A 71,917-nucleotide genomic window follows, 5' to 3' on the forward strand; every position below is an offset into this window, starting at 1 on the left:
CGCTGGGACTGGGCACCTCCCTGTGGGACAGCGCCATCTCCCTCAGGGACAGGGCAACATCCCTCTGGGACTGGGTACCTCCCTCTGGGACGGGCACCTCCCTGTGGGACAGGGCACCTCCCGCTGAGACTTGGCACCTCCCTCTGGAACTGCGCCATCTCCCTCTGGGACAGGGTCACCTCCCTCTAGAACTGCGCACCTCCCTCTGGGACTGGGCAACTCTCTCTGGGAATGGGCACCTCCCTCTGGGGCTTGGCACCTCCCTCTGGGACTGGGCATCTCCCTCTGGGACTGGGCACCTCCCGCTGCGACTGGGCAGCTCCCGCTGGGACTGCGCCATCTCCCTCTGGGACAGGGCCACCTCACTCTGGGACTGGGTGCCTCCCTCTGGGACTGGGCACCTCCCTCTAGGACTGGGTACCTCCCTCTGGGACAGGGCACCTCCCGCTGGGACTGGGCACCTCCATCTGGGACTGCGCTATCTCCCTCTGGGACTGGGCATCTCCCTCTGGAACTGCGCCATCTCCCTCTGGGACTGCGCACCACCATCTGGTACTGCGCCATCTCCCTCTGTGACTGGCCATCTCCCTCTCGGACTGGGCATCTCCCTCTAGGACTGCGCCATCTCCCTCTGCGATGGCGCCACCTCCCTCTGGGACTGTGCCATCTCCCTCTGGGAACGGGGCACCTCCCTCTGGGACTGGGCACCTCCCTCTGGGACAGGTGCATCTCCCAATGGGACTGGGCAACTCCATCTGGAACAGGGCACCTCCCGCTGGGACTGGGCACCTCCCTCAGGGACTGCGCCATCTCCCTCTGGGACAGGTCCACCTCCCTCTGGGACTGGGCACCTCCCTCTGGGACTGGGTACCTCCTTCTGGGACTGGGCACATCCCTCTGGGACTGGGGCATCTCCCTCTTGAACTGCGCACCTCCCTCTGGGACTGGGCAACTCCCTCTGGGAATGGGCACCTCCCTCTGGGGCTGGGCACCTCCCTCTGGGACTGGGCATCTCCCTCTGGGACTGGGGAACTCCCGCTGGGACTGGGCAGCTCCCGCTGGGACTGCGCCATCTCCCTTTGGGACAGGGCCACCTCACTCTGGGACTCGGTACCTCCCTCTGGGACTGGGCACCTCCCTCTAGGACTGGGTACCTCCCTCTGGGACAGGGCACCTCCAGCTGGGACTTGGCACCTCCATCTGGGATTGCGCCATCTCCGTCTGTGACTGGGCATCTCCCTCTGGGACTGGGCATCTCCCTCTCGGACTGGGCATCTCTCTCTAGGACTGCGCCATCTCCATCTGCGATGGCGCCACCTCCCTCTGGGACTGCGCCATATCCCTCTGGGAACGGGGCAGCTCCCCTTGGGACTGGGCATCTCCCTCTGGGACAGGAGCATCTCCCTCTGGGAACATGGCAGCTCCCTCTGACACTGGGCAGCTCCCTCTGCGACGGGGACTGGGCACCTCCATCTGGGACTGCGCCATCTCCCTCTGCGATGGCACCACCTCCCTCTGGGACGGCGCCGTCTCCCTCTGGGAACGGGGCAGCTCCTTCTGGGAACAGAGCAGCTCCCTCTGCGATTTGGCACCTCCTTCTGGGACTGGGCCCCTCCCTCTGGGACTGGGCAACCACTGGGAATGGGACCTTCCTCTGGGACTGGGCACCTCCCTCTCGGACTGGGGCTTCTCCCTCTGGCACTAGGCACCTCCTTCTGGGACTGGGCACCTCCTCTGGGATTGGGCCCATCCCTCTGGGACTGCGCCATCTCCCTCTGGGACTGGCCATCTCCATCTGGGACTAGTCATCTCACTCTGGGACTGGGCATCTCCCTCTGGAACTGGGCACATCCGTCTGGGACTGGGCATCTCCCTCTGGGACTGGGCATCTCCCTCTGGGACTGCGCCATCTCGCTCTGGGACTGTGCATATCCCTCTGGGATTGGGTCATCTCCCTCTGGGACTGGGCATCTCCCTCTGGGACTGGGCATCTCCCTCTGGGACTGGGCACCTCCGTCTATGCCTGGGCATCTCCCTCTGGGACAGGGCCATCTCGCTCTGGGACTGGGTACCTCCCTCTGGGACTGGGCACCTACCTCTAGGACTGGGCGCCTCCCTCTGGGACAGGGCACCTCCCGCTGGGACTGGGCACCTCCCTCTGCAACGGTGCCATCTCACTATGGGACTGCGCCATCTCCCTCTGGGACTGTGCACCTCCCTCTGGGACTGGGCACCTCCCTGTGGGACTGGGCACCTCCTTCTGGGACTGGGCACATCCATCTGGGACTGGGCACATCCCTCTCTGGGTGCGCCATCTCCCTCTGGGACTGCGCCATCTCCCTCTGGGACTGGGCATCTCCCTCTGGGACTGCGCCATCTCCCTCTGTGACTGGGCACCTCCCTCTGGGGCTGGGCACCTCCCTCTGGGACTGGGCATCTCCCTCTCGGACTGGGGAACTCCCGCTCTGACTGGGCAGCTCCCGCTGGGACTGCGCCATCTCCCTCTGGGACAGGGCCACCTCACTCTGGGACTGGGTACCTCCCTCTGGGACTGGGCACCTCCCTCGAGGACTGGGTACCTCCCTCTGGGACAGGGCACCTCCAGCTGGGACTTGGCACCTCCATCTGGGACTGCGCCATCTCCCTCTGTGACTGGGCATCTCCATCTGGGACTGGGCATCTCACTCTCGGACTGGGCATCTCTCTCTAGGACTGCGCCATCTCCCTCTGCGATGGCGCCACCTCCCTCTGGGACTGCGCCATCTCCCTCTGGGAACATGGCAGCTCCCCCTGAGACTGGGCAGCTCCCGCTGGGACTGCGCCATCTCCCTCTGAGACAGGGCCACCTCACTCTGGGACTGGGCACCTCCCTCTGGGACTGGGCACCTCCCTCTAGGACTGGGTACCTCACTCTGGGACAGGGCACATCCCGCTGGGACTGGGCACATCCCGCTGGGCCTGCGCCATCTCCCTGTGGGACTGGGCATCTCCCTCTGGGACTGCGCCATCTCCCTCTGGGACTGGGCACCTCCATCTGGGACTGCGCCATCTCCCTCTGCGATGGCACCACCTCCCTCTGGCACTGCGCCGTCTCCCTCTGGGAACGGGGCAGCTCCTTCTGGGACTGGGTTTCTCCCACTGGGTCAGGGGCATCTCCCTCTGGGAACAGGGCAGCTCCCTCTGCGACTTGGCACCTCCTTCTGGGACTGGGCCCCTCCCTCTGGGACTGGGCAACTCCCACTGGGAATGGGACCTTCCTCTGGGACTGGGCACCTCCCTCTCAGACTGGGGCTTCTCCCTCTGGCACTAGGCACCTCCTTCTGGGACTGGGCACCTCCTCTGGGGTTGGGCACATCCCTCTGGGACTGCGCCATCTCCCTCTGGGACTGGCCATCTCCATCTGGGACTAGTCATCTCACTCTGGGACATGGCATCTCCCTCTGGAACTGGGCACATCAGTCTGGGATTGGGCATCTCCCTCTGGGACTGGGCATCTCCCTCTGGGACTGCGCCATCTCCCTCTGGGACTGAGCATATCCCTCTGGGATTGGGTCATCTCCCTCTGGGACTGGGCATCTCCCTCTGGGACTGGGCATCTCCCTCTGGGACAGGGCACCTCCGTCTATGCCAGGGCATCTCCCTCTGGGACAGGGCCATCTCACTCTGGGACTGGGTACCTCCCTCTGGGACTGGGCACCTCCCTCTAGGACAGGGCGCCTCCCTCTGGGACAGGGCACCTCCCGCTGGGACTGGGCACCTCCCTCTGCGACGGCGCCATCTCACTATGGGACTGCGCCATCTCCCTCTGGGACTGTGCACCTCCCTCTGGGACTGGGCACCTCCCTATGGGACTGGGCACCTCCTTCTGGGACTGGGCACATCCCTCTGGGACTGGGCACATCCCTCTGGGACTGCGCCATCTCCCTCTGGGACTGGGAACCTCCCTCTGGGACTGGGCATCTCCCTCTGCGACGGCGCCATTTCCCTCTGGGATGGGGCACCTCCCTCTGGGACTGGGCACCTCCCGCTGTGACTGGGGCTTCTCCCTCTGGAACTGGGCAACCTCCCTCTGGGACTGGGCACCTCCGTCTGGGACTGGGCACTCCATCTGGGACTGGGCATCTCCCTCTGGGACTGGGCACCTCCGTCTGGGACTGGGCATTTTCCTCTGGGACTGGACATCTCCCTCTGGGACTGGGCATCTCCCTCTGGGACTGCGCCATCTCCCTCTGTGACAGGGCATCTCCCTCTGGGACTGGGCATCTCCCTCTAGGACTGCGCGATCTCCCTCTGCGATGGCGCCAACTCCCTCTGGGACTGGGTATCTCCCTCTGGGACTGGGCACCTCCCGCTGAGTCTGGGCACATCCCTCTGGGACTGCACCATTTCCCTCTGTGACAGGGCCACCTCACTCTGGGACTGGGTACCTCCCTCTGGGACTGGGCACCTCCCTCTAGTACTGGGGCATCTCCCTCTGGAACTGCGCACCTCCCTCTGTGACTAGGCACCTCCCTCTGGGAATGGGAACCTCCCTCTGGGGCTGGGCACTTCCCTCTGGGACTGGGCACCCCCCTATGGGACTGGGCAACTCCATTTGGGACAGGGCACGTCCCGCTGGGACTGGGCACCTCCCTGTGGGACAGCGCCATCTCCCTCAGGGACAGGGCAAAATCCCTCTGGGACTGGGCACCTCCCTCTGGGCCGGGCACCTCCCTGTGGGACAGGGCACCTCCCGCTGAGACTTGGCACCTCCCTCTGGAACTGCGCCATCTCCCTCTGGGACAGGGTCACCTCCCTCTAGAACTGCGCACCTCCCTCTGGGACTGGGCAACTCCCTCTGGGAATGGGCACCTCCCTCTGGGGCTGGGCACCTCCCTCTGGGACTGGGCATCTCCCTCTGGGACTGGGCACCTCCCGCTGGGACAGGGCAGCTCCCGCTGGGACTGCGCCATCTCCCTCTGGGACAGGGCCACCTCACTCTGGGACTGGGTACCTCCCTCTGGGACTGGGCACCTCCCTCTAGGACTGGGTACCTCCCGCTGGGACAGGGCAACTCCCGCCTGGACTGGGCACCTCCATCTGGGACTGCGCTATCTCCCTCTGGGACTGGGCATCTCCCTCTGGGACTGCGCCATCTCCCTCTGGGACTGCGCACCACCATCTGGTACTGCGCCATCTCCCTCTGTGACTGGGCATCTCCCTCTCGGACTGGGCATCTCACACTAGGACTGCGCCATCTCCCTCTGCGATGGCGCCACCTCCCTCTGGGACTGCGCCATCTCCCTCTGGGACAGGGGCATCTCCCTATGGGACTGGGCAACTCCATCTGGGACAGGGCACCTCCCGCTGGGACTGGGCACCTCCCTCTGGGACTGCGCCATCTCCCTCTGGGACAGGGCAAAATCCCTCTGGGACTGGGTACCTCCCTCTGGGACGGGCACCTCCCTGTGGGACAGGGCACCTCCCGCTGAGACTTGGCACCTCCCTCTGGAACTGCGCCATCTCCTTCTGGGACAGGTCCACCTCCCTCTGGGACTGGGTACCTCCCTCTGGGACTGGGTACCTCCTTCTGGGACTGGGCACATCCCTCTGGGACTGGGGCATCTCCCTCTTGAACTGCGCACCTCCCTCTGGGACTGGGCAACTCCCTCTGGGAATGGGCACTTCCCTGTGGGGCTGAGGCACCTCCCTCTGGGACTGGGCATCTCCCTCTGGGACTGGGGAACTCCCGCTGGGACTGGGCAGCTCCCGCTGGGACTGCGCCATCTCCCTCTGGGACAGGGCCACCTCTCTCTGGGACTGGGTACCTCCCTCTGGGACTGGGCACCTCCCTCCAGGACTGGGTACCTCCCTCTGGGACAGGGCACCTCCAGCTGGGACTGCGCCATCTACCTCCGGGACTGGGCATCTCCCACTGGGACTGCGCCACCTCCCTCTGGGACTGTGCACCCCCATCTGGGACTGCGCCATCTCCCTCTGTGACTGGGCATCTCCCTCTGGGACTGGGCATCTCCCTCTCGGACTGGGCATCTCTCTCTAGGACTGCGCCATCTCCCTCTGCGATGGCGCCACCTCCCTCTGGGACTGCGCCATCTCCCTCTGGGAACGGGGCAGCTCCCTCTGACACTGGGCAGCTCCCGCTGGGACTGCGCCATCTCCCTCTGGGACAGGGCCACCTCACTCTGGGACTGGGTACCTTCCTCTGGGACTGGGCACATCCCGCTGGGACTGGGCACCTCCATCTGGGACTGCGCCATCTCCCTGTGGGACTGGGCATCTCCCTCTGGGACTGCGCCATCTCCCTCTAGGACTGGGCACCTCCATCTGGGACTGCGCCATCTCCCTCTGCGATTGCACCACCTCCCTCTGGGACTGCGCCGTCTCCCTCTGGGAACGGGGCAGCTCCTTCAGGGACTGGGTATCTCCCACTGAGACAGGGGCATCTCCCTCTGGGAACAGGGCAGCTCCCTCTGCGACTTGGCACCTCCTTCTGGGACTGGGCCCCTCCCTCTGGGACGGGGCAACTCCCACTGGGAATGGGACCTTCCTCTGGGAGTGGGCACCTCCCTCTCGGACTGGGGCTTCTCCCTCTGGCACTAGGCACCTCCTTCTGGGACTGGGCACCTCCTCTGAGGTTGGGCACATCCCTCTGGGACTGCGCCATCTCACTCTGGGACTGGCCATCTCCATCTGGGACTAGTCATCTCCCTCTGGGACTGGGCATCTCCCTCTGGAACTGGGCACATCCGTCTGGGACTGGGCATCTCCCTCTCGGACTGGGCATCTCCCTCTAGGACTGCGCCTTCTCCCTCTGCGATGGCGCCACCTCCCTCTGGGACTGCGCCATCTCCCTCTGGGAACGGGGCAGCTCACTCTGGGACTGGGGCATCTCCCACTGGGACAGGGGCATCTACCTCTAGGACTGGGCACCTCCCGCTGGGACTGCGCCATCTCCCTCAGGGACTGGGCACCTCCCTCGGGGACTGAGCATTTCCCTCAAGGACTGGGTCATCTCCCTCTGGGACTGGGCATCTCCCTCTGAGACTGGGCATCTCCCTCTGGGACTGGGTCACCTCCCTCTGGGACTGGGAATCTCCCTCTGGGATTGGGCAACTCCCTCTGGGACTGGGGCTTTTCCCTCTGGGACTGGGCACCTCCCTCTGGGACTGGGGCTTCTCATTCTGGCACTAGGCACCTCCCATTGGGACTGCGCCATCTCCCTCTGGGACTGCACACCTCCCTTTGGGACTGGGCACCTCCCTCTGGGACTACGGCAGCTCCCTCACGGACTGGGCATCTCACTCTAGGACTGCGCCATCTCCCTCTGCGTTGGCGCCACCTCCCTCTGGGACTGTGGCACCTCCCTCTGGGAACAGGGCAGCTCCCTCTGGGACTGGGCATCTCCCTGTGGGACTGGGCATCTCCCTCTCGGACTGGGCATCTCCCTCTAGGACTGCGCCATCTCCCTCTGCGATGGCACCACCTCCCTCTGGGTCTGCGCCATCTCCCTCTGGGAACGGGGCACCTCCCTCTGGGACTGGGCACATCCGTCTGGGACTGGGCATATCCCTCTGGGACTGGGCATCTCACTCTGGGACTGGGAATCTCCCTCTGGGTCTGGGCACATCCGTCTGGGACTGGGCATCTCCCTCTGGGACTGCGCCATCACCCTCTGGGACTGAGCATATCCCTCTGGGATTGGGTCATCTCCCTCTGGGACTGGGCATCTCCCTCTGGGACTGGGCACCTCCGTCTATGCCTGGGCATCTCCCTCTGGGACTGGGCATCTCCCTCTGGGGCTGGGCACCTCGCTCTGGGACTGCGCCATCTCCCTCTGTGAGTGGGCACCTCGCTCTGGGACTGCGCCATCTCCCTCTGTGAGTGGGCACCTCCCTCTAGGACGGCGCCATCTCCCTCTGCGATGGCGCCACCTCCCTCTGGGACTGCGCCATTTTCCTTTGGGACTGGGCATCTCCCTCTGGGAACAGGGCAGCTCCCTCTGGGACTGGGCATCTCCCTCTGGGACTGAGCATCTCCCTCTGGGACTGGGCAGCTCCCTCTGGGACTGCGCCATCTCCCTCTGGGACTGGGCATCTCCCTCTCGGGCTAGGCTCTCTCTGTAGGACTGCGCCATCTCCCTCTGGGACTGGGCACCTCCCTCGGGGACTGGGGCATCTACCTCTGGGACTGGGGCATCCACATCTGGACTGGACACCTCCAGCTGGGACTGGGCATCTCTTACTGGGACTGGGCACCTCCGTCTGTGACTGGGCATCTCCCTCTGAGACTGGGCATCTCCCTATGGGACTGGGTCACCTCCCTCTGGCACTGGGCATCTCCCTCTGGGACTGGGCATCTCCCTCTGGGACTGGGCACCTCCCTCTGGGACTGCGCCATCTCCCTCTGTGACTGGGCACATCCGTCTGGGACTGTGGCATCTCCCTCTCGGACAGGGCATCTCCCTCTAGGACGGCACCACCTCCCTCTGCGATGGCGGCACCTCCCTCTGGGACTGCGCCATCTCCCTCTGGGACTGGGCATCTCCATCTGGGACTGTGGCATCTCCCTCTGGGAACATGGCAGCTCCCTCTGGGACTGGGCATCTCCCACTGGGACTGAGCATCTCCCTCTGGGATTGGGCAGCTCCCTCTGTGACTGCGCCATCTCCCTCTGGTACTGGGCATCTCCCTCTCGGGCTGGGCATCTCCCTCTAGGACTGCGCCATCTCCCGCTGGGACTGGGCAACTCCCTCTGGGACTGGGGCATCTACCTCTGGGACTTGGACATCCACCTCTGGGACTGGGCACCTCCATTTGGGACTGGGCATCTCTTACTGGGACTGTGCACCTCCCTCTGGGAGTGGGGCTTCTCCCTCTTGGACTGGGCACCTCCATCTGGGACTGGGCACCTCTCTCTGGGACTGGGGCATCTCCCTCTGGGACTGGATATCTCCCTCTGGGACTGGGCATCACCCTCTGAGACTGGGCATCTCCCTCTGTGACTGGGCATCTCCCTCTGGGACTGGGTCACCTCCCTCTGGGACTGGGCAGCACCCTCTGGATCTGGGCACATCCCTCTGGGTCTGCGCCATCTCCCTCTGGGATTGGGCAACTCCCTCTGGGACTGGGCACCTCCCTCTGGGACTGGACACGTCCGTCTGGCACTGGGCATCTCCCTCTGGGACTGGGCATCTCCCTCTGGGGCTGGGCACCTCGCTCTGGGACTGCGCCATCTCCCTCTGTGAGTGGGCACCTCGCTCTGGGACTGCGCCATCTCCCTCTGTGAGTGGGCACCTCCCTCTAGGACGGCGCCATCTCCCTCTGCGATGGCGCCACCTCCCTCTGGGACTGCGCCATTTTCCTTTGGGACTGGGCATCTCCCTCTGGGAACAGGGCAGCTCCCTCTGGGACTGGGCATCTCCCTCTGGGACTGAGCATCTCCCTCTGGGACTGGGCAGCTCCCTCTGGGACTGCGCCATCTCCCTCTGGGACTGGGCATCTCCCTCTCGGGCTGGGCTCTCTCTGTAGGACTGCGCCATCTCCCTCTGGGACTGGGCACCTCCCTCGGGGACTGGGGCATCTACCTCTGGGACTGGGGCATCCACATCTGGACTGGACACCTCCAGCTGGGACTGGGCATCTCTTACTGGGACTGGGCACCTCCGTCTGTGACTGGGCATCTCCCTCTGAGACTGGGCATCTCCCTATGGGACTGGGTCACCTCCCTCTGGCACTGGGCATCTCCCTCTGGGACTGGGCATCTCCCTCTGGGACTGGGCACCTCCCTCTGGGACTGCGCCATCTCCCTCTGTGACTGGGCACATCCGTCTGGGACTGTGGCATCTCCCTCTCGGACAGGGCATCTCCCTCTAGGACGGCACCACCTCCCTCTGCGATGGCGGCACCTCCCTCTGGGACTGCGCCATCTCCCTCTGGGACTGGGCATCTCCATCTGGGACTGTGGCATCTCCCTCTGGGAACATGGCAGCTCCCTCTGGGACTGGGCATCTCCCACTGGGACTGAGCATCTCCCTCTGGGATTGGGCAGCTCCCTCTGTGACTGCGCCATCTCCCTCTGGTACTGGGCATCTCCCTCTCGGGCTGGGCATCTCCCTCTAGGACTGCGCCATCTCCCGCTGGGACTGGGCAACTCCCTCTGGGACTGGGGCATCTACCTCTGGGACTTGGACATCCACCTCTGGGACTGGGCACCTCCATTTGGGACTGGGCATCTCTTACTGGGACTGGGCACCTCCCTCTGGGAGTGGGGCTTCTCCCTCTTGGACTGGGCACCTCCATCTGGGACTGGGCACCTCTCTCTGGGACTGGGGCATCTCTCTCTGGGACTGGGCACCTCCCTCTGGGACTGCGCCACCTCCCTCTGGGACTGGGCACCTCCCTCTGCGACGGCGCCATCTCCCTCTGGGACTGCGCCATCTCCCTCTGGGACTGGGCACCTCCCTCTGGGACTGGGCACCTAACTCTGGGACTGGGCAATTCCCTCTGGGACTGGGCACCTCCGGCTGGGACTGAGCAATTCCCTCTGGGACTGGGCACCTCCGGCTGGGACTGGGCAGCGCCCGCTGGGACTGCGCCATCTCCCTCTGGGACAGGGCCACCTCACTCTGGGACTGGGTACCTCCCTCTGGGACTGGGCACCTCCCTCTAGGACTGGGTACCTCCCTCTGGGACAGGGCACCTCCGGCTGGGACTGGGCACCTCCATCTGGGACTGCGCGATCTCCCTCTGGGACTGGGCATCTCCCTCTGGGACTGCGCCATCTCCCTCTGGGACGGGGCACCTCCATCTGGGACTGCTCCATCTCCCTCTGTGACGGGGCATCTCCCTCTGGGACTGGGCATCTCCCTCTGGGACAGGGGCTCCTCCCTTTGGGACTGGGCAACTCCATCTGGGACAGGGCACCTGCCGATGGGACTGGGCACCTCCCTCTGGGACTGCGCCATCTCCCTCTGGGACAGGGCAACATCCCTCTGGGACTGGGTACCTAACTCTGGCACTGGGCACCTCCCTCTAGGACTGGGTACCTCCCTCTGGGACAGGACACCCCCCGCTGAGACTTGGCACCTCCCTCTGGAACAGCGCCATCTCCCTCTGGGACAGGACCACCTCCCTCTGGGACTGGGCACCTCCCTCTGGGACTGGATACCTGCTTCTGGGACTGGGCACATCCCTCTGGGACTGGGGCATCTCCCTCTTGAACTGCGCACCTCCCTCTGGGACTGGGCAACTCCCTCTGGGAATGGGAACCTCCCTCTGGGGCTGGGCACCTCCCTCTGGGACAGGGCATCTCCCTCTGGGACTGGGGAACTCATGCTGGGACTGGGCAGCTCCCGCTGGGACCTCGCCATCTCCCTCTGGGACAGGGCCACCTCGCTCTGGGACTGGGTACCTCCCTCTGGGACTGGGCACCTCCCTCTAGGACTGGGTACCTCCCTCTGGGACAGGGCACCTCCCGCTGGGACTTGGCACCTCCATCTGGGACTGCGCCATCTCCTTCTGGGACTGGGCATCTCCCTCTGGGACTGCGAAACCTCCCTCTGGGACTGGGCACCTCCATCTGGGACTGCGCCATCTCCCTCTGTGACTGGGCATCTCCCTCTGGGACTGGGCATCTCCCTCTTGGACTGGGCATCTCTCTCTAGGACAGCGCCATCTCCCTCTGCGATGGCGCCACCTCCCTCTGGGACTGCGCCATCTCCCTCTGGGAACGGGGCAGCTCCCCCTGGTACAGGGCATCTCCCTCTGGGGCAGGGGCATCTCCCTCTGGGAACATGGCAGCTCCCTCTGGGACTGGGCAGCTCCCGCGGGGACTGCGCCATCTCCCTCTGGGACAGGGCCACCTCACTCTGCGACTGGGTACATCCCTCTGGGACTGGGCACCTCCCTCTAGGACTGGGTACCTCCCTCTGGGACAGGGCATCTCCCGCTGGGACTGGGCCCCTCCATCTGGGACTGCGCCATCTCCCTCTGGGACTGGGCATCTCCCTCTGGGACTGCGCCATCTCCCTCTGGGACTCGGCACCTCCATCTGTGACTGCGCAATCTCCCTCTGTGACTGGGCATCTCCCTCTGGGACTGGGCATCTCCCTCGCGGACTGGGCATCTCCCTCTAGGACTGCGCCATCTCCCTCTGCGATGGCGCCACCTCCCTCTGGGACTGCGTCGTCTCCCTCTGGGAACGGGGCAGCTCCCTTTGGGACTGGGTATCTCCCACTGGGACAGGGGCATCTCTATCTGGGAACAGGGCAGCTCCCTCTGGGACTTGGCACCTCCTTCTGGGACTGGGCACCTCCCACTGGGAATGGGACCTTCCTCTGGGACCGGGCACCTCCCTCTCGGACTGGGGCTTCTCCCTCTGGGACTAGTCATCTCCCTCTGGGACTGGGCATCTCCCTATGGGACTGGGCACATCCGTCTGGGACTGGTCATCTCCGTCTGGGACTGGGCATCTCCCTCTGGGACTGCGCCATCTCCCTCTGGGACTGAGCATATCCCTCTGGGATTGGGTCATCTCCCTCTGGGACTGGGCATCTCCCGCTGGAACTGGGCATCTCCCTCTGGGACTGGGCAAGTCCGTCTATGCCTGGGCATTTCCCTCTGGGACTGGGCACCTGCTTCTGGGACCGGGCCCCTCCCTCTGGGACTGGGGCATCTCCCTCTGGGACTGAGCAATTCCCTCTGGGACTGGGCACCTCCCTCTGGGACTGTGCATCTCCCTCTCGGACTGGGCATCTCCCACTGGGACTGCGCTATCTTCCTCTGGGACTGGGCACCTCTCTCTGGGACTGCGCCATCTCCCTCTGTGACTGGGCATCTCCCTCTGGGACTGGGCATCTCCCTCTCGGACTGGGCAGCTCCCTCAAGTACTGGGAATCACCCTCTGCGACTGTGGCATTTCACTCTGGAACAGGGCAGCTCCCTCTGGGACTGGGCATCTCCATCTGGGACTGAGCATCTCAATCTGGGACTGGGCAGCTCTCGCTGGGACTGCACCATCTCCCTCTGGGATTGGGCATCTCCCTCTCGGACTGGGCGTCTCCCTCTAGGACTGCGCCATCTCCCTCTGCGATGGCAACACCTCCCTCTGGGTCTGCGCCATCTCCCTCTGGGAACGGGGCACCTCCCTCTGGGACTGGGCACATCCGTCTGGGACTGGGCATATCCCTCTGGGACTGGGCATCTCACTCTGGGACTGGGAATCTCCCTCTGGGTCTGGGCACATCCGTCTGGGACTGGGCATCTCCCTCTGGGACTGCGCCATCACCCTCTGGGACTGAGCATATCCCTCTGGGATTGGGTCATCTCCCTCTGGGACTGGGCATCTCCCTCTGGGACTGGGCACCTCCGTCTATGCCTGGGCATCTCCCTCTGGGACTGGGCACCTCCTTCTGGGACCGGGCGCCTCCCTCTGGGACTGGGGCATCTCCCTCTGGGACTGGGTAATTCTCTCTGGGACTGCGCCATCTCCCTCTGGGACTGGGCACCTCCCTCTGGGACTGGGCATCTCCCTCTCGGACTGGGCAGCTCACTCAAGGACTGGGCATCACCCTCTGCGACTGTGGCATCTCCCTCTGGAACAGGGCAGCTCCCTCTGGGACTGGGCATCTCCATCTGGGACTGAGCATCTCCCTCTGGGACTGGGCAGCTCTCTCTGGGACTGCGCCATCTCCCTCTGGGACTGGGCATCTCCCTCTCGGACTGGGCGTCACCCTCTAGGACTGCGCCTTCTCCCTCTGCGATGGCGCCACCTCCCTCTGGGACTGCGCCATCTCCCTCTGAGACTTGGCATCTGCCTCTGGGACTGGGCACCTCCCTCTAGGACTGCATACCTCCCTCTGGGACTGGGGCTTCTCATTCTGGCACTAGGCACCTCCCATTGGGACGGCGCCATCTCCCTCTGGGACTGCACACCTCATTTTTGGGACTGGGCACCTCCCTCTGGGACTTCGGCAGCCCCCTCACGGACTGGGCATCTCACACTAGGACTGCGCTATCTCCCTCTGCGATGGCGCCACCTCCCACTAGGAGTGCGCCATCTCCCTCTGGTACTGCGTCATCTCCCTCTGTGACTGGGCATCTCCCTCTGAGACTGGGCATCTCCCTCTCGGACTGGGCATCTCCCTCTACGACTGCGCTATCTCCCTCTGCGATGGCACCACCTCCCTCTGGGACTGCGCCACCTCCCTCTGGGACTGGGAACATCCGTCTGGGACTGGGCATCTCCCTCTGGGACTGGGCATCTCCCTCTGGGACTGCGCCATCTCCCTCTGGGACTGTGCATTTCTCTCAAGGACTGGGTCATCTCCCTCTGGGACTGGGCATCTCCCTCTGGGACTGGACATCTCCCTCTGGGACTGGATATCTCCCTCTGGGACTGGGCATCACCCTCTGAGACTGGGCATCTCCCTCTGTGACTGGGCATCTCCCTCTGGGACTGGGTCACCTCCCTCTGGGACTGGGCAGCACCCTCTGGATCTGGGCACATCCCTCTGGGTCTGCGCCATCTCCCTCTGGGATTGGGCAACTCCCTCTGGGACTGGGCACCTCCCTCTGGGACTGGGCACGTCCGTCTGGCACTGGGCATCTCCCTCTGGGACTGGGCATCTCCCTCTGGGGCTGGGCACCTCGCACTGGGACTGCGCCATCTCCCTCTGTGAGTGGGCACCTCGCTCTGGGACTGCGCCATCTCCCTCTGTGAGTGGGCACCTCCCTCTAGGACGGCGCCATCTCCCTCTGCGATGGCGCCACCTCCCTCTGGGACTGCGCCATTTTCCTTTGGGACTGGGCATCTCCCTCTGGGAACAGGGCAGCTCCCTCTGGGACTGGGCATCTCCCTCTGGGACTGAGCATCTCCCTCTGGGACTGGGCAGCTCCCTCTGGGACTGCGCCATCTCCCTCTGGGACTGGGCATCTCCCTCTCGGGCTGGGCTCTCTCTGTAGGACTGCGCCATCTCCCTCTGGGACTGGGCACCTCCCTCGGGGACTGGGGCATCTACCTCTGGGACTGGGGCATCCACATCTGGACTGGACACCTCCATCTGGGACTGGGCATCTCGTACTGGGACTGGGCACCTCCGTCTGTGACTGGGCATCTCCCTCTGAGACTGGGCATCTCCCTATGGGACTGGGTCACCTCCCTCTGGCACTGGGCATCTCCCTCTGGGACTGGGCATCTCCCTCTGGGACTGGGCACCTCCCTCTGGGACTGCGCCATCTCCCTCTGTGACTGGGCACATCCGTCTGGGACTGTGACATCTCCCTCTCGGACAGGGCATCTCCCTCTAGGACGGCACCACCTCCCTCTGCGATGGCGGCACCTCCCTCTGGGACTGCGCCATCTCCCTCTGGGACTGGGCATCTCCATCTGGGACTGTGGCATCTCCCTCTGGGAACAGGGCAGCTCCCTCTGGGACTGGGCATCTCCCACTGGGACTGAGCATCCCACTCTGGGATTGGGCAGCTCCCTCTGTGACTGCGCCATCTCCCTCTGGTACTGGGCATCTCCCTCTCGGGCTGGGCATCTCCCTCTAGGACTGCGCCATCTCCCGCTGGGACTGGGCAACTCCCTCTGGGACTGGGGCATCTACCTCTGGGACTTGGACATCCACCTCTGGGACTGGGCACCTCCATTTGGGACTGGGCATCTCTTACTGGGACTGGGCACCTCCCTCTGGGAGTGGGGCGTCTCCCTCTTGGACTGGGCACCTCCATCTGGGACTGGGCACCTCTCTCTGGGACTGGGGCATCTCCCTCTGGGACTGGGCACCTCCCTCTGGGACTGCCCCACCTCCCTCTGGGACTGGGCACCTCCCTCTGCGACGGCGCCATCTCCCTCTGGGACTGCGCCATCTCCCTCTGGGACTGGGCACCTCCCTCTGGGACTGGGCACCTAACTCTGGGACTGGGCACCTCCTTCTGGGACTGCTACCTTTTTCTGGGACTGGGCACCTCCCTCTGGGACGGGGCACCTCCCTCTGGGACTGAGCAATTCCCTCTGGGACTGGGCACCTCCGGCTGGGACTGGGCAGCGCCCGCTGGGACTGCGCCATCTCCCTCTGGGACAGGGCCATCTCACTCTGGGACTGGGTACCTCCCTCTGGGACTGGGCACCTCCCTCTAGGACTGGGTACCTCCCTCTGGGACAGGGCACCTCCGGCTGGGACTGGGCACCTCCATCTGGGACTGCGCGATCTCCCTCTGGGACTGGGCATCTCCCTCTGGGACTGCGCCATCTCCCTCTGGGACGGGGCACCTCCATCTGGGACTGCTCCATCTCCCTCTGTGACGGGGCATCTCCCTCTGGGACCGGGCATCTCCCTCTGGGACAGGGGCTCCTCCCTTTGGGACTGGGCAACTCCATCTGGGACAGGGCACCTGCCGATGGGACTGGGCACCTCCCTCTGGGACTGCGCCATCTCCCTCTGGGACAGGGCAACATCCCTCTGGGACTGGGTACCTAACTCTGGCACTGGGCACCTCCCTCTAGGACTGGGTACCTCCCTCTGGGACAGGACACCCCTCGCTGAGACTTGGCACCTCCCTCTGGAACAGCGCCATCTCCCTCTGGGACAGGACCACCTCCCTCTGGGACTGGGCACCTCCCTCTGGGACTGGATACCTGCTTCTGGGACTGGGCACATCCCTCTGGGACTGGGGCATCTCCCTCTTGAACTGCGCACCTCCCTCTGGGACTGGGCAACTCCCTCTGGGAATGGGAACCTCCCTCTGGGGCTGGGCACCTCCCTCTGGGACAGGGCATCTCCCTCTGGGACTGGGGAACTCACGCTGGGACTGGGCAGCTCCCGCTGGGACCTCGCCGTCTCCCTCTGGGACAGGGCCACCTCACTCTGGGACTGGGTACCTCCCTCTGGGACAGGGCACCTCCCGCTGGGACTTGGCACCTCCATCTGGGACTGCGCCATCTCCTTCTGGGACTGGGCATCTCCCTCTGGGACTGCGAAACCTCCCTCTGGGACTGGGCACCTCCATCTGGGACTGCGCCATCTCCCTCTGTGACTGGGCATCTCCCTCTGGGACTGGGCATCTCCCTCTCGGACTGGGCATCTCTCTCTAGGACAGCGCCATCTCCCTCTGCGATGGCGCCATCTCCCTCTGGGACTGCGCCATCTCCCTCTGGGAACGGGGCAGCTCCCCCTGGTACAGGGCATCTCCCTCTGGGGCAGGGGCATCTCCCTCTGGGAACATGGCAGCTCCCTCTGGGACTGGGCAGCTCCCGCGGGGACTGCGCCATCTCCCTCTGGGACAGGACCACCTCACTCTGCGACTGGGTACATCCCTCTGGGACTGGGCACCTCCCTCTAGGACTGGGTACCTCCCTCTGGGACAGGGCATCTCCCGCTGGGACTGGGCCCCTCCATCTGGGACTGCGCCATCTCCCTCTGGGACTGGGCATCTCCCTCTGGGACTGCGCCATCTCCCTCTGGGATTCGGCACCTCCATCTGTGACTGCGCAATCTCCCTCTGTGACTGGGCATCTCCCTCTGGGACTGGGCATCTCCCTCTCGGACTGGGCATCTCCCTCTAGGACTGCGCCATCTCCCTCTGCGATGGCGCCACCTCCCTCTGGGACTGCGTCGTCTCCCTCTGGGAACGGGGCAGCTCCCTTTGGGACTGGGTATCTCCCACTGGGACAGGGGCATCTCTATCTGGGAACAGGGCAGCTCCCTCTGGGACTTGGCACCTCCTTCTGGGACTGGGCACCTCCCACTGGGAATGGGACCTTCCTCTGGGACCGGGCACCTCCCTCTCGGACTGGGGCTTCTCCCTCTGGGACTAGTCATCTCCCTCTGGGACTGGGCATCTCCCTATGGGACTGGGCACATCCGTCTGGGACTGGTCATCTCCGTCTGGGACTGGGCATCTCCCTCTGGGACTGCGCCATCTCCCTCTGGGACTGAGCATATCCCTCTGGGATTGGGTCATCTCCCTCTGGGACTGGGCATCTCCCGCTGGAACTGGGCATCTCCCTCTGGGACTGGGCACCTCCGTCTATGCCTGGGCATTTCCCTCTGGGACTGGGCACCTGCTTCTGGGACCGGGCCCCTCCCTCTGGGACTGGGGCATCTCCCTCTGGGACTGAGCAATTCCCTCTGGGACTGGGCACCTCCCTCTGGGACTGTGCATCTCCCTCTCGGACTGGGCATCTCCCACTGGGACTGCGCTATCTTCCTCTGGGACTGGGCACCTCTCTCTGGGACTGCGCCATCTCCCTCTGTGACTGGGCATCTCCCTCTGGGACTGGGCATCTCCCTCTCGGACTGGGCAGCTCCCTCAAGTACTGGGAATCACCCTCTGCGACTGTGGCATTGCACTCTGGAACAGGGCAGCTCCCTCTGGGACTGGGCATCTCCATCTGGGACTGAGCATCTCAATCTGGGACTGGGCAGCTCTCGCTGGGACTGCACCATCTCCCTCTGGGATTGGGCATCTCCCTCTCGGACTGGGCGTCTCCCTCTAAGACTGCGCCTTCTCCCTCTGCGTTGGCGCCACCTCCCTCTGGGACTGCGCCATCTCCCTCTGTGAAGGGGCATCTCCCTCTGGGACTGCGCCATTTCCCGCTGCGACTGGGCAACTCCCTCTGGGACTGGGGCATCTACCTCTGGGACTTGGACATCCACCTCTGGGACTGGGCACCTCCATCTGGGACTGGGCATCTCTTACTGGGACTGGGCACCTCCCTCTGGGAGTGGGGCTTCTCCCTCTTGGACTGGGCACCTCCATCTGGGACTGGGCACCTCTCTCTGGGACTGGGGCATCTCCCTCTGGGACTGGGCACCTCCCTCTGGGACTGCGCCACCTCGCCCTGGGACTGGGCACCTCCCTCTGCGACGGCGCCATCTCCCTCTGGGACTGCGCCATCTCCCTCTGGGACTGGGCACCTCCCTCTGGGACTGGGCACCTCCCTCTGGGACTGGGCACCTCCTTCTGGGACTGCTACCTTTTTCTGGGACTCGGCACCTCCCTCTGGGACGGGGCCCCTCCCTCTGGGACTGAGCAATTCCCTCTGGGACTGGGCACCTCCGGCTGGGACTGGGCAGCGCCCGCTGGGACTGCGCCATCTCCCTCTGGGACAGGGCCACCTCACTCTGGGACTGGGTACCTCCCTCTGGGACTGGGCACCTCCCTCTAGGACTGGGTACCTCCCTCTGGGACAGGGCACCTCCGGCTGGGACTGGGCACCTCCATCTGGGACTGCGCGATCTCCCTCTGGGACTGGGCATCTCCCTCTGGGACTGCGCCATCTCCCTCTGGGACGGGGCACCTTTCATCTGGGACTGCACCATCTCCCTCTGTGACGGGGCATCTCCCTCTGGGACTGGGCATCTCCCTCTGGGACAGGGGCTCCTCCCTATGGGACTGGGCAACTCCATCTGGGACAGGGCACCTGCCGATGGGACTGGGCACCTCCCTCTGGGACTGCGCCATCTCCCTCTGGGACAGGGCAACATCCCTCTGGGACTGGGTACCTAACTCTGGGACTGGGCACCTCCCTCTAGGACTGGGTACCTCCCTCTGGGACAGGACACCCCCCGCTGAGACTTGGCACCTCCCTCTGGAACAGCGCCTTCTCCCTCTGGGACAGGACCACCTCCCTCTGGGACTGCGACACCTCCCTCTGGGACTCGGCACCTTCATCTGTGACTGCGCAATCTCCCACTGTGACTGGGCATCTCCCTCTGGGACTGGGCATCTCCCTCTCGGACTGGGCATCTCCCACTGGGACTGCGCCATCTTCCTCTGGGACTGGGCACCTCTCTCTGGGACTGCGCCATCTCCCTCTGTGACTGGGTATCTCCGGCTGGGACTGGGCAGCGCCCGCTGGGACTGCGCCATCTCCCTCTGGGACAGGGCCACCTTACTCTGGGACTGGGTACCTCCCTCTGGGACTGGGCACCTCCCTCTAGGACTGGGTACCTCCCTCTGGGACAGGGCACCTCCGGCTGGGACTGGGCACCTCGATCTGGGACTGCGCGATCTCCCTCTGGGACTGGGCATCTCCCTCTGTGACTGCGCCATCTCCCTCTGGGACGGGGCACCTCCATCTGGGACTGCACCATCTCCCTCTGTGGCGGGGCATCTCCCTCTGGGACTGGGCATCTCCCTCTGGGACAGGGGATCCTCCCTATGGGACTGAGCAACTCCATCTGGGACAGGGCACCTGCCGATGGGACTGGGCACCTCCCTCTGAGACTGCGCCATCTCCCTCTGGGACAGGGCAACATCCCTCTGGGACTGGGTACCTAACTCTGGGACTGGGCACCTCCCTCTAGGACTGGGTACCTCCCTCTGGGACAGGACACCCCCCGCTGAGACTTGGCACCTCCCTCTGGAACAGCGCCATCTCCCTCTGGGACAGGACCACCTCCCTCTGGGACTGGGCACCTCCCTCTGGGACTGGGTACCTGCTTCTGGGACTGGGCACATCCGTCTGGGACTGGGGCATCTCTCTCTTGAACTGCGCACCTCCCTCTGGGACTGGGCAACTCCCTCTGGGAATGGGAACCTCCCTCTGGGGCTGGGCACCTCCCTCTGGGACAGGGCATCTCCCTCTGGGACTGGGGAACTCACGCTGGGACTGGGCAGCTCCCGCTGGGACCTCGCCATCTCCCTCTGGGACAGGGCCACCTCACTATGGGACTGGGTACCTCCCTCTGGGACTGGGCACCTCCCTCTAGGACTGGGTACCTCCCTCTGGGACAGGGCACCTCCCGCTGGGACTTGGCACCTCCATCTGGGACTGCGCCATCTCCTTCTGGGACTGGGCATCTCCCTCTGGGACTGCGACACCTCCCTCTGGGACTGGGCACCTCCATCTGGGACTGCGCCATCTCCCTCTGTGACTGGGCATCTCCCTCTGGGACTGGGCATCTCCCTCTCGGACTGGGCATCTCTCTCTAGGACTGCGCCATCTCCCTCTGCGATGGCGCCACCTCCCTCTGGGACTGCGCCATCTCCCTCTGGGAACGGGGCAGCTCCCCCTGGGACAGGGCATCTCCCTCTGGGGCAGGGGCATCTCCCTCTGGGAACATGGCAGCTCCCTCTGGGACGGGGCAGCTCCCGCTGGGACTGCGCCATCTCCCTCTGGGACAGGGCCACCTCACTCTGCGACTGGGTACATCCCTCTGGGACTGGGCACCTCCCTCTAGGACTGGGTACCTCCCTCTGGGACAGGGCATCTCCCGCTGGGACTGGGCACCTCCATCTGGGACTGCGCCATCTCCCTCTGGGACTGGGCATCTCCCTCTGGGACTGCGCCATCTCCCTCTGGGACTCGGCACCTCCATCTGTGACTGCGCAATCTCCCACTGTGACTGGGCATCTCCCTCTGGGACTGGGCATCTCCCTCTCGGACTGGGCATCTCCCTCTAGGACTGCGCCATCTCCCTCTGCGATGGCGCCACCTCCCTCTGGGACTGCGTCGTCTCCCTCTGGGAACGGGGCAGCTCCCTTTGGGACTGGGTATCTCCCACTGGGACAGGGGCATCTCCCTCTGGGAACAGGGCAGCTCCCTCTGGGACTTGGCACCTCCTTCTGGGACTGGGCACCTCCCACTGGGAATGGGACCTTCCTCTGGGACCGGGCACCTCCCTCTCGGACTGGGGATTCTCCCTCTGAGACTAGTCATCTCCCTCTGGGACTGGGCGTCTCCCTATGGGACTGGGCACATCCGTCTGGGACTGGTCATCTCCCTCTGGGACTGGGCATCTCCCTCTGGGACTGCGCCATCTCCCTCTGGGACTGAGTATATCCCTCTGGGATTGGGTCATCTCCCTCTGGGACTGGGCATCTCCCGCTGGGACTGGGCATCTCCCTCTGGGACTGGGCACCTCCGTCTATGCCTGGGCATTTCCCTCTGGGACTGGGCACCTGCTTCTGGGACCGGGCCCCTCCCTCTGGGACTGGGGCATCTCCCTCTGGGACTGAGCAATTCCCTCTGGGACTGGGCACCTCCCTCTGGGACTGCGCATCTCCCTCTCGGACTGGGCATCTCCCACTGGGACTGCGCCATCTTCCTCTGGGACTGGGCACCTCTCTCTGGGACTGCGCCATCTCCCTCTGTGACTGGGCATCTCCCTCTGGGACTGGGCATCTCCCTCCCGGGCTGGGCAGCTCCCTCAAGTACTGGGAATCACCCTCTGCGACTGTGGCATTTCACTCTGGAACAGGGCATCTCCCTCTGGGACTGGGCATCTCCATCTGGGACTGAGCATCTCAATCTGGGACTGGGCAGCTCTCTCTGGGACTGCACCATCTCCCTCTGGGACTGGGCATCTCCCTCTCGGACTGGGCGTCTCCCTCTAGGACTGCGCCTTCTCCCTCTGCGATGGCGCCACCTCCCTCTGGGACTGCGCCATCTCCCTCTGTGAAGGGGCATCTCCCTCTGGGACTGGGCATCTCCCTCTGGGACAGGGGCACCTCCCTATGGGACTGGGCAACTCCATCTGGGACAGGGCACCTCCCGATGGGACTGGGCACCTCCCTCTGGGACTGCGCCATCTCCGTCTGGGACAGGGCAACATCCCTCTGGGGCTGGGTACCTCCCTCTGGGACTGGGCACCTCCCTCTAGGACTGTGTACCTCCCTCTGGGACAGGGCACCCCCCGCTGAGACTTGGCACCTCCCTTTGGAACTGCGCCATCTCCCTCTGGGACAGGACCACCTACCTCTAGGACTGGGCACCTCCCTCTGGGACTGCGCCATCTCCCTCTGGGACTGGGCACAACCCTCTGGGACTGAGCATTTCCCTCAAGGACTGGGTCATCTCCCTCTGGGACTGGGCATCTCCCTCTGGGACTGGGCATCTCCCTCTGGGACTGGGCACCTCCGTCTGTGAATGGGCATCTCCCTCTGAGACTGGGCATCTCCCTCTGGGACTGGGTCACCTCCCTCTGGGACTGGGCAGCTCCATCTGGGACTGGGGCTTCTCCCTCTGGGACTGGGCATCTCCCTCTGGGAACAGGGCAGCTCCCTCTGGGACTGGGCATCTCCCTCAGGGACTGAGCATCTCCCTCTGGGACTGGGCATCTCCCTCTAGGACTGCGCCATCTCCCACTGCGATGGCGCAACCTCCCTCTAGGAGTACGCCATCTCCCTCTGGTACTGCGTCATCTCCCTCTGTGACTCGGCATCTCCCTCTGAAACTGGGCATCTCCCTCTCGGACTGGGCATCTCCCTCTAAGACTGCGCCATCTCCCTCTGCGATGGCACCATCTCCCTCTGGGACTGCGCCATCTCCCTCTGGGAACGGGGAACCTCCCTCTGGGACTGGGAACATCCGTCTGTGACTGGGCATCTCCCTCTGGGACTGGGCATCTCCCTCTGGGACTGCGCCATCTCCCTCTGGGACTGAGCATTTCACTCAAGGACTGGGTCATCTCCCTCTGGGACTGGGCATCTCCCTCTGGGACTGGACGTCTCCCTCTGTGGCTGGGCATCTCCCTCTTGGACTGGGTCACCTCCCTCTGGGACTGGGCAGCACCCTCTGGATCTGGGCACATCCCTCTGGGTCTGCGCCATGTCCATCTGGGACTGGGCAACTCGCTCTGGGACTGCGCACCTCCCTCTGGGACTGGGCACCTCCGTCTGGCACTGGGCATCTCCCTCTGGGACAGGGCATCTCCCTCTGGGACTGGGCACCTCGCTCTGGGACTGCGCCATCTCCCTCTGTGAGTGGGCACCTCCCTCTGGGACTGTGGCATCTCCCTCTCGGACTGGCCATCTCCCTCTAGGACGGCGCCATCTCCCGCTGCGATGGCGCCACCTCCCTCTGGGACTGCGCCATTTCCCTCTGGGACTGGGCATCTCCCTCTGGGACTGTGGCACCTCCCTCTGGGAACAGGGCAGCTCCCTCTGGGACTGGGCATCTCCCTCTGGGACTGCGCCATCTCCCTCTGGGAACGGGGCAGCTCACTCTGGGACGGGGGCATCTCCCTCTGGGACAGGGGCATCTACCTCTAGGACTGGGCACCTCCCTCTGGAACTGCGCCATCTCCCTCTGGGACTGGGTCATCTCCCTCTGGGACTGGGGATCTCCCTCTGGGACTGGGCATCTCCCTCTGTGACTGGGCATCTCCCTCTGAGACTGGGCATCTCCCTCTGGGACTGGGTCACCTCCCCCTGGCACTGGGCAGCTCCCTCTGGGACTGGGCGCCTCCCTCTGGGACTGGGGCTTCTCCCTCTGGGACTGGGCACCTCCCTCTGGGACTGCGTACCTCCTTCTCGGACTGGGGCTTCTCATTCTGGCACTAGGCACCTCCCATTGGGACTGCGCCATCTAACTCTGGGAACGGGGCACCTCCCTCTGGGACTGGGCACATCCGTCTGGGACTGGGCATATCCCTCTGGGACTGGGCATCTCACTCTGGGACTGGGAATCTCCCTCTGGGTCTGGGCACATCCGTCTGGGACTGGGCATCTCCCTCTGGGACTGCGCCATCACCCTCTGGGACTGAGCATATCCCTCTGGGATTGGGTCATCTCCCTCTGGGACTGGGCATCTCCCTCTGGGACTGGGCACCTCCGTCTATGCCTGGGCATCTCCCTCTGGGACTGGGCACCTCCTTCTGGGACCGGGCCCCTCCCTCTGGGACTGGGGCATCTCCCTCTGGGACTGGGCAATTCTCTCTGGGACTGGGCACCTCCCTCTGGGACTGCGCATCTCCCACTGGGACTATGCATCTCCCACTGGGACTGCGCCATCTCCCTCTGGGACTGGGCACCTCCCTCTGGGACTGGGCATCTCCCTCTCGGACTGGGCAGCTCACTCAAGGACTGGGCATCACCCTCTGCGACTGTGGCATCTCCCTCTGGAACAGGGCAGCTCCCTCTGGGACTGGGCATCTCCTTCTGGGACTGAGCATCTCCCTCTGGGACTGGGCAGCTCTCTCTGGGACTGCGCCATCTCCCTCTGGGACTGGGCATCTCCCTCTCGGACTGGGCGTCACCCTCTAGGACAGCGCCTTCTCCCTCTCCGATGGCGCCACCTCCCTCTGGGTCTGCGCCATCTCCCTCTGAGACTTGGCATCTGCCTCTGGGACTGGGCACCTCCCTCTAGGACTGCATACCTCCCTCTGGGACTGGGGCTTCTCATTCTGGCACTAGGCACCTCCCATTGGGACGGCGCCATCTCCCTCTGGGACTGCACACCTCATTTTTGGGACTGGGCACCTCCCTCTGGGACTTCGGCAGCCCCCTCACGGACTGGGCATCTCACACTAGGACTGCGCCATCTCCCTCTGCGATGGCGCCACCTCCCACTAGGAGTGCGCCATCTCCCTCTGGTACTGCGTCATCTCCCTCTGTGACTGGGCATCTCCCTCTGAGACTGGGCATCTCCCTCTGGGACTGGGCATCTCCCTCTGGGACTGGACATCTCCCTCTGGGACTGGACATCTCCCTCTGGGACTGGGCATCACCCTCTGAGACTGGGCATTTCCCTCTGTGACTGGGCATCTCCCTCTGGGACTGGTTCACCTCCCTCTGGGACTGGGCAGCACCCTCTGGATCTGGGCACATCCTTCTGGGTCTGCGCCATCTCCCTCTGGGATTGAGCAACTCCCTCTGGGACTGGGCACCTCCCTCTGGGACTGGGCACGTCCGTCTGGCACTGGGCATCTCCCTCTGGGACTGGGCATCTCCCTCTGGGGCTGGGCACCTCGCTCTGGGACTGCGCCATCTCCCTCTGTGAGTGGGCACCTCGCTCTGGGACTGCGCCATCTCCCTCTGTGAGTGGGCACCTCCCTCTAGGACGGCGCCATCTCCCTCTGCGATGGCGCCACCTCCCTCTGGGACTGCGCAATTTTCCTTTGGGACTGGGCATCTCCCTCTGGGAATGTGGCACCTCCCTCTGGGAACAGGGCAGCTCCCTCTGGGACTGGGCATCTCCCTCTGGGACTGAGCATCTCCCTCTGGGACTGGGCAGCTCCCTCTGGGACTGGGCCATCTCCCTCTAGGACTGGGCATCTCCCTCTCGGGCTGGGCTCTCTCTGTAGGACTGCGCCATCTCCCTCTGGGACTGGGCACCTCCCTCTGGGACTGGGGCATCTACCTCTGGGACTGGGGCATCCACCTCTGGACTGGGCACCTCCATCTGGGACTGGGCATCTCTTACTGGGACTGGGCACCTCCGTCTGTGACTGGGCATCTCCCTCTGAGACTGGGCATCTCCCTATGGGACTGGGTCACCTCCCTCTGGCACTGGGCATCTCCCTCTGGGACTGGGCATCTCCCTCTGGGACTGGGCACCTCCCTCTGGGACTGCGCCATCTCCCTCTGTGACTGGGCACATCCGTCTGGGACTGTGGCATCTCCCTCTCGGACAGGGCATCTCCCTCTAGGACGGCACCACCTCCCTCTGCGATGGCGGCACCTCCCTCTGGGACTGCGCCATCTCCCTCTGGGACTGGGCATCTCCCTCTGGGACTGTGGCATCTCCCTCTGGGAACAGGGCAGCTCCCTCTGGGACTGGGTATCTCCCACTGGGACTGAGCATCTCCCTCTGGGATTGGGCAGCTCCCTCTGTGACTGCGCCATCTCCCTCTGGTACTGGGCATCTCCCTCTCGGGCTGGGCATCTCCCTCTAGGACTGCGCCATCTCCCGCTGGGACTGGGCAACTCCCTCTGGGACTGGGGCATCTACCTCTGGGACTTGGACATCCACCTCTGGGACTGGGCACCTCCATCTGGGACTGGGCATCTCTTACTGGGACTGGGCACCTCCCTCTGGGAGTGGGGCTTCTCCCTCTGGGACTGGGCACCTCCCTCTGGGACTGCGCCACCTCCCTCTGGGACTGGGCACCTCCCTCTGCGACGGCGCCATCTCTCTCTGGGACTGCGCCATCTCCCTCTGGGACTGGGCACCGCCCTCTGGGACTGGGCACCTACCTCTGGGACTGGGCACCTCCTTCTGGGACTGCTACCTTTTTCTGGGACTGGGCACCTCCCTCTGGGACGGGGCACCTCCCTCTGGGACTGAGCAATTCCCTCTGGGACTGGGCACCTCCGGCTGGGACTGGGCAGCGCCCGCTGGGACTGCGCCATCTCCCCCTGGGACAGGGCCACCTCACTCTGGGACTGGGTACCTCCCTCTGGGACTGGGCACCTCCGTCTAGGACTGGGTACCTCCCTCTGGGACAGGGCACCTCCGGCTGGGACTGGGCACTTCCATCTGGGACTGCGCTATCTCCCTCTGGGACTGGGCATCTCTCTGGGACTGCGCCATCTCCCTCTGGGACGGGGCACCTCCATCTGGGACTGCACCATCTCCCTCTGTGACGGGGTATCTCCCTCTGGGACTGGGCATCTCCCTCTGGGACAGGGGCTCCTCCCTATGGGACTGGGCAACTCCATCTGGGACAGGGCACCTGCCGATGGGACTGGGCACCTCCCTCTGGGACTGCGCCATCTCCCTCTGGGACAGGGCAACATCCCTCTGGGACTGGGTACCTAACTCTGGGACTGGGCACCTCCCTCTAGGACTGGGTACCTCCCTCTGGGACAGGACACCCCCCGCTGAGACTTGGCACCTCCCTCTGGAACAGCGCCATCTCCCTCTGGGACAGGACCACCTCCCTCTGGGACTGGGCACCTCCCTCTGGGACTGGGTACCTGCTTCTGGGACTGGGCACATCCCTCTGGGACTGGGGCATCTCCCTCTTGAACTGCGCACCTCCCTCTGGGACTGGGCATCTCCCTCTGGGAATGGGAACCTCCCTCTGGGGCTGGGCACCTCCCTCTGGGACAGGGCATCTCCCTCTGGGACTGGGGAACTCACGCTGGGACTGGGCAGCACCCGCTGGGACCTCGCCATCTCCCTCTGGGACAGGGCCACCTCACTCTGGGACTGGGTACCTCCCTCTGGGACTGGGCACCTCCCTCTAGGACTGGGTACCTCCCTCTGTGAAAGGGCACCTCCCGCTGGGACTTGGCACCTCCATCTGGGACTGCGCCATCTCCTTCTGGGACTGGGCATCTCCCTCTGGGACTGCGACACCTCCCTCTGGGACTGGGCACCTCCATCTGGGACTGCGCCATCTCCCTCTGTGACTGGGCATCTCCCTCTGGGACTGGGCATCTCCCTCTCGGACTGGGCATCTCTCTCTAGGACTGCGCCATCTCCCTCTGCGATGGCGCCACCTCCCTCTGGGACTGCGCCATCTCCCTCTGGGAACGGGGCAGCTCCCCCTGGGACAGGGCATCGCCCTCTGGGGCAGGGGCATCTCCCTCTGGGAACATGGCAGCTCCCTCTGGGACTGGGCAGCTCCCGCTGGGACTGCGCCATCTCCCTCTGGGACAGGGCCACCTCACTCTGGGACTGGGTACCTCCCTCTGGGACTGGGCACCTCCCTCTAGGACTGGGTACCTCCCTCTGGGACAGGGCACCTCCCGCTGGGACTTGGCACCTCCATCTGGGACTGCGCCATCTCCTTCTGGGACTGGGCATCTCCCTCTGGGACTGCGAAACCTCCCTCTGGGACTGGGCACCTCCATCTGGGACTGCGCCATCTCCCTCTGTGACTGGGCATCTCCCTCTGGGACTGGGCATCTCCCTCTCGGACTGGGCATCTCTCTCTAGGACAGCGCCATCTCCCTCTGCGATGGCGCCACCTCCCTCTGGGACTGCGCCATCTCCCTCTGGGAACGGGGCAGCTCCCCCTGGTACAGGGCATCTCCCTCTGGGGCAGGGGCATCTCCCTCTGGGAACATGGCAGCTCCCTCTGGGACTGGGCAGCTCCCGCGGGGACTGCGCCATCTCCCTCTGGGACAGGGCCACCTCACTCTGCGACTTGGTACATCCCTCTGGGACTGGGCACCTCCCTCTAGGACTGGGTACCTCCCTCTGGGACAGGGCATCACCCGCTGGGACTGGGCCCCTCCATCTGGGACTGCGCCATCTCCCTCTGGGACTGGGCATCTCCCTCTGGGACTGCGCCATCTCCCTCTGGGACTCGGCACCTCCATCTGTGACTGCGCAATCTCCCTCTGTGACTGGGCATCTCCCTCTGGGACTGGGCATCTCCCTCTCGGACTGGGCATCTCCCTCTAGGACTGCGCCATCTCCCTCTGCGATGGCGCCACCTCCCTCTGGGACTGCGTCTTCTCCCTCTGGGAACGGGGCAGCTCCCTTTGGGACTGGGTATCTCCCACTGGGACAGGGGCATCTCTATCTGGGAACAGGGCAGCTCCCTCTGGGACTTGGCACCTCCTTCTGGGACTGGGCACCTCCCACTGGGAATGGGACCTTCCTCTGGGACCGGGCACCTCCCTCTCGGACTGGGGCTTCTCCCTCTGGGACTAGTCATCTCCCTCTGGGACTGGGCATCTCCCTATGGGACTGGGCACATCCGTCTGGGACTGGTCATCTCCGTCTGGGACTGGGCATCTCCCTCTGGGACTGCGCCATCTCCCTCTGGGACTGAGCATATCCCTCTGGGATTGGGTCATCTCCCTCTGGGACTGGGCATCTCCCGCTGGAACTGGGCATCTCCCTCTGGGACTGGGCACCTCCGTCTATGCCTGGGCATTTCCCTCTGGGACTGGGCACCTGCTTCTGGGACCGGGCCCCTCCCTCTGGGACTGGGGCATCTCCCTCTGGGACTGAGCAATTCCCTCTGGGACTGGGCACCTCCCTCTGGGACTGTGCATCTCCCTCTCGGACTGGGCATCTCCCACTGGGACTGCGCTATCTTCCTCTGGGACTGGGCACCTCTCTCTGGGACTGCGCCATCTCCCTCTGTGACTGGGCATCTCCCTCTGGGACTGGGCATCTCCCTCTCGGACTGGGCAGCTCCCTCAAGTACTGGGAATCACCCTCTGCGACTGTGGCATTTCACTCTGGAACAGGGCAGCTCCCTCTGGGACTGGGCATCTCCATCTGGGACTGAGCATCTCAATCTGGGACTGGGCAGCTCTCGCTGGGACTGCACCATCTCCCTCTGGGATTGGGCATCTCCCTCTCGGACTGGGCGTCTCCCTCTAGGACTGCGCCAGCTCCCTCTGCGATGGCAACACCTCCCTCTGGGTCTGCGCCATCTCCCTCTGGGAACGGGGCACCTCCCTCTGGGACTGGGCACATCCGTCAAAGAGATCTAGGAGTACAGGTCCACAGATCACTGAAAGGGGCTACACAGGTGGAGAAGGTAGTCAAGAAGGCATACGGCATGCTTGCCTTCATTGGCCGGGGCATTGAGTATAAGAATTGGCAAGTCATGTTGCAGCTGTATAGAACCTTAGTTAGGCCACACTTGGAGTATAGTGTTCAATTCTGGTCGCCACACTACCAGAAGGATGTGGAGGCTTTAGAGAGGGTGCAGAAGAGATTTACCAGAATGTTGCCTGGTATGGAGGGCATAAGCTATGAGGAGCGATTGAATAAACTCGGTTTGTTCTCACTGGAACGAAGGAGGTTGAGGGGCGACCTGATAGAGGTATACAAAATTATGAGGGGCATAGACAGAGTGGATAGTCAGAGGCTTTTCCCCAGGGTAGAGGGGTCAATTACTAGGGGGCATAGGTTTAAGGTGAGAGGGGCAAAGTTTAGAGTAGATGTACGAGGCAAGTTTTTTACGCAGAGGGTAGTGGGTGCCTGGAACTCACTACCGGAGGAGGTAGTGGAGGCAGGGACGATAGGGACATTTAAGGGGCATCTTGACAAATATATGAATAGGATGGGAATAGAAGGATACGGACCCAGGAAGTGTAGAAGATTGTAGTTTAGTCGGGCAGTATGGTCGGCACGGGCTTGGAGGGCCGAAGGGCCTGTTCCTGTGCTGTACATTTCTTTGTTCTTTGTTTGTTTTGTCTGGGACTGGGCATATCCCTCTGGGACTGGGCATCTCACTCTGGGACTGGGAATCTCCCTCTGGGTCTGGGCACATCCGTCTGGGACTGGGCATCTCCCTCTGGGACTGCGCCATCACCCTCTGGGACTGAGCATATCCCTCTGGGATTGGGTCATCTCCCTCTGGGACTGGGCATCTCCCTCTGGGACTGGGCACCTCCGTCTATGCCTGGGCATCTCCCTCTGGGACTGGGCACCTCCTTCTGGGACCGGGCCCCTCCCTCTGGGACTGGGGCATCTCCCTCTGGAACAGGGCAGCTCCCTCTGGGACTGGGCATCTCCATCTGGGACTGAGCATCTCCCTCTGGGACTGGGCAGCTCTCTCTGGGACTGCGCCATCTCCCTCTGGGACTGGGCATCTCCCTCTCGGACTGGGCGTCACCCTCTAGGACTGCGCCTTCTCCCTCTGCGATGGCGCCACCTCCCTCTGGGACTGCGCCATCTCCCTCTGAGACTTGGCATCTGCCTCTGGGACTGGGCACCTCCCTCTAGGACTGCATACCTCCCTCTGGGACTGGGGCTTCTCATTCTGGCACTAGGCACCTCCCATTGGGACGGCGCCATCTCCCTCTGGGACTGCACACCTCATTTTTGGGACTGGGCACCTCCCTCTGGGACTTCGGCAGCCCCCTCACGGACTGGGCATCTCACACTAGGACTGCGCTATCTCCCTCTGCGATGGCGCCACCTCCCACTAGGAGTGCGCCATCTCCCTCTGGTACTGCGTCATCTCCCTCTGTGACTGGGCATCTCCCTCTGAGACTGGGCATCTCCCTCTCGGACTGGGCATCTCCCTCTACGACTGCGCTATCTCCCTCTGCGATGGCACCACCTCCCTCTGGGACTGCGCCACCTCCCTCTGGGACTGGGAACATCCGTCTGGGACTGGGCATCTCCCTCTGGGACTGGGCATCTCCCTCTGGGACTGCGCCATCTCCCTCTGGGACTGAGCATTTCTCTCAAGGACTGGGTCATCTCCCTCTGGGACTGGGCATCTCCCTCTGGGACTGGACATCTCCCTCTGGGACTGGATATCTCCCTCTGGGACTGGGCATCACCCTCTGAGACTGGGCATCTCCCTCTGTGACTGGGCATCTCCCTCTGGGACTGGGTCACCTCCCTCTGGGACTGGGCAGCACCCTCTGGATCTGGGCACATCCCTCTGGGTCTGCGCCATCTCCCTCTGGGATTGGGCAACTCCCTCTGGGACTGGGCACCTCCCTCTGGGACTGGGCACGTCCGTCTGGCACTGGGCATCTCCCTCTGGGACTGGGCATCTCCCTCTGGGGCTGGGCACCTCGCTCTGGGACTGCGCCATCTCCCTCTGTGAGTGGGCACCTCGCTCTGGGACTGCGCCATCTCCCTCTGTGAGTGGGCACCTCCCTCTAGGACGGCGCCATCTCCCTCTGCGATGGCGCCACCTCCCTCTGGGACTGCGCCATTTTCCTTTGGGACTGGGCATCTCCCTCTGGGAACAGGGCAGCTCCCTCTGGGACTGGGCATCTCCCTCTGGGACTGAGCATCTCCCTCTGGGACTGGGCAGCTCCCTCTGGGACTGCGCCATCTCCCTCTGGGACTGGGCATCTCCCTCTCGGGCTGGGCTCTCTCTGTAGGACTGCGCCATCTCCCTCTGGGACTGGGCACCTCCCTCGGGGACTGGGGCATCTACCTCTGGGACTGGGGCATCCACATCTGGACTGGACACCTCCATCTGGGACTGGGCATCTCTTACTGGGACTGGGCACCTCCGTCTGTGACTGGGCATCTCCCTCTGAGACTGGGCATCTCCCTATGGGACTGGGTCACCTCCCTCTGGCACTGGGCATCTCCCTCTGGGACTGGGCATCTCCCTCTGGGACTGGGCACCTCCCTCTGGGCCTGCGCCATCTCCCTCTGTGACTGGGCACATCCGTCTGGGACTGTGGCATCTCCCTCTCGGACAGGGCATCTCCCTCTAGGACGGCACCACCTCCCTCTGCGATGGCGGCACCTCCCTCTGGGACTGCGCCATCTCCCTCTGGGACTGGGCATCTCCATCTGGGACTGTGGCATCTCCCTCTGGGAACAGGGCAGCTCCCTCTGGGACTGGGCATCTCCCACTGGGACTGAGCATCCCACTCTGGGATTGGGCAGCTCCCTCTGTGACTGCGCCATCTCCCTCTGGTACTGGGCATCTCCCTCTCGGGCTGGGCATCTCCCTCTAGGACTGCGCCATCTCCCGCTGGGACTGGGCAACTCCCTCTGGGACTGGGGCATCTACCTCTGGGACTTGGACATCCACCTCTGGGACTGGGCACCTCCATTTGGGACTGGGCATCTCTTACTGGGACTGGGCACCTCCCTCTGGGAGTGGGGCGTCTCCCTCTTGGACTGGGCACCTCCATCTGGGACTGGGCACCTCTCTCTGGGACTGGGGCATCTCCCTCTGGGACTGGGCACCTCCCTCTGGGACTGCCCCACCTCCCTCTGGGACTGGGCACCTCCCTCTGCGACGGCGCCATCTCCCTCTGGGACTGCGCCATCTCCCTCTGGGACTGGGCACCTCCCACTGGGACTGAGCACCTAACTCTGGGACTGGGCACCTCCTTCTGGGACTGCTACCTTTTTCTGGGACTGGGCACCTCCCTCTGGGACGGGGCACCTCCCTCTGGGACTGAGCAATTCCCTCTGGGACTGGGCACCTCCGGCTGGGACTGGGCAGCGCCCGCTGGGACTGCGCCATCTTCCTCTGGGACAGGGCCATCTCACTCTGGGACTGGGTACCTCCCTCTGGGACTGGGCACCTCCCTCTAGGACTGGGTACCTCCCTCTGGGACAGGGCACCTCCGGCTGGGACTGGGCACCTCCATCTGGGACTGCGCGATCTCCCTCTGGGACTGGGCATCTCCCTCTGGGACTGCGCCATCTCCCTCTGGGACGGGGCACCTCCATCTGGGACTGCTCCATCTCCCTCTGTGACGGGGCATCTCCCTCTGGGACTGGGCATCTCCCTCTGGGACAGGGGCTCCTCCCTTTGGGACTGGGCAACTCCATCTGGGACAGGGCACCTGCCGATGGGACTGGGCACCTCCCTCTGGGACTGCGCCATCTCCCTCTGGGACAGGGCAACATCCCTCTGGGACTGGGTACCTAACTCTGGCACTGGGCACCTCCCTCTAGGACTGGGTACCTCCCTCTGGGACAGGACACCCCTCGCTGAGACTTGGCACCTCCCTCTGGAACAGCGCCATCTCCCTCTGGGACAGGACCACCTCCCTCTGGGACTGGGCACCTCCCTCTGGGACTGGATACCTGCTTCTGGGACTGGGCACATCCCTCTGGGACTGGGGCATCTCCCTCTTGAACTGCGCACCTCCCTCTGGGACTGGGCAACTCCCTCTGGGAATGGGAACCTCCCTCTGGGGCTGGGCACCTCCCTCTGGGACAGGGCATCTCCCTCTGGGACTGGGGAACTCACGCTGGGACTGGGCAGCTCCCGCTGGGACCTCGCCGTCTCCCTCTGGGACAGGGCCACCTCACTCTGGGACTGGGTACCTCCCTCTGGGACAGGGCACCTCCCGCTGGGACTTGGCACCTCCATCTGGGACTGCGCCATCTCCTTCTGGGACTGGGCATCTCCCTCTGGGACTGCGAAACCTCCCTCTGGGACTGGGCACCTCCATCTGGGACTGCGCCATCTCCCTCTGTGATTGGGCATCTCCCTCTGGGACTGGGCATCTCCCTCTCGGACTGGGCATCTCTCTCTAGGACAGCGCCATCTCCCTCTGCGATGGCGCCATCTCCCTCTGGGACTGCGCCATCTCCCTCTGGGAACGGGGCAGCTCCCCCTGGTACAGGGCATCTCCCTCTGGGGCAGGGGCATCTCCCTCTGGGAACATGGCAGCTCCCTCTGGGACTGGGCAGCTCCCGCGGGGACTGCGCCATCTCCCTCTGGGACAGGGCCACCTCACTCTGCGACTGGGTACATCCCTCTGGGACTGGGCACCTCCCTCTAGGACTGGGTACCTCCCTCTGGGACAGGGCATCTCCCGCTGGGACTGGGCCCCTCCATCTGGGACTGCGCCATCTCCCTCTGGGACTGGGCATCTCCCTCTGGGACTGCGCCATCTCCCTCTGGGATTCGGCACCTCCATCTGTGACTGCGCAATCTCCCTCTGTGACTGGGCATCTCCCTCTGGGACTGGGCATCTCCCTCTCGGACTGGGCATCTCCCTCTAGGACTGCGCCATCTCCCTCTGCGATGGCGCCACCTCCCTCTGGGACTGCGTCGTCTCCCTCTGGGAACGGGGCAGCTCCCTTTGGGACTGGGTATCTCCCACTGGGACAGGGGCATCTCTATCTGGGAACAGGGCAGCTCCCTCTGGGACTTGGCACCTCCTTCTGGGAATGGGCACCTCCCACTGGGAATGGGACCTTCCTCTGGGACCGGGCACCTCCCTCTCGGACTGGGGCTTCTCCCTCTGGGACTAGTCATCTCCCTCTGGGACTGGGCATCTCCCTATGGGACTGGGCACATCCGTCTGGGACTGGTCATCTCCGTCTGGGACTGGGCATCTCCCTCTGGGACTGCGCCATCTCCCTCTGGGACTGAGCATATCCCTCTGGGATTGGGTCATCTCCCTCTGGGACTGGGCATCTCCCGCTGGAACTGGGCATCTCCCTCTGGGACTGGGCACCTCCGTCTATGCCTGGGCATTTCCCTCTGGGACTGGGCACCTGCTTCTGGGACCGGGCCCCTCCCTCTGGGACTGGGGCATCTCCCTCTGGGACTGAGCAATTCCCTCTGGGACTGGGCACCTCCCTCTGGGACTGTGCATCTCCCTCTCGGACTGGGCATCTCCCACTGGGACTGCGCTATATTCCTCTGGGACTGGGCACCTCTCTCTGGGACTGCGCCATCTCCCTCTGTGACTGGGCATCTCCCTCTGGGACTGGGCATCTCCCTCTCGGACTGGGCAGCTCCCTCAAGTACTGGGAATCACCCTCTGCGACTGTGGCATTTCACTCTGGAACAGGGCAGCTCCCTCTGGGACTGGGCATCTCCATCTGGGACTGAGCATCTCAATCTGGGACTGGGCAGCTCTCGCTGGGACTGCACCATCTCCCTCTGGGATTGGGCATCTCCCTCTCGGACTGGGCGTCTCCCTCTAAGACTGCGCCTTCTCCCTCTGCGTTGGCGCCACCTCCCTCTGGGACTGCGCCATCTCCCTCTGTGAAGGGGCATCTCCCTCTGGGACTGCGCCATTTCCCGCTGCGACTGGGCAACTCCCTCTGGGACTGGGGCATCTACCTCTGGGACTTGGACATCCACCTCTGGGACTGGGCACCTCCATCTGGGACTGGGCATCTCTTACTGGGACTGGGCACCTCCCTCTGGGAGTGGGGCTTCTCCCTCTTGGACTGGGCACCTCCATCTGGGACTGGGCACCTCTCTCTGGGACTGGGGCATCTCCCTCTGGGACTGGGCACCTCCCTCTGGGACTGCGCCACCTCCCCCTGGGACTGGGCACCTCCCTCTGCGACGGCGCCATCTCCCTCTGGGACTGCGCCATCTCCCTCTGGGACTGGGCACCTCCCTCTGGGACTGGGCACCTCCCTCTGGGACTGGGCACCTCCTTCTGGGACTGCTACCTTTTTCTGGGACTCGGCACCTCCCTCTGGGACGGGGCCCCTCCCTCTGGGACTGAGCAATTCCCTCTGGGACTGGGCACCTCCGGCTGGGACTGGGCAGCGCCCGCTGGTACTGCGCCATCTCCCTCTGGGACAGGGCCACCTCACTCTGGGACTGGGTACCTCCCTCTGGGACTGGGCACCTCCCTCTAGGACTGGGTACCTCCCTCTGGGACAGGGCACCTCCGGCTGGGACTGGGCACCTCCATCTGGGACTGCGCGATCTCCCTCTGGGACTGGGCATCTCCCTCTGGGACTGCGCCATCTCCCTCTGGGACGGGGCACCTTTCATCTGGGACTGCACCATCTCCCTCTGTGACGGGGCATCTCCCTCTGGGACTGGGCATCTCCCTCTGGGACAGGGGCTCCTCCCTATGGGACTGGGCAACTCCATCTGGGACAGGGCACCTGCCGATGGGACTGGGCACCTCCCTCTGGGACTGCGCCTTCTCCCTCTGGGACAGGGCAACATCCCTCTGGGACTGGGTACCTAACTCTGGGACTGGGCACCTCCCTCTAGGACTGGGTACCTCCCTCTGGGACAGGACACCCCCCGCTGAGACTTGGCACCTCCCTCTGGAACAGCGCCTTCTCCCTCTGGGACAGGACCACCTCCCTCTGGGACTGCGACACCTCCCTCTGGGACTCGGCACCTTCATCTGTGACTGCGCAATCTCCCACTGTGACTGGGCATCTCCCTCTGGGACTGGGCATCTCCCTCTCGGACTGGGCATCTCCCTCTGCGATGGCGCCATCTCCCTCTGGGACTGCGTCGTCTCCCTCTGGGAACGGGGCAGCTCCCTTTGGGACTGGGTATCTCCCACTGGGACAGGGGCATCTCCCTCTGGGAACAGGGCAGCTCCCTCTGGGACTTGGCACCTCCTTCTGGGACTGGGCACCTCCCACTGGGAATGGGACCTTCCTCTGGGACCGGGCACCTCCCTCTCGGACTGGGGCTTCTCCCTCTGGGACTAGTCAACTCCCTCTGGGACTGGGCATCTCCCTATGGGACTGGGCATCTCCCTCTGGGACTGCGCCATCTCCCTCTGGGACTGAGCATATCCCTCTGGGATTGGGTCATCTCGCTCTGGACTGGGCATCTCCCGCTGGGACTGGGCATCTCCCTCTGGGACTGAGCACCTCCGTCTATGCCTGGGCATTTCCCTCTGGGACTGGGCACCTGCTTCTGGGACCGGGCCCCTCCCTCTGGGACTGGGGCATCTCCCTCTGGGACTGAGCAATTCCCTCTGGGACTGGGCACCTCCCTCTGGGACTGCGCATCTCCCTCTCGGACTGGGCATCTCCCACTGGGACTGCGCCATCTTCCTCTGGGACTGGGCACCTCTCTCTGGGACTGCGCCATCTCCCTCTGTGACTGGGTATCTCCGGCTGGGACTGGGCAGCGCCCGCTGGGACTGCGCCATCTCCCTCTGGGACAGGGCCACCTTACTCTGGGACTGGGTACCTCCCTCTGGGACTGGGCACCTCCCTCTAGATCTGGGTACCTCCCTCTGGGACAGGGCACCTCCGGCTGGGACTGGGCACCTCGATCTGGGACTGCGCGATCTCCCTCTGGGACTGGGCATCTCCCTCTGTGACTGCGCCATCTCCCTCTGGGACGGGGCACCTCCATCTGGGACTGCACCATCTCCCTCTGTGGCGGGGCATCTCCCTCTGGGACTGGGCATCTCCCTCTGGGACAGGGGATCCTCCCTATGGGACTGAGCAACTCCATCTGGGACAGGGCACCTGCCGATGGGACTGGGCACCTCCCTCTGGGACTGCGCCATCTCCCTCTGGGACAGGGCAACATCCCTCTGGGACTGGGTACCTAACTCTGGGACTGGGCACCTCCCTCTAGGACTGGGTACCTCCCTCTGGGACAGGACACCCCCCGCTGAGACTTGGCACCTCCCTCTGGAACAGCGCCATCTCCCTCTGGGACAGGACCACCTCCCTCTGGGACTGGGCACCTCCCTCTGGGACTGGGTACCTGCTTCTGGGACTGGGCACATCCGTCTGGGACTGGGGCATCTCTCTCTTGAACTGCGCACCTCCCTCTGGGACTGGGCAACTCCCTCTGGGAATGGGAACCTCCCTCTGGGGCTGGGCACCTCCCTCTGGGACAGGGCATCTCCCTCTGGGACTGGGGAACTCACGCTGGGACTGGGCAGCTCCCGCTGGGACCTCGCCATCTCCCTCTGGGACAGGGCCACCTCACTATGGGACTGGGTACCTCCCTCTGGGACTGGGCACCTCCCTCTAGGACTGGGTACCTCCCTCTGGGACAGGGCACCTCCCGCTGGGACTTGGCACCTCCATCTGGGACTGCGCCATCTCCTTCTGGGACTGGGCATCTCCCTCTGGGACTGCGACACCTCCCTCTGGGATTGGGCACCTCCATCTGGGACTGCGCCATCTCCCTCTGTGACTGGGCATCTCCCTCTGGGACTGGGCATCTCCCTCTCGGACTGGGCATCTCTCTCTAGGACTGCGCCATCTCCCTCTGCGATGGCGCCACCTCCCTCTGGGACTGCGCCATCTCCCTCTGGGAACGGGGCAGCTCCCCCTGGGACAGGGCATCTCCCTCTGGGGCAGGGGCATCTCCCTCTGGGAACATGGCAGCTCCCTCTGGGACTGGGCAGCTCCCGCTGGGACTGCGCCATCTCCCTCTGGGACAGGGCCACCTCACTCTGCGACTGGGTACATCCCTCTGGGACTGGGCACCTCCCTCTAGGACTGGGTACCTCCCTCTGGGACAGGGCATCTCCCGCTGGGACTGGGCACCTCCATCTGGGACTGCGCCATCTCCCTCTGGGACTGGGCATCTCCCTCTGGGACTGCGCCATCTCCCTCTGGGACTCGGCACCTCCATCTGTGACTGCGCAATCTCCCACTGTGACTGGGCATCTCCCTCTGGGACTGGGCATCTCCCTCTCGGACTGGGCATCTCCCTCTAGGACTGCGCCATCTCCCTCTGCGATGGCGCCACCTCCCTCTGGGACTGCGTCGTCTCCCTCTGGGAACGGGGCAGCTCCCTTTGGGACTGGGTATCTCCCACTGGGACAGGGGCATCTCCCTCTGGGAACAGGGCAGCTCCCTCTGGGACTTGGCACCTCCTTCTGGGACTGGGCACCTCCCACTGGGAATGGGACCTTCCTCTGGGACCGGGCACCTCCCTCTCGGACTGGGGCTTCTCCCTCTGAGACTAGTCATCTCCCTCTGGGACTGGGCGTCTCCCTATGGGACTGGGCACATCCGTCTGGGACTGGTCATCTCCCTCTGGGACTGGGCATCTCCCTCTGGGACTGCGCCATCTCCCTCTGGGACTGAGTATATCCCTCTGGGATTGGGTCATCTCCCTCTGGGACTGGGCATCTCCCGCTGGGACTGGGCATCTCCCTCTGGGACTGGGCACCTCCGTCTATGCCTGGGCATTTCCCTCTGGGACTGGGCACCTGCTTCTGGGACCGGGCCCCTCCCTCTGGGACTGGGGCATCTCCCTCTGGGACTGAGCAATTCCCTCTGGGACTGGGCACCTCCCTCTGGGACTGCGCATCTCCCTCTCGGACTGGGCATCTCCCACTGGGACTGCGCCATCTTCCTCTGGGACTGGGCACCTCTCTCTGGGACTGCGCCATCTCCCTCTGTGACTGGGCATCTCCCTCTGGGACTGGGCATCTCCCTCCCGGGCTGGGCAGCTCCCTCAAGTACTGGGAATCACCCTCTGCGACTGTGGCATTTCACTCTGGAACAGGGCATCTCCCTCTGGGACTGGGCATCTCCATCTGGGACTGAGCATCTCAATCTGGGACTGGGCAGCTCTCTCTGGGACTGCACCATCTCCCTCTGGGACTGGGCATCTCCCTCTCGGACTGGGCGTCTCCCTCTAGGACTGCGCCTTCTCCCTCTGCGATGGCGCCACCTCCCTCTGGGACTGCGCCATCTCCCTCTGTGAAGGGGCATCTCCCTCTGGGACTGGGCATCTCCCTCTGGGACAGGGGCACCTCCCTATGGGACTGGGCAACTCCATCTGGGACAGGGCACCTCCCGATGGGACTGGGCACCTCCCTCTGGGACTGCGCCATCTCCCTCTGGGACAGGGCAACATCCCTCTGGGGCTGGGTACCTCCCTCTGGGACTGGGCACCTCCCTCTAGGACTGTGTACCTCCCTCTGGGACAGGGCACCCCCCGCTGAGACTTGGCACCTCCCTTTGGAACTGCGCCATCTCCCTCTGGGACAGGACCACCTACCTCTAGGACTGGGCACCTCCCTCTGGGACTGCGCCATCTCCCTCTGGGACTGGGCACAACCCTCTGGGACTGAGCATTTCCCTCAAGGACTGGGTCATCTCCCTCTGGGACTGGGCATCTCCCTCTGGGACTGGGCATCTCCCTCTGGGACTGGGCACCTCCGTCTGTGAATGGGCATCTCCCTCTGAGACTGGGCATCTCACTCTGGGACTGGGTCACCTCCCTCTGGGACTGGGCAGCTCCATCTGGGACTGGGGCTTCTCCCTCTGGGACTGGGCATCTCCCTCTGGGAACAGGGCAGCTCCCTCTGGGACTGGGCATCTCCCTCAGGGACTGAGCATCTCCCTCTGGGACTGGGCATCTCCCTCTAGGACTGCGCCATCTCCCTCTGCGATGGCGCCACCTCCCTCTAGGAGTACGCCATCTCCCTCTGGTACTGCGTCATCTCCCTCTGTGACTCGGCATCTCCCTCTGAGACTGGGCATCTCCCTCTCGGACTGGGCATCTCCCTCTAGGACTGCGCCATCTCCCTCTGCGATGGCACCATCTCCCTCTGGGACTGCGCCATCTCCCTCTGGGAACGGGGAACCTCCCTCTGGGACTGGGAACATCCGTCTGTGACTGGGCATCTCCCTCTGGGACTGGGCATCTCCCTCTGGGACTGCGCCATCTCCCTCTGGGACTGAGCATTTCACTCAAGGACTGGGTCATCTCCCTCTGGGACTGGGCATCTCCCTCTGGGACTGGACGTCTCCCTCTGTGGCTGGGCATCTCCCTCTTGGACTGGGTCACCTCCCTCTGGGACTGGGCAGCACCCTCTGGATCTGGGCACATCCCTCTGGGTCTGCGCCATGTCCATCTGGGACTGGGCAACTCGCTCTGGGACTGCGCACCTCCCTCTGGGACTGGGCACCTCCGTCTGGCACTGGGCATCTCCCTCTGGGACAGGGCATCTCCCTCTGGGACTGGGCACCTCGCTCTGGGACTGCGCCATCTCCCTCTGTGAGTGGGCACCTCCCTCTGGGACTGTGGCATCTCCCTCTCGGACTGGCCATCTCCCTCTAGGACGGCGCCATCTCCCGCTGCGATGGCGCCACCTCCCTCTGGGACTGCGCCATTTCCCTCTGGGACTGGGCATCTCCCTCTGGGACTGTGGCACCTCCCTCTGGGAACAGGGCAGCTCCCTCTGGGACTGGGCATCTCCCTCTGGGACTGCGCCATCTCCCTCTGGGAACGGGGCAGCTCACTCTGGGACGGGGGCATCTACCTCTAGGACTGGGCACCTCCCTCTGGAACTGCGCCATCTCCCTCTGGGACTGGGTCATCTCCCTCTGGGACTGGGGATCTCCCTCTGGGACTGGGCATCTCCCTCTGTGACTGGGCATCTCCCTCTGAGACTGGGCATCTCCCTCTGGGACTGGGTCACCTCCCCCTGGGACTGGGCAGCTCCCTCTGGGACTGGGCGCCTCCCTCTGGGACTGGGGCTTCTCCCTCTGGGACTGGGCACCTCCCTCTGGGACTGCGTACCTCCTTCTCGGACTGGGGCTTCTCATTCTGGCACTAGGCACCTCCCATTGGGACTGCGCCATCTAACTCTGGGAACGGGGCACCTCCCTCTGGGACTGGGCACATCCGTCTGGGACTGGGCATATCCCTCTGGGACTGGGCATCTCACTCTGGGACTGGGAATCTCCCTCTGGGTCTGGGCACATCCGTCTGGGACTGGGCATCTCCCTCTGGGACTGCGCCATCACCCTCTGGGACTGAGCATATCCCTCTGGGATTGGGTCATCTCCCTCTGGGACTGGGCATCTCCCTCTGGGACTGGGCACCTCCGTCTATGCCTCGGCATCTCCCTCTGGGACTGGGCACCTCCTTCTGGGACCGGGCCCCTCCCTCTGGGACTGGGGCATCTCCCTCTGGGACTGGGCAATTCTCTCTGGGACTGGGCACCTCCCTCTGGGACTGCGCATCTCCCACTGGGACTATGCATCTCCCACTGGGACTGCGCCATCTCCCTCTGGGACTGGGCACCTCCCTCTGGGACTGGGCATCTCCCTCTCGGACTGGGCAGCTCACTCAAGGACTGGGCATCACCCTCTGCGACTGTGGCATCTCCCTCTGGAACAGGGCAGCTCCCTCTGGGACTGGGCATCTCCATCTGGGACTGAGCATCTCCCTCTGGGACTGGGCAGATCTCTCTGGGACTGCGCCATCTCCCTCTGGGACTGGGCATCTCCCTCTCGGACTGGGCGTCACCCTCTAGGACAGCGCCTTCTCCCTCTCCGATGGCGCCACCTCCCTCTGGGACTGCGCCATCTCCCTCTGAGACTTGGCATCTGCCTCTGGGACTGGGCACCTCCCTCTAGGACTGCATACCTCCCTCTGGGACTGGGGCTTCTCATTCTGGCACTAGGCACCTCCCATTGGGACGGCGCCATCTCCCTCTGGGACTGCACACCTCATTTTTGGGACTGGGCACCTCCCTCTGGGACTTCGGCAGCCCCCTCACGGACTGGGCATCTCACACTAGGACTGCGCCATCTCCCTCTGCGATGGCGCCACCTCCCACTAGGAGTGCGCCATCTCCCTCTGGTACTGCGTCATCTCCCTCTGTGACTGGGCATCTCCCTCTGAGACTGGGCATCTCCCTCTCGGACTGGGCATCTCCCTCTACGACTGCGCCATCTCCCTCTGCGATGGCACCACCTCCCTCTGGGACTGCGCCACCTCCCTCTGGGACTGGGAACATCCGTCTGGGACTGGGCATCTCCCTCTGGGACTGGGCATCTCCCTCTGGGACTGCGCCATCTCCCTCTGGGACTGAGCATTTCTCTCAAGGACTGGGTCATCTCCCTCTGGGACTGGGCATCTCCCTCTGGGACTGGACATCTCCCTCTGGGACTGGACATCTCCCTCTGGGACTGGGCATCACCCTCTGAGACTGGGCATTTCCCTCTGTGACTGGGCATCTCCCTCTGGGACTGGTTCACCTCCCTCTGGGACTGGGCAGCACCCTCTGGATCTGGGCACATCCTTCTGGGTCTGCGCCATCTCCCTCTGGGATTGAGCAACTCCCTCTGGGACTGGGCACCTCCCTCTGGGACTGGGCACGTCCGTCTGGCACTGGGCATCTCCCTCTGGGACTGGGCATCTCCCTCTGGGGCTGGGCACCTCGCTCTGGGACTGCGCCATCTCCCTCTGTGAGTGGGCACCTCGCTCTGGGACTGCGCCATCTCCCTCTGTGAGTGGGCACCTCCCTCTAGGACGGCGCCATCTCCCTCTGCGATGGCGCCACCTCCCTCTGGGACTGCGCAATTTTCCTTTGGGACTGGGCATCTCCCTCTGGGAATGTGGCACCTCCCTCTGGGAACAGGGCAGCTCCCTCTGGGACTGGGCATCTCCCTCTGGGACTGAGCATCTCCCTCTGGGACTGGGCAGCTCCCTCTGGGACTGGGCCATCTCCCTCTAGGACTGGGCATCTCCCTCTCGGGCTGGGCTCTCTCTGTAGGACTGCGCCATCTCCATCTGGGACTGGGCACCTCCCTCTGGGACTGGGGCATCTACCTCTGGGACTGGGGCATCCACCTCTGGACTGGGCACCTCCATCTGGGACTGGGCATCTCTTACTGGGACTGGGCACCTCCGTCTGTGACTGGGCATCTCCCTCTGAGACTGGGCATCTCCCTATGGGACTGGGTCACCTCCCTCTGGCACTGGGCATCTCCCTCTGGGACTGGGCATCTCCCTCTGGGACTGGGCACCTCCCTCTGGGACTGCGCCATCTCCCTCTGTGACTGGGCACATCCGTCTGGGACTGTGGCATCTCCCTCTCGGACAGGGCATCTCCCTCTAGGACGGCACCACCTCCCTCTGCGATGGCGGCACCTCCCTCTGGGACTGCGCCATCTCCCTCTGGGACTGGGCATCTCCCTCTGGGACTGTGGCATCTCCCTCTGGGAACAGGGCAGCTCCCTCTGGGACTGGGTATCTCCCACTGGGACTGAGCATCTCCCTCTGGGATTGGGCAGCTCCCTCTGTGACTGCGCCATCTCCCTCTGGTACTGGGCATCTCCCTCTCGGGCTGGGCATCTCCCTCTAGGACTGCGCCATCTCCCGCTGGGACTGGGCAACTCCCTCTGGGACTGGGGCATCTACCTCTGGGACTTGAACATCCACCTCTGGGACTGGGCACCTCCATCTGGGACTGGGCATCTCTTACTGGGACTGGGCACCTCCCTCTGGGAGTGGGGCTTCTCCCTCTGGGACTGGGCACCTCCCTCTGGGACTGCGCCACCTCCCTCTGGGACTGGGCACCTCCCTCTGCGACGGCGCCATCTCCCTCTGGGACTGCGCCATCTCCCTCTGGGACTGGGCACCGCCCTCTGGGACTGGGCACCTACCTCTGGGACTGGGCACCTCCTTCTGGGACTGCTACCTTTTTCTGGGACTGGGCACCTCCCTCTGGGACGGGGCACCTCCCTCTGGGACTGAGCAATTCCCTCTGGGACTGGGCACCTCCGGCTGGGACTGGGCAGCGCCCGCTGGGACTGCGCCATCTCCCCCTGGGACAGGGCCACCTCACTCTGGGACTGGGTACCTCCCTCTGGGACTGGGCACCTCCGTCTAGGACTGGGTACCTCCCTCTGGGACAGGGCACCTCCGGCTGGGACTGGGCACTTCCATCTGGGACTGCGCTATCTCCCTCTGGGACTGGGCATCTCTCTGGGACTGCGCCATCTCCCTCTGGGACGGGGCACCTCCATCTGGGACTGCACCATCTCCCTCTGTGACGGGGTATCTCCCTCTGGGACTGGGCATCTCCCTCTGGGACAGGGGCTCCTCCCTATGGGACTGGGCAACTCCATCTGGGACAGGGCACCTGCCGATGGGACTGGGCACCTCCCTCTGGGACTGCGCCATCTCCCTCTGGGACAGGGCAACATCCCTCTGGGACTGGGTACCTAACTCTGGGACTGGGCACCTCCCTCTAGGACTGGGTACCTCCCTCTGGGACAGGACACCCCCCGCTGAGACTTGGCACCTCCCTCTGGAACAGCGCCATCTCCCTCTGGGACAGGACCACCTCCCTCTGGGACTGGGCACCTCCCTCTGGGACTGGGTACCTGCTTCTGGGACTGGGCACATCCCTCTGGGACTGGGGCATCTCCCTCTTGAACTGCGCACCTCCCTCTGGGACTGGGCAACTCCCTCTGGGAATGGGAACCACCCTCTGGGGCTGGGCACCTCCCTCTGGGACAGGGCATCTCCCTCTGGGACTGGGGAACTCACGCTGGGACTGGGCAGCACCCGCTGGGACCTCGCCATCTCCCTCTGGGACAGGGCCACCTCACTCTGGGACTGGGTACCTCCCTCTGGGACTGGGCACCTCCCTCTAGGACTGGGTACCTCCCTCTGTGAAAGGGCACCTCCCGCTGGGACTTGGCACCTCCATCTGGGACTGCGCCATCTCCTTCTGGGACTGGGCATCTCCCTCTGGGACTGCGACACCTCCCTCTGGGACTGGGCACCTCCATCTGGGACTGCGCCATCTCCCTCTGTGACTGGGCATCTCCCTCTGGGACTGGGCATCTCCCTCTCGGACTGGGCATCTCTCTCTAGGACTGCGCCATCTCCCTCTGCGATGGCGCCACCTCCCTCTGGGACTGCGCCATCTCCCTCTGGGAACGGGGCAGCTCCCCCTGGGACAGGGCATCGCCCTCTGGGGCAGGGGCATCTCCCTCTGGGAACATGGCAGCTCCCTCTGGGACTGGGCAGCTCCCGCTGGGACTGCGCCATCTCCCTCTGGGACAGGGCCACCTCACTCTGCGACTGGGTACATCCCTCTGGGACTGGGCACCTCCCTCGAGGACTGGGTAACTCCCTCTGGGACAGGGCATCTCCCGCTGGGACTGGGCACCTCCATCTGGGACTGCGCCATCTCCCTCTGGGACTGGGCATCTCCCTCTGGGACTGCGCCATCTCCCTCTGGGACTCGGCACCTCCATCTGTTACTGCGCAATCTCCCACTGTGACTGGGCATCTCCCTCTGGGACTGGGCATCTCCCTCTCGGACTGGGCATCTCCCTCTAGGACTGCGCCATCTCCCTCTGCGATGGCGCCACCTCCCTCTGGGACTGCGTCGTCTCCCTCTGGGAACGGGGCAGCTCCCTTTGGGACTGGGTATCTCCCACTGGGACAGGGGCATCTCCCTCTGGGAACAGGGCAGCTCCCTCTGGGACTTGGCACCTCCTTCTGGGACTGGGCACCTCCCACTGGGAATGGGACCTTCCTCTGGGACCGGGCACCTCCCTCTCGGACTGGGGCTTCTCCCTCTGGGACTAGTCAACTCCCTCTGGGACTGGGCATCTCCCTTTGGGACTGGGCACATCCGTCTGGGACTGGTCATCTCCCTCTGGGACTGGGCATCTCCCTCTGGGACTGCGCCATCTCCCTCTGGGACTGAGCATATCCCTCTGGGATTGGGTCATCTCCCTCTGGGACTGGGCATCTCCCGCTGGGAATGGGCATCTCCCTCTGGGACAGGGCAACATCCCACTGGGACTGGGCACCCCCCGCTGAGACTTGGCACCTCCCTCTGGAACTGCGCCATCTCCCTCTGGGACAGGACCACCTACCTCTAGGACTGGGCACCTCCCTCTGGGACTGCGCCATCTCCCTCTGGGACTGGGCACAACCCTCTGGGACTGAGCATTTCCCTCAAGGACTGGGTCATCTCCCTCTGGGACTGGGCATCTCCCTCTGGGACTGGGCATCTCCCTCTGGGACTGAGCACCTCCGTCTGTGAATGGGCATCTCCCTCTGAGACTGGGCATCTCCCTCTGGGACTGGGTCACCTCCCTCTGGGACTGGGCAGCTCCATCTGGGTCTGGGGCTTCTCCCTCTGGGACTGGGCATCTCCCTCTGGGAACAGGGCAGCTCCCTCTGGCACTGGGCATCTCCCTCTGGGACTGAGCATCTCCCTCTGGGACTGGGCATCTCCCTCTAGGACTGCGCCATCTCCCTCTGCGATGGCGCCACCTCCCTCTAGGAGTGCGCCATCTCCCTCTGGTACTGCGTCATCTCCCTCTGTGACTGGGCATCTCCCTCTGAGACTGGGCATCTCCCTCTGCGATGGCACCATCTCCCTCTGGGACTGCGCCATCTCCCTCTGGGAACGGGGAACCTCCCTCTGGGACTGGGAACATCCGTCTGGGACTGGGCATCTCCCTCTGGGACTGGGCATCTCCCTCTGGGAATGCGCCATCTCCCTCTAGGACTGAGCATTTCACTCAAGGACTGGGTCATCTCCCTCTGGGACTGGGCATCTCCCTCTGGGACTGGACGTCTCCCTCTGTGGCTGGGCGTCTCCCTCTGGGACTGGGTCACCTCCCTCTGGGACTGGGCAGCACCCTCTGGATCTGGGCACATCCCTCTGGGTCTGCGCCATGTCCCTCTGGGATTGGGCAACTCCCTCTGGGACTGCGCACCTCCCTCTGGGACTGGGCACCACCGTCTGGCACTGGGCATCTCCCTCTGGGACAGGGCATCTCCCTCTGGACTGGGCACCTCGCTCTGGGACTGCGCCATCTCCCTCTGTGAGTGGGCACCTCCCTCTGGGACTGTGGCATCTCCCTCTCGGACAGGCCATCTCCCTCTAGGACGGCGCCATCTCCCTCTGCGATGGCGCCAGCTCCCTCTGGGACTGCGCCATTTCCCTCTGGGACTGGGCATCTCCCTCTGGGACTGTGGCACCTCCCTCTGAGAACAGGGCAGCTCCCTCTGGGACTGGGCATCTTCCTCTGGGACTGCGCCATCTCCCTCTGGGAACGGGGCAGCTCACTCTGGGACGGGGGCATCTCCCTCTGGGACAGGGGCATCTACCTCTTGGACTGGGCACCTCCCTCTGGAACTGCGCCATCTCCCTCTGGGACTGAGTCATCTCCCTCTGGGACTGGGGATCTCCCTCTGGGACTGGGCATCTCCATCTGTGACTGGGCATCTCCCTCTGAGACTGGGCATCTCCCTCTGGGACTGGGTCACCTCCCCCTGGGACTGGGCAGCTCCCTCTGGGACTGGGCACCTCCCTCTGGGACTGGGGCTTCTCCCTCTGGGACTGGGCACCTCCCTCTGGGACTGCGTACCTCCTTCTGGGACTGGGGCTTCTCATTCTGGCACTAGGCACCTCCCATTGGGACTGCGCCATCTAACTCTGGGACTGCACACCTCCCTTTGGGACTGGGCACCTCCCTCTGGGACTTCGGCAGCTCCCTCACGGACTGAGCATCTCACTCTAGGACTGCGCCATCTCCCTCTGCGATGGCGCCACCTCCCTCTAGGAGTGCGCCGTCTCCCTCTAGCACTGCGTCATCTCCCGCTGTGACTGGGCATCTACCTCTGAGACAGGGCATCTCCCTCTCGGACTGGGCTTCTCCCTCTCGGACTGCGCCATCTCCGTCTGCGATGGCACCACCTACCTCTGGGACTGCGCCATCTCCCTCTGGGAACAGGGCACCTCCCTCTGGGACTGGGCACATCCGTCTGGGACAGGGCATCTCCCTCTGGGACTGGGCATCTCCCTCTGGGACTGCGCCATCTCCCTCTGGGACTGAGCATTTCCCTCAAGGACTGGGTCATCTCCCTCTGGGACTGGGCATCTCCCTCTGGGACTGGGCATCTCCCTCTGGGACTGGACATCTCCCTCTGAGACTGGGCGTCTCCCTCTGGGACTGGGTCACCTCCCTCTGGGACTGTGCAGCATCCTCTGGAACTGGCCACATCCCTCTGGGTCAGCGCCATCTCCCTCTGGGATTGGACAACTCCCTCTGGGACTGGGCACCTCCCTCTGGGACTGGTCACCTCCGTCTGGCACTGGGCATCTCCCTCTGGGACTGGGCATCGCCCTCTAGGACTGGGCACCTCCCTCTGGGACTGTGGCATCTCCCTCTCGGACAGGCCATCTCCCTCTAGGACGGCGCCATCTCCCCCTGCGATGGCGCCACCTCCCTCTGGGACTGCGCCATTTCCCTCTGGGACTGGGCATCTCCCTCTGTGACTGTTGTACCTCCCTCTGGGAACAGGGCAGCTCCCTCTGGGACTGGGCATCTCGCTCTGGGACTGAGCATCTCCCTCTGGGACTGGGCAGCTCTCTCTGGGACTAAGCCATCTCCCTCTGGGACTGTGCACCTCCCTCTAGGACTGGGTACCTCCCTCTGGGACAGGGCACCCCCCGCTGAGACTTGGCACCTCCCTCTGGAACTGCGCCATCTCCCTCTGGGACAGGACCACCTCCCTCTAGGACTGGGCACCTCCCTCTGGGACTGCGCCATCTCCCTCTGGGACTGGGCACAACCCTCTGGGACTGAGCATTTTTCTCAAGGACTGGGTCATCTCCCTCTGGGACTGGGCATCTCCCTCTGGGACTGGGCATCTCCCTCTGGGACTGGGCACCTCCGTCTGTGAATGGGCATCTCCCTCTGAGTCTGGGCATCTCCCTCTGGGACTGGGTCACCTCCCTCTGGGACTGGGCAGCTCCCTCTGGGACTGGGGCTTCTCCCTCTGGGACTGGGCACCTCCCTCTGGGAACAGGGCAGCTCCCTCTGGGACTGGGCATCACCCTCTGGGATTGAGCATCTCCCTCTGGGACTGGGCATCTCCCTCTAGGACTGCGCCATCTCCCTCTGCGATGGAGCCACCTCCCTCTAGGAGTGCGCCATCTCCCTCTGGTACTGCGTCATCTCCCTCTGTGATTGGGCATCTCCCTCTAGGACTGCGCCATCTCCCTCTGCGATGGCACCACCTCCCTCTGGGAGTGCGCCATCTCCCTCTGGGAACGGGGAACCTCCCTCTGGGACTGGGAACATCCGTCTGGGACTGGGCATCTCCCTCTGGGACTGGGCATCTCCCTCTGGGACTGCGCCATCTCCCTCTGGGACTGAGCATTTCCCTCAAGGACTGGGTCATCTCCCTCTGGGACTGGGCATCTCCCTCTGGGACTGGATATCTCCCTCTGGGACTGGACATTTCCCTCTGGGACTGGGCATCTCCCTCTGAGACTGGGCATCTCCCTCTGTGACTGGGCATCTCCCTCTGGGACTGGGTCACCTCCCTCTGGGACTGGGCAGCACCCTCTGGATCAGGGCACATCCCTCTGGGTCTGCGCCATCTCCCTCTGGGATTGGGCAACTCCCTCTGGGACTGGGCACCTCCCTCTGGGACTGGGCACCTCCGTCTGGCACTGGGCATCTCCCTCTGGGACAGGGCATCTCCCTCTGGGACTGGGCACCTCGCTCTGGGACTGCGCCATCTCCCTCTGTGAGTGGGCACCTCCCTCTGGGACTGTGGCATCTCCCTCTCGGCCAGGCCATCTCCCTCTAGGACGGCGCCATCTCCCTCTGCGATGGCGCCACGTCCCTCTGGGACTGCGCCATTTCCCTCTGGGACTGGGCATCTCCCTCTGGGACTGTGGCACCTCCCTCTGGGAACAGGTCAGCTCCCTCTGGGACTGGGCATCTCCCTCTGGGACTGAGCGTCTCCATCTGAGACTGGGCATCTCCCTCTAGGACTGCGCTATCTCCCTCTGCGATGGCACCACCTCCCTCTGGGACAGCGCCATCTCCCTCTGGGAACGGGGCACCTCCCTCTGGGACTGGGCACTTCCGTCTGGGACTGGGCATCTCCCTCTGGGACTGGGCATCTCACTCTGGGACTGGGCATCTCCCTCTGGGACTGGGCACATCCGTCTGGGACTGGGCATCTCCCTCTGGGACTGGGCATCTCCCTCTGGGACTGTGGCACCTCCCTCTGGGAACAGGTCAGCTCCCTCTGGGACTGGGCATCTCCCTCTGGGACTGAGCGTCTCCATCTGAGACTGGGCATCTCCCTCTAGGACTGCGCTATCTCCCTCTGCGATGGCACCACCTCCCTCTGGGACAGCGCCATCTCCCTCTGGGAACGGGGCACCTCCCTCTGGGAATGGGCACTTCCGTCTGGGACTGGGCATCTCCCTCTGGGACTGGGCATCTCACTCTGGGACTGGGCATCTCCCTCTGGGACTGGGCACATCCGTCTGGGACTGGGCATCTCCCTCTGGGACTGGGCATCTCCCTCTGGGACTGCGCTATCACCCTCTGGGACTGAGCATATCCCTCTGGGATTGGGTCATCTCCCTCTGGGACTGGGCATCTCCCTCTGGGACTGGGCATCTCCCTCTGGGACTGGGCAACTCCGTCTATGCCTGGGCATCTCCCTCTGAGACTGGGCACCTCCTTCTGGGACCGGGCACCTCCCTCTGGGACTGGGCAATTCTCTCTGGAACTGGGCACCTCCCTCTGGGACTGCGCATCTCCCACTGGGACTGGGCATCTCCCACTGGGACTGCGCCATCTCCCGCTGGGACTGGGCACCTCCCTCTGGGACTGCGCCATCTCCCTCTGTGACTGGGAATCTCCCTCTGGGACTGGGCATCTCCCTCTCGGACTGGGCAGCTCCCTCAAGGACTGGGCATCACCCTCTGCGACTGTGGCATCTCCCTCTGGAACAGGGCAGCTCCCTATGGGACTGGGCATCTCCATCTGGGACTGAGCATCTCCCACTGGGACTGGGCAGCTCTCTCTGGGAATGCACCATCTCCCTCTGGGACTGGGCATCCTCTCGGACTGGGCGTCTCCCTCTAGAACTGCGCCTTCTCCCTCTGCGATGGCGCCACCTCCCTCTGGGACTCCGCCATCTCCCTCTGGGAACGGTGCAGCTCACTCTGGGACGGGGGCATCTCCCTCTGGGACAGGGGCATCTACCTTTAGGACTGGGCACCTCCCTCTGGAACTGCGCCATCTCCCTCTGGGACTGGGTCATCTCCCTCTGGGACTGGGTCATCTCCCTCTGGGACTGGGCATCTCCCTCTGGGACTGGGCATCTCACTCTGTGACTGGGCATCTCCCTCTGAGACTGGGCATCTCCCTCTGGGACTGGGTCACCTCCCCCTGGGACTGGGCAGCTCCCTCTGGGACTGGGCACCTCCCTCTGGGACTGGGGCTTCTCCCTCTGGGACTGGGCACCTCCCTCTGGGACTGCGTACCTCCGTCTGGGACTGGTGCTTCTCATTCTGGCAATAGGCACCTCCCATTGGGACTGCGCCATCTAACTCTGGGACTGCACACCTCCCTTTGGGACTGGGCACCTCCCTCTGGGACTGCGCCATCTCCCTCTGCGATGGCGCCACCTCCCTCTAGGAGTGCGCCATCTCCCTCTGTGACTGGGCATCTACCTCTGGGACTGGGCATCTCCCTCTCGGACTGGGCATCTCCCTCTAGGACTGCGCCATCTCCGTCTGCGATGGCACCACCTCCCTCTGGGACTGCGCCATCTCCCTCTGGGAACGGGTCACCTCCCTCTGGGACTGGGCACATCCGTCTGGGACTGGGCATCTCCCTCTGGGACTGGGCATCTCCCTCTGGGACTGCGCCATCTCCCTCTGGGACTGAGCATTTCCCTCAAGGACTGGGTCATCTCCCTCTGGGACTGGGCATCTCCCACTGGGACTGGCCATCTCCCTCTGGGACTGGACATCTCCCTCTGAGACTGGGCACCTCCGTCTGTGACTGGGCATCTCCCTCTGAGCCTGGGCGTCTCCCTCTGGGACTGGGTCACCTCCCTCTGGGACTGGGCAGCACCCTCTGGAACTGGGCACATCCCTCTGGGTCTGCGCCATCACCCTCTGGGATTGGACAACTCCCTGTGGGACTGGGCACCTCCCTCTGGGACTGGGCACCTCCGTCTGGCACTGGGCATCTCCCTTTGGGACTGGGCATCGCCCTCTGGGACTGGGCACCTCCCTCTGGGACTGTGGCATCTCTCTCTCGGACAGGCCATCTCCCTCTAGGCCGGCGCCATCTTCCTCTGCGATGGCGCCACCTCCCACTGGGACTGCGCCATTTCCCTCTGGGACTGGGCATCTCCCTCTGTGACTGTGGCACCTCCCTCTGGGAACAGGGCAGCTCCCTCTGGGAATGGGCATCTCGCTCTGGGACTGAGCATCTCCCTCTGGGACTGGGCAGCTCCCTCTGGGACTGCGTCATCTCCCTGTGGGAATGGGCATCTCCCTCTCCGGCTGGGCTCTCTCTGTAGGACTGCGCCATCTCCCTCTGGGACTGGGCACCTCCCTCTGGGACTGGGGCATCTATCTCTGGGACTGGGGCATCCACCTCTGGACTGGGCACCTCCATCTGGGACTGGGCATCTCTTATTGGGACTGGGCACCTCCGTCTGTGACTGGGCATCTCCCTCTGAGACTGGGCATCTCACGATGGGACTGTGTCACCTCCCTCTGGCACTGGGCATCTCCCTCTGGGACTAGGCATCTCCCTCTGGGACTGGGCACCTCCCTCTGGGACTGCGCCATCCCCCTCTGTGACTGGGCACCTCCCTCTGGGACTGTGGCATCTCCCTCTGGGAACAGGGCAGCTCCCTCTGGGAAAGGGCATCTCCCTCTGGGACTGAGCATCTCCCTCTGGGACTGGGCAGCTCCCTCTGGGACTGCGCCATCTCCCTCTGGGACTGGGCATCTCCCTCTCGGGCTGGGCATCTTCCTCTAGGACTGCGCCATCTCCCTCTGGGACTGTGCAACTCCCTCTGGGACTGGGGCATCTACCTCTGGGACTGGGGCATCCACCTCTGGGACTGCGCACCTCCATCTGGGACTGGACATCTCTTACTGGGACTAGGCACCTCCCTTGGGAGTGGGGCTTCTCCCTCTGGGACTGCACACCTCCATCTGGGACTGGGCACATCTCTCTGGGACTGGGGCATCTCCCTCTGGGACTGTGCACCTCCCTCTGCGACGGCGCCATCTCCCTCTGGGACTGCGCCATCTCCCTCTGGGACTGGGCACCTCCCTCTGGGACTGGGCACCTCCCTCTGGGACTGGGCTCCTCCTTCTGGGACTGCGCACCTTTTTCTGGGACTGGGCACCTCCCTCTGGGACGGGGCACCTCCCTCTGGGACTTCGCCATCTCCCTCTGGGGCTGGGCACCTCCCTCTGGGACTGGGCATCTCCCTCTGGGACTGGGCACCTGCCGCTGGGACTGGGCAGCTCCCGCTGGGACTGCGCCATCTCCCTCTGGGACAGGGCCATCTCACTCTGGGACTGGGTACGTCCCTCTGGGACTGGGCACCTCCCTCTAGGACTGGGTACCCCCCTCTGGGACAGGGCACCTCCGGCTGGGACTGGGCACCTCCATCTGGGACTGCGCCATCTCCCTCTGGGACGGGGCACCTCCATCTGGGACTGCGCCATCTCCCTCTGGGACGGGGCACCTCCATCTGGGACTGCGCCATCTCCCTCTGTGACGGGGCATCTCCCTCTGGGACTGGGCATCTCCCTCTCGGACTGGGCATCTCCCTCTAGGACTGCGCCATCTCCCTCTGCGATGGCGCCACCTCCCTCTGGGACTGCGCCATCTCCTTCTGGGAACGGGGCAGCTACCTCAGGGACTGGGCATCCCCCTCTGGGACAGGGGCATCTCCCTATGGGACTGGGCAACTCCATCTGGGACAGGGCACCTCCCACTGGGACTGGGCACCTCCCTCTGGGACTGCGCCATCTCCCTCTGGGACAGGGCAACATCTCTCTGCGACTGGGTACCTCCCTCTGGGACTGGGCACCTCCCTCTAGGACTGGGTACCTCCCTCTGGGACAGGGCACTCCCCGCTGAGACTTGGCACCTCCCTCTTGACCTGCGCCAACTCCCTCTGGGACAGGACCATCTCCCTCTGGGACTGGGCACCTCCCTCTGGGACTGGGTACCTGCCTCTGGGACTGGGCTCATCCCTCTGGGACTGAGGCATCTCCCTCTTGAACTGCGCACCTCCCTCTGCGATGGCGCCACCTCCCTCTGGGACTGCGCCATCTCCCTCTGGGAACGGGGCAGCTCCCCCTGGGACTTGGCACCTCCTTCTGGGACTAGGCCCCTCCCTCTGGGATTGGGCATCTCCCTCTCGGGCTGGGCATCTTCCTCTAGGACTGCGCCATCTCCCTCTGGGACTGTGCAACTCCCTCTGGGACTGGGGCATCTACCTCTGGGACTGGGGCATCCACCTCTGGGACTGTGCACCTCCATCTGGGACTGGACATCTCTTACTGGGACTGGGCACATCTCTCTGGGACTGGTGCATCTCCCTCTGGGACTGCGCACCTCCCTCTGGGACTGCGCCATCTCACTCTGGGACTGTGCACCTCCCTCTGCGACGGCGCCATCTCCCTCTGGGACTGCGCCATCTCCCTCTGGGACTGGGCACCTCCCTCTGGGACTGGGCACCTCCCTCTGGGACTGGGCACCTCCTTCTGGGACTGCGCACCTTTTTCTGGGACTGGGCACCTCCCTCTGGGACGGGGCACCTCCCTCTGGGACTTCGCCATCTCCCTCTGGGGCTGGGCACCTCCCTCTGGGACTGGGCATCTCCCTCTGGGACTGGGCACCTGCCGCTGGGACTGGGCAGCTCCCGCTGGGACTGCGCCATCGCCCTCTGGGACAGGGCCATCTCACTCTGGGACTGGGTACGTCCCTCTGGGACTGGGCACCTCCCTCTAGGACTGGGTACCCCCCTCTGGGACAGGGCACCTCCGGCTGGGACTGGGCACCTCCATCTGGGACTGCGCCATCTCCCTCTGGGACGGGGCACCTCCATCTGGGACTGCGCCATCTCCCTCTGGGACGGGGCACCTCCATCTGGGACTGCGCCATCTCCCTCTGTGACGGGGAATCTCCCTCTGGGACTGGGCATCTCCCTCTAGGACTGCGCCATCTCCCTCTGCGATGGCGCCACCTCCCTCTGGGACTGCGCCATCTCCTTCTGGGAACGGGGCAGCTACCTCAGGTACTGGGCATCCCCCTCTGGGACAGGGGCATCTCCCTATGGGACTGTGTAACTCCATCTGGGACAGGGCACCTCCCACTGGGACTGGGCACCTCCCTCTGGGACTGCGCCATCTCCCTCTGGGACAGGGCAACATCTCTCTGGGACTGGGCACCTCCCTCTGGGACTGGGTACCTGCCTCTGGGACTGGGCTCATCCCTCTGGGACTGAGGCATCTCCCCCTTGAACTGCGCACCTCCCTCTGCGATGGCGCCACCTCCCTCTGGGACTGCGCCATCTCCCTCTGGGAACGGGGCAGCTCCCCCTGGGACAGGGCATCTCCCTCTGAGGCAGGGGCATCTCCCTCTGGGAACATGGCAGCTCCCTCTGGGACTTGGCACCTCCTTCTGAGACTAGGCCCCTCCCTCTGGGACTGAGCACCTCCCACTGGGAATGCGACCTTCCTCTGGGACCGGGCACCTCCCTCTCGGTCTGGGGCTTCTCTCTCTGGCACTAGGCACCTCCTTCTGGGACTGGGCACCTCCGTCTGGGGTTGGGCACATCCCTCTGGGACAGCGCCATCTCCCACTGGGACTGGCCATCTCCATCTGGGACGAGACATCTCCCTCTGGGACTGGGCATCTCCCTCTGGGACTGGGCACATCCGCCTGGGACTGGGCATCTCCCTCTGGGACTGGGCATCTCCCTCTGGGACTGCGCCATCTCCCTCTGGGACTGAGCATATTCCTCTGGAATTGGGTCATCTCCCTCTGGGACTGGGTATCTCCCTCTGGGACTGGGCATCACCCTCTGGAACTGGGCACCTCCGTCTATGCCTGGGCATCTCCCTCTGGGACTGGGCACATCCTTCTGGGACCGGGCCCCTCCCTCTGGGACTGGGGCATCTCCCTCTGGGAATGAGCAATTCCATCTGGGACTGGCAAACCTCCCTCTGGGACTGCGCATCTCCCTCTGGGACTGGGCATCTCCCACTGGGACTGCGCCATCTCCCTCTGGGATTGGGCACCTCCCTCTGGGACTGCGCCATCTCCCTCTGTGACTGGGCATCTCCCGCTTGGACTGGGCATCTCCTCTCGGACTGGGCAGCTCCCTCAAGGACTGGGCATTACCCTCTGCGACTGTGGCATCTCCCTCTGGAACAGGGCAGCTCCCTCTGGGACTGGGCATCTCCATCTGGGATTGAGCATCTCACTCTGGGACTGGGCAGCTCACTCTGGGACTGGGGCATCTCCCTCTGGGAGAGGGGCATCTACCTCTAGGACTGAGCACATCCCTCTGGGACTGCGCCATCTCCCTCTGGGACTGGGCACCTCCCTCTGGGACTGGGCATTTCCCTCAAGGACTGGGTCATCTCCCTCTGGGACTGGGCATCTCCCTCTGGGACTGGGCATCTCCCTCTGGGACTGGGCACCTCCGTCTGTGACTGGGCATCTCCCTCTGAAACTGGGCATCTCTCTCTGGGACTGGGTCACCTCCCTCTGGGACTGCGTACCTCCCTCTGGGACTGGGACTTCTAATTCTGGCACTAGGCATCTCCCTCTGGGACTGGGCCATCTCCCTCTGGGACTGGGCACCTCCCTCTGGGACTGGGCATCTCCCTCTGCGACTGGGCCATCTCCCTTTGGGACTGGGCACCTCCCTCTGGGACTGCGCCATCTCCCTCTGTGACTGGGCACCTCCCTCTGGGACTGTGGCATCTCCCTGTGGGACTGGCCATCTCCCTCTGGGACTGTGGCACCTCCCTCTGGGAACAGGGCAGCTCCCTCTGCGACTGGGCATCTCCCTCTGGGACTGAGCATCTCCCTCTGGTGCTGGGCAGCTCCCTCTGGGACTGCGCCATCTCCCTCTGGGACTGGGCATCTCCCTCTCGGGCTGGGCATCTCTCTGTAGGACTGCGCCATCTCCCTCTGGGACTGGGCACCTCCCTCTGGGACTGGGGAATCTACCTCTGGGACTGGGGCATCCAACTCTGGACTGGGCACCTCCATCTGGGACTGGGCATCTCTTACTGGGACTGGGCACCTCCGTCGGTGACTGGGCATCTCCCACTGAGACTGGGCATCTCCCTCTGGGACTGGGTCACCTCCCTCTGACACTGGGCATCTCCCACTGGGACTGGGAATCTCCCTCTGGGACTGGGCACCTCCCTCTAGGAGTGCGCCATCTCCCTCTGGCACTGCGTCTTCTCCCTCTGTGACTGGGCATCTACCTCTGGGACTGGGCATCTCCCTCTCGGACTGGGCATCTCCCTCTAGGACTGCGCCATCTCCGTCTGCGATGGCACCACCTCCCTCTGGGACTGCGCCATCTCCCTCTGGGAACGGGTCACCTCCCTCTGGGACTGGGCAAATCCGTCTGGGACTGGGCATCTCCCTCTGGGACTGGGCATCTCCCTCTGGGACTGCGCCATCTCCCTCTGGGACTGAGCATTTCCCTCAAGGACTGGGTCATCTCCCTCTGGGACTGGGCATCTCCCACTGGGACTGGCCATCTCCCTCTGGGACTGGACATCTCCCTCTGAGACTGGGCACCTCCGTCTGTGACTGGGCATCTCCCTCTGAGCCTGGGCGTCTCCCTCTGGGACTGGGTCACCTCCCTCTGGGACTGGGCAGCACCCTCTGGAACTGGGCACATCCCTCTGGGTCTGCGCCATCACCCTCTGGGATTGGACAACTCCCTGTGGGACTGGGCACCTCCCTCTGGGACAGGGCACCTCCGTCTGGCACTGGGCATCTCCCTTTGGGACTGGGCATCGCCCTCTGGGACTGGGCACCTCCCTCTGGGACTGTGGCATCTCTCTCTCGGACAGGCCATCTCCCTCTAGGCCGGCGCCATCTTCCTCTGCGATGGCGCCACCTCCCACTGGGACTGCGCCATTTCCCTCTGGGACTGGGCATCTCCCTCTGTGACTGTGGCACCTCCCTCTGGGAACAGGGCAGCTCCCTCTGTGAATGGGCATCTCGCTCTGGGACTGAGCATCTCCCTCTGGGACTGGGCAGCTCCCTCTGGGACTGCGTCATCTCCCTCTGGGAATGGGCATCTCCCTCTCCGGCTGGGCTCTCTCTGTAGGACTGCGCCATCTCCCTCTGGGACTGGGCACCTCCCTCTGGGACTGGGGCATCTACCTCTGGGACTGGGGCATCCACCTCTGGACTGGGCACCTCCATCTGGGACTGGGCATCTCTTATTGGGACTGGGCACCTCCGTCTGTGACTGGGCATCTCCCTCTGAGACTGGGCATCTCACTATGGGACTGTGTCACCTCCCTCTGGCACTGGGCATCTCCCTCTGGGACTAGGCATCTCCCTCTGGGACTGGGCACCTCCCTCTGGGACTGCGCCATCTCCCTCTGTGACTGGGCACCTCCCTCTGGGACTGTGGCATCTCCCTCTGGGAACAGGGCAGCTCCCTCTGGGAAAGGGCATCTCCCTCTGGGACTGAGCATCTCCCTCTGGGACTGGGCAGCTCCCTCTGGGACTGCGCCATCTCCCTCTGGGACTGGGCATCTCCCTCTCGGGCTGGGCATCTTCCTCTAGGACTGCGCCATCTCCCTCTGGGACTGTGCAACTCCCTCTGGGACTGGGGCATCTACCTCTGGGACTGGGGCATCCACCTCTGGGACTGCGCACCTCCATCTGGGACTGGACATCTCTTACTGGGACTAGGCACCTCCCTTGGGAGTGGGGCTTCTCCCTCTGGGACTGCACACCTCCATCTGGGACTGGGCACATCTCTCTGGGACTGGGGCATCTCCCTCTGGGACTGTGCACCTCCCTCTGCGATGGCGCCACCTCCCTCTGGGACTCCGCCATCTCCCTCTGGGAACGGTGCAGCTCACTCTGGGACGGGGGCATCTCCCTCTGGGACAGGGGCATCTACCTTTAGGACTGGGCACCTCCCTCTGGAACTGCGCCATCTCCCTCTGGGACTGGGTCATCTCCCTCTGGGACTGGGTCATCTCCCTCTGGGACTGGGCATCTCCCTCTGGGACTGGGCATCTCACTCTGTGACTGGGCATCTCCCTCTGAGACTGGGCATCTCCCTCTGGGACTGGGTCACCTCCCCCTGGGACTGGGCAGCTCCCTCTGGGACTGGGCACCTCCCTCTGGGACTGGGGCTTCTCCCTCTGGGACTGGGCACCTCCCTCTGGGACTGCGTACCTCCGTCTGGGACTGGTGCTTCTCATTCTGGCAATAGGCACCTCCCATTGGGACTGCGCCATCTAACTCTGGGACTGCACACCTCCCTTTGGGACTGGGCACCTCCCTCTGGGACTGCGCCATCTCCTTCTGCGATGGCGCCACCTCCCTCTAGGAGTGCGCCATCTCCCTCTGGCACTGCGTCATCTCCCTCTGTGACTGGGCATCTACCTCTGGGACTGGGCATCTCCCTCTCGGACTGGGCATCTCCCTCTAGGACTGCGCCATCTCCGTCTGCGATGGCACCACCTCCCTCTGGGACTGCGCCATCTCCCTCTGGGAACGGGTCACCTCCCTCTGGGACTGGGCACATCCGTCTGGGACTGGGCATCTCCCTCTGGGACTGGGCATCTCCCTCTGGGACTGCGCCATCTCCCTCTGGGACTGAGCATTTCCCTCAAGGACTGGGTCATCTCCCTCTGGGACTGGGCATCTCCCACTGGGACTGGCCATCTCCCTCTGGGACTGGACATCTCCCTCTGAGACTGGGCACCTCCGTCTGTGACTGGGCATCTCCCTCTGAGCCTGGGCGTCTCCCTCTGGGACTGGGTCACCTCCCTCTGGGACTGGGCAGCACCCTCTGGAACTGGGCACATCCCTCTGGGTCTGCGCCATCACCCTCTGGGATTGGACAACTCCCTGTGGGACTGGGCACCTCCCTCTGGGACTGGGCACCTCCGTCTGGCACTGGGCATCTCCCTTTGGGACTGGGCATCGCCCTCTGGGACTGGGCACCTCCCTCTGGGACTGTGGTATCTCTCTCTCGGACAGGCCATCTCCCTCTAGGCCGGCGCCATCTTCCTCTGCGATGGCGCCACCTCCCACTGGGACTGCGCCATTTCCCTCTGGGACTGGGCATCTCCCTCTGTGACTGTGGCACCTCCCTCTGGGAACAGGGCAGCTCCCTCTGGGAATGGGCATCTCGCTCTGGGACTGAGCATCTCCCTCTGGGACTGGGCAGCACCCTCTGGGACTGCGTCATCTCCCTGTGGGAATGGGCATCTCCCTCTCCGGCTGGGCTCTCTCTGTAGGACTGCGCCATCTCCCTCTGGGACTGGGCACCTCCCTCTGGGACTGGGGCATCTACCTCTGGGACTGGGGCATCCACCTCTGGACTGGGCACCTCCATCTGGGACTGGGCATCTCTTATTGGGACTGGGCACCTCCGTCTGTGACTGGGCATCTCCCTCTGAGACTGGGCATCTCACGATGGGACTGTGTCACCTCCCTCTGGCACTGGGCATCTCCCTCTGGGACTAGGCATCTCCCTCTGGGACTGGGCACCTCCCTCTGGGACTGCGCCATCTCCCTCTGTGACTGGGCACCTCCCTCTGGGACTGTGGCATCTCCCTCTGGGAACAGGGCAGCTCCCTCTGGGAAAGGGCATCTCCCTCTGGGACTGAGCATCTCCCTCTGGGACTGGGCAGCTCCCTCTGGGACTGCGCCATCTCCCTCTGGGACTGGGCATCTCCCTCTCGGGCTGGGCATCTTCCTCTAGGACTGCGCCATCTCCCTCTGGGACTGTGCAACTCCCTCTGGGACTGGGGCATCTACCTCTGGGACTGGGGCATCCACCTCTGGGACTGCGCACCTCCATCTGGGACTGGACATCTCTTACTGGGACTAGGCACCTCCCTTGGGAGTGGGGCTTCTCCCTCTGGGACTGCACACCTCCATCTGGGACTGGGCACATCTCTCTGGGACTGGGGCATCTCCCTCTGGGACTGTGCACCTCCCTCTGCGACGGCGCCATCTCCCTCTGGGACTGCGCCATCTCCCTCTGGGACTGGGCACCTCCCTCTGGGACTGGGCACCTCCCTCTGGGACTGGGCTCCTCCTTCTTGGACTGCGCACCTTTTTCAGGGACTGGGCACCTCCCTCTGGGACGGGGCACCTCCCTCTGGGACTTCGCCATCTCCCTCTGGGGCTGGGCACCTCCCTCTGGGACTGGGCATCTCCCTCTGGGACTGGGCACCTGCCGCTGGGACTGGGCAGCTCCCGCTGGGACTGCGCCATCTCCCTCTGGGACAGGGCCATCTCACTCTGGGACTGGGTACGTCCCTCTGGGACTGGGCACCTCCCTCTAGGACTGGGTACCCCCCTCTAGGACAGGGCACCTCCGGCTGGGACTGGGCACCTCCATCTGGGACTGCGCCATCTCCCTCTGGGACGGGGCACCTCCATCTGGGACTGCGCCATCTCCCTCTGGGACGGGGCACCTCCATCTGGGACTGCGCCATCTCCCTCTGTGACGGGGCATCTCCCTCTGGGACTGGGCATCTCCCTCTCGGACTGGGCATCTCCCTCTAGGACTGCGCCATCTCCCTCTGCGATGGCGCCACCTCCCTCTGGGACTGCGCCATCTCCTTCTGCGAACGGGGCAGCTACCTCAGGGACTGGGCATCCCCCTCTGGGACAGGGGCATCTCCCTATGGGACTGGGCAACTTCATCTGGGACAGGGCACCTCCCACTGGGACTGGGCACCTCCCTCTGGGACTGCGCCATCTCCCTCTGGGACAGGGCAACATCTCCCTGCGACTGGGTACCTCCCTCTGGGACTGGGCACCTCCCTCTAGGACTGGGTACCTCCCTCTGGGACAGGGCACTCCCCGCTGAGACTTGGCACCTCCCTCTTGACCTGCGCCAACTCCCTCTGGGACAGGACCACCTCCCTCTGGGACTGGGCACCTCCCTCTGGGACTGGGTACCTGCCTCTGAGACTGGGCTCATCCCTCTGGGACTGAGGCATCTCCCTCTTGAACTGCGCACCTCCCTCTGCGATGGCTCCACCTCCCTCTGGGACTGCGCCATCTCCCTCTGGGAACGGGGCAGCTCCCCCTGGGACTTGGCACCTCCTTCTGGGACTAGGCCCCTCCCTCTGGGATTGGGCATCTCCCTCTCCGGCTGGGCATCTTCCTCTAGGACTGCGCCATCTCCCTCTGGGACTGTGCAACTCCCTCTGGGACTGGGGCATCTACCTCTGGGACTGGGGCATCCACCTCTGGGACTGCGCACCTCGATCTGGGACTGGACATCTCTTACTGGGACTGGGCACATCTCTCTGGGACTGGTGCATCTCCCTCTGGGACTGCGCACCTCCCTCTGGGACTGCGCCATCTCACTCTGGGACTGTGCACCTCCCTCTGCGACGGCGCCATCTCCCTCTGGGACTGCGCCATCTCCCTCTGGGACTGGGCACCTCCCTCTGGGACTGGGCACCTCCCTCTGGGACTGGGCACCTCCTTCTGGGACTGCGCACCTTTTTCTGGGACTGGGCACCTCCCTCTGGGACGGGGCACCTCCCTCTGGGACTTCGCCATCTGCCTCTGGGGCTGGGCACCTCCCTCTGGGACTGGGCATCTCCCTCTGGGACTGGGCACCTGCCGCTGGGACTGGGCAGCTCCCGCTGGGACTGCGCCATCTCCCTCTGGGACAGGGCCATCTCACTCTGGGACTGGGTACGTCCCTCTGGGACTGGGCACCTCCCTCTAGGACTGGGTACCCCCCTCTGGGACAGGGCACCTCCGGCTGGGACTGGGCACCTCCATCTGGGACTGCGCCATCTCCCTCTGGGACGGGGCACCTCCATCTGGGACTGCGCCATCTCCCTCTGGGACGGGGCACCTCCATCTGGGACTGCGCCATCTCCCTCTGTGACGGGGCATCTCCCTCTGGGACTGGGCATCTCCCTCTCGGACTGGCATCTCCCTCTAGGACTGCGCCATCTCCCTCTGCGATGGCGCCACCTCCCTCTGGGACTGCGCCATCTCCTTCTGGGAACGGGGCAGCTACCTCAGGGACTGGGCATCCCCCTCTGGGACAGGGGCATCTCCCTATGGGACTGTGTAACTCCATCTGGGACAGGGCACCTCCCACTGGGACTGGGCACCTCCCTCTGGGACTGCGCCATCTCCCTCTGGGACAGGGCAACATCTCTCTGGGACTGGGCACCTCCCTCTGGGACTGGGTACCTGCCTCTGGGACTGGGCTCATCCCTCTGGGACTGAGGCATCTCCCTCTTGAACTGCGCACCTCCCTCTGCGATGGCGCCACCTCCCTCTGGGACTGCGCCATCTCCCTCTGGGAACGGGGCAGCTCCCCCTGGGACAGGGCATCTCCCTCTGAGGCAGGGGCATCTCCCTCTGGGAACATGGCAGCTCCCTCTGGGACTTGGCACCTCCTTCTGAGACTAGGCCCCTCCCTCTGGGACTGAGCACCTCCCACTGGGAATGGGACCTTCCTCTGGGACCGGGCACCTCCCTCTCGGTCTGGGGCTTCTCTCTCTGGCACTAGGCACCTCCTTCTGGGACTGGGCACCTCCGTCTGGGGTTGGGCACATCCCTCTGGGACAGCGCCATCTCCCACTGGGACTGGCCATCTCCATCTGGGACGAGACATCTCCCTCTGGGACTGGGCATCTCCCTCTGGGACTGGGCACATCCGCCTGGGACTGGGCATCTCCCTCTGGGACTGGGCATCTCCCTCTGGGACTGCGCCATCTCCCCCTGGGACTGAGCATATTCCTCTGGGATTGGGTCATCTCCCTCTGGGACTGGGTATCTCCCTCTGGGACTGGGCATCACCCTCTGGAACTGGGCACCTCCGTCTATGCCTGGGCATCTCCCTCTGGGACTGGGCACATCCTTCTGGGACCGGGCCCCTCCCTCTGGGACTGGGGCATCTCCCTCTGGGAATGAGCAATTCCATCTGGGACTGGCAAACCTCCCTCTGGGACTGCGCATCTCCCTCTGGGACTGGGCATCTCCCACTGGGACTGCGCCATCTCCCTCTGGGATTGGGCACCTCCCTCTGGGACTGCGCCATCTCCCTCTGTGACTGGGCATCTCCCGCTTGGACTGGGCATCTCCTCTCGGACTGGGCAGCTCCCTCAAGGACTGGGCATTACCCTCTGCGACTGTGGCATCTCCCTCTGGAACAGGGCAGCTCCCTCTGGGACTGGGCATCTCCATCTGGGATTGAGCATCTCACTCTGGGACTGGGCAGCTCACTCTGGGACTGGGGCATCTCCCTCTGGGAGAGGGGCATCTACCTCTAGGACTGAGCACATCCCTCTGGGACTGCGCCGTCTCCCTCTGGGACTGGGCACCTCCCTCTGGGACTGGGCATTTCCCTCAAGGACTGGGTCATCTCCCTCTGGGACTGGGCATCTCCCTCTGGGACTGGGCATCTCCCTCTGGGACTGGGCACCTCCGTCTGTGACTGGGCATCTCCCTCTGAAACTGGGCATCTCTCTCTGGGACTGGGTCACCTCCCTCTGGGACTGCGTACCTCCCTCTGGGACTGGGACTTCTCATTCTGGCACGAGGCATCTCCCTCTGGGACTGGGCCATCTCCCTCTGGGACTGGGCACCTCCCTCTGGGACTGGGCATCTCCCTCTGCGACTGGGCCATCTCCCTTTGGGACTGGGCACCTCCCTCTGGGACTGCGCCATCTCCCTCTGTGACTGGGCACCTCCCTCTGGGACTGTGGCATCTCCCTGTGGGACTGGCCATCTCCCTCTGGGACTGTGGCACCTCCCTCTGGGAACAGGGCAGCTCCCTCTGCGACTGGGCATCTCCCTCTGGGACTGAGCATCTCCCTCTGGTGCTGGGCAGCTCCCTCTGGGACTGCGCCATCTCCCTCTGGGACTGGGCATCTCCCTCTCGGGCTGGGCATCTCTCTGTAGGACTGCGCCATCTCCCTCTGGGACTGGGCACCTCCCTCTGGGACTGGGGAATCTACCTCTGGGACTGGGGCATCCAACTCTGGACTGGGCACCTCCATCTGGGACTGGGCATCTCTTACTGGGACTGGGCACCTCCGTCGGTGACTGGGCATCTCCCACTGAGACTGGGCATCTCCCTCTGGGACTGGGTCACCTCCCTCTGACACTGGGCATCTCCCACTGGGACTGGGAATCTCCCTCTGGGACTGGGCACCTCCCTCTAGGAGTGCGCCATCTCCCTCTGGCACTGCGTCTTCTCCCTCTGTGACTGGGCATCTACCTCTGGGACTGGGCATCTCCCTCTCGGACTGGGCATCTCCCTCTAGGACTGCGCCATCTCCGTCTGCGATGGCACCACCTCCCTCTGGGACTGCGCCATCTCCCTCTGGGAACGGGTCACCTCCCTCTGGGACTGGGCACATCCGTCTGGGACTGGGCATCTCCCTCTGGGACTGGGCATCTCCCTCTGGGACTGCGCCATCTCCCTCTGGGACTGAGCATTTCCCTCAAGGACTGGGTCATCTCCCTCTGGGACTGGGCATCTCCCACTGGGACTGGCCATCTCCCTCTGGGACTGGACATCTCCCTCTGAGACTGGGCACCTCCGTCTGTGACTGGGCATCTCCCTCTGAGCCTGGGCGTCTCCCTCTGGGACTGGGTCACCTCCCTCTGGGACTGGGCAGCACCCTCTGGAACTGGGCACATCCCTCTGGGTCTGCGCCATCACCCTCTGGGATTGGACAACTCCCTGTGGGACTGGGCACCTCCCTCTGGGACTGGGCACCTCCGTCTGGCACTGGGCATCTCCCTTTGGGACTGGGCATCGCCCTCTGGGACTGGGCACCTCCCTCTGGGACTGTGGCATCTCTCTCTCGGACAGGCCATCTCCCTCTAGGCCGGCGCCATCTTCCTCTGCGATGGCGCCACCTCCCACTGGGACTGCGCCATTTCCCTCTGGGACTGGGCATCTCCCTCTGTGACTGTGGCACCTCCCTCTGGGAACAGGGCAGCTCCCTCTGTGAATGGGCATCTCGCTCTGGGACTGAGCATCTCCCTCTGGGACTGGGCAGCTCCCTCTGGGACTGCGTCATCTCCCTCTGGGAATGGGCATCTCCCTCTCCGGCTGGGCTCTCTCTGTAGGACTGCGCCATCTCCCTCTGGGACTGGGCACCTCCCTCTGGGACTGGGGCATCTACCTCTGGGACTGGGGCATCCACCTCTGGACTGGGCACCTCCATCTGGGACTGGGCATCTCTTATTGGGACTGGGCACCTCCGTCTGTGACTGGGCATCTCCCTCTGAGACTGGGCATCTCACTATGGGACTGTGTCACCTCCCTCTGGCACTGGGCATCTCCCTCTGGGACTAGGCATCTCCCTCTGGGACTGGGCACCTCCCTCTGGGACTGCGCCATCTCCCTCTGTGACTGGGCACCTCCCTCTGGGACTGTGGCATCTCCCTCTGGGAACAGGGCAGCTCCCTCTGGGAAAGGGCATCTCCCTCTGGGACTGAGCATCTCCCTCTGGGACTGGGCAGCTCCCTCTGGGACTGCGCCATCTCCCTCTGGGACTGGGCATCTCCCTCTCGGGCTGGGCATCTTCCTCTAGGACTGCGCCATCTCCCTCTGGGACTGTGCAACTCCCTCTGGGACTGGGGCATCTACCTCTGGGACTGGGGCATCCACCTCTGGGACTGCGCACCTCCATCTGGGACTGGACAACTCTTACTGGGACTAGGCACCTCCCTTGGGAGTGGGGCTTCTCCCTCTGGGACTGCACACCTCCATCTGGGACTGGGCACATCTCTCTGGGACTGGGGCATCTCCCTCTGGGACTGTGCACCTCCCTCTGCGACGGCGCCATCTCCCTCTGGGACTGCGCCAACTCCCTCTGGGACTGGGCACCTCCCTCTGGGACTGGGCACCTCCCTCTGGGACTGGGCTCCTCCTTCTGGGACTGCGCACCTTTTTCTGGGACTGGGCACCTCCCTCTGGGACGGGGCACCTCCCTCTGGGACTTCGCCATCTCCCTCTGGGGCTGGGCACCTCCCTCTGGGACTGGGCATCTCCCTCTGGGACTGGGCACCTGCCGCTGGGACTGGGCAGCTCCCGCTGGGACTGCGCCATCTCCCTCTGGGACAGGGCCATCTCACTCTGGGACTGGGTACGTCCCTCTGGGACTGGGCACCTCCCTCTAGGACTGGGTACCCCCCTCTGGGACAGGGCACCTCCGGCTGGGACTGGGCACCTCCATCTGGGACTGCGCCATCTCCCTCTGGGACGGGGCACCTCCATCTGGGACTGCGCCATCTCCCTCTGGGACGGGGCACCTCCATCTGGGACTGCGCCATCTCCCTCTGTGACGGGGCATCTCCCTCTGGGACTGGGCATCTCCCTCTCGGACTGGGCATCTCCCTCTAGGACTGCGCCATCTCCCTCTGCGATGGCGCCACCTCCCTCTGGGACTGCGCCATCTCCTTCTGGGAACGGGGCAGCTACCTCAGGGACTGGGCATCCCCCTCTGGGACAGGGGCATCTCCCTATGGGACTGGGCAACACCATCTGGGACAGGGCACCTCCCACTGGGACTGGGCACCTCCCTCTGGGACTGCGCCATCTCCCTCTGGGACAGGGCAACATCCCTCTGCGACTGGGTACCTCCCTCTGGGACTGGACACCTCCCTCTAGGACTGGGTACCTCCCTCTGGGACAGGGCACTCCCCGCTGAGACTTGGCACCTCCCTCTTGACCTGCGCCAACTCCCTCTGGGACAGGACCACCTCCCTCTGGGACTGGGCACCTCCCTCTGGGACTGGGTACCTGCCTCTGGGACTGGGCTCATCCCTCTGGGACTGAGGTATCTCCCTCTTGAACTGCGCACCTCCCTCTGCGATGGCGCCACCTCCCTCTGGGACTGCGCCATCTCCCTCTGGGAACGGGGCAGCTCCCCCTGGGACTTGGCACCTCCTTCTGGGACTAGGCCCCTCCCTCTGGGATTGGGCATCTCCCTCTCGGGCTGGGCATCTTCCTCTAGGACTGCGCCATCTCCCTCTGGGACTGTGCAACTCCCTCTGGGACTGGGGCATCTACCTCTGGGACTGGGGCATCCACCTCTGGGACTGCGCACCTCCATCTGGGACTGGACATCTCTTACTGGGACTAGGCACCTCCCTTGGGAGTGGGGCTTCTCCCTCTGGGACTGCACACCTCCATCTGGGACTGGGCACATCTCTCTGGGACTGGTGCATCTCCCTCTGGGACTGCGCACCTCCCTCTGGGACTTCGCCATCTCACTCTGGGACTGTGCACCTCCCTCTGCGACGGCGCCATCTCCCTCTGGGACTGCGCCATCTCCCTCTGGGACTGGGCACCTCCCTCTGGGACTGGGCACCTCCCTCTGGGACTGGGCACCTCCTTCTGGGACTGCGCACCTTTTTCTGGGACTGGGCACCTCCCTCTGGGACGGGGCACCTCCCTCTGGGACTTCGCCATCTCCCTCTGGGTCTGGGCACCTCCCTCTGGGACTGGGCATCTCCCTCTGGGACTGGGCACCTGCCGCTGGGACTGGGCAGCTCCCGCTGGGACTGCGCCATCTCCCTCTGGGACAGGGCCATCTCACTCTGGGACTGGGTACGTCCCTCTGGGACTGGGCACCTCCCTCTAGGACTGGGTACCCCCCTCTGGGACAGGGCACCTCCGGCTGGGACTGGGCACCTCCATCTGGGTCTGCGCCATCTCCCTCTGGGACGGGGCACCTCCATCTGGGACTGCGCCATCTCCCTCTGGGACGGGGCACCTCCATCTGGGACTGCGCCATCTCCCTCTGTGACGGGGCATCTCCCTCTGGGACTGGGCATCTCCCTCTCGGACTGGGCATCTCCCTCTAGGACTGCGCCATCTCCCTCTGCGATGGCGCCACCTCCCTCTGGGACTGCGCCATCTCCTTCTGGGAACGGGGCAGCTACCTCAGGGACTGGGCATCCCCCTCTGGGACAGGGGCATCTCCCTATGGGACTGTGTAACTCCATCTGGGACAGGGCACCTCCCACTGGGACTGGGCACCTCCCTCTGGGACTGCGCCATCTCCCTCTGGGACAGGGCAACATCTCTCTGGGACTGGGCACCTCCCTCTGGGACTGGGTACCTGCCTCTGGGACTGGGCTCATCCCTCTGGGACTGAGGCATCTCCCTCTTGAACTGCGCACCTCCCTCTGCGATGGCGCCACCTCCCTCTGGGACTGCGCCATCTCCCTCTGGGAACGGGGCAGCTCCCCCTGGGACAGGGCATCTCCCTCTGAGGCAGGGGCATCTCCCTCTGGGAACATGGCAGCTCCCTCTGGGACTTGGCACCTCCTTCTGGGACTAGGCCCCTCCCTCTGGGACTGAGCACCTCCCACTGGGAATGGGACCTTCCTCTGGGACCGGGCACCTCCCTCTCGGTCTGGGGCTTCTCTCTCTGGCACTAGGCACCTCCTTCTGGGACTGGGCACCTCCGTCTGGGGTTGGGCACATCCCTCTGGGACAGCGCCATCTCCCACTGGGACTGGCCATCTCCATCTGGGACGAGACATCTCCCTCTGGGACTGGGCATCTCCCTCTGGGACTGGGCACATCCGCCTGGGACTGGGCATCTCCCTCTGGGACTGGGCATCTCCCTCTGGGACTGCGCCATCTCCCTCTGGGACTGAGCATATTCCTCTGGGATTGGGTCATCTCCCTCTGGGACTGGGTATCTCCCTCTGGGACTGGGCATCACCCTCTGGAACTGGGCACCTCCGTCTATGCCTGGGCATCTCCCTCTGGGACTGGGCACATCCTTCTGGGACCGGGCCCCTCCCTCTGGGACTTGGGCATCTCCCTCTGGGAATGAGCAATTCCATCTGGGACTGGCAAACCTCCCTCTGGGACTGCGCATCTCCCTCTGGGACTGGGCATCTCCCACTGGGACTGCGCCATCTCCCTCTGGGATTGGGCACCTCCCTCTGGGACTGCGCCATCTCCCTCTGTGACTGGGCATCTCCCGCTTGGACTGGGCATCTCCTCTCGGACTGGGCAGCTCCCTCAAGGACTGGGCATTACCCTCTGCGACTGTGGCATCTCCCTCTGGAACAGGGCAGCTCCCTCTGGGACTGGGCATCTCCATCTGGGATTGAGCATCTCACTCTGGGACTGGGCAGCTCACTCTGGGACTGGGGCATCTCCCTCTGGGAGAGGGGCATCTACCTCTAGGACTGAGCACCTCCCTCTGGGACTGCGCCATCTCCCTCTGGGACTGGGCACCTCCCTCTGGGACTGGGCATTTCCCTCAAGGACTGG

Source organism: Scyliorhinus torazame, chromosome 3 (genome assembly GCF_047496885.1).
Source record: "Scyliorhinus torazame isolate Kashiwa2021f chromosome 3, sScyTor2.1, whole genome shotgun sequence".
Taxonomy (NCBI): Eukaryota; Metazoa; Chordata; class Chondrichthyes; order Carcharhiniformes; family Scyliorhinidae; genus Scyliorhinus; species Scyliorhinus torazame.